This window comes from Zalophus californianus, chromosome 3, assembly GCF_009762305.2.
Source record: "Zalophus californianus isolate mZalCal1 chromosome 3, mZalCal1.pri.v2, whole genome shotgun sequence".
NCBI lineage: Eukaryota > Metazoa > Chordata > Mammalia > Carnivora > Otariidae > Zalophus > Zalophus californianus.
The window spans coordinates 181121497-181183959 of NC_045597.1; the positions used below are offsets into that span (position 1 = coordinate 181121497).

The following is a 62463-nucleotide window of genomic DNA, read 5'->3' on the forward strand; positions in this document are numbered from 1 at the left end:
TTAGTCACCTTTGAAAAATTCAAATATTCAAGCAAATATTACCCAGAATGTATCTCTGGGTTTTTTTGGTCGTTCTGTTTTATTTTGTTTGGCAAGGAAAACCTCACTGAGTCATTTTAATCCCTTACTCATTTTGACAGGAGCATGTATGCAGAGGCCAAAATTGCCAATCAAGAGTATTTATCCACATGGGAAAATCCTAAGGACATGAATTATAAATGGCTTAGCAACATGTCAGATAGTTGAAAGGCAACTTTGAGATCGGAAATTTTGTTCCTCAAAATAGAAGGACTTTGTCCTTCACTCCTTTGGAAATAGCTAAATCATGGATTCCTTCACTATCAAATCAGCAGCTGAGATTTGTCTTACCCTTTCCCCTGTCCGTAAGCTATACCACTAATCATATAACCGTGAGTATGGAGAACAGCTAAGTCAGGACTCTCTCCTGGAAAGTCTTGTGTGGGGGTTGGGCATAGACCCGACTCCTGTCGGGGTGACCCTGTGTCCACTTGTTATGGTAACTCACTTGCTGACGGAAACCTCTTTCTTTATTAAGCGCACCGTAAAAATCAGCTTTTGCTTGGGGCAGTGCACTGCCGCCCAAGACAGCAGTGAGGAGGGTCGTGTATTTTATCCTCAACCACACTCCAGGGGATCCTGGTAAGAACCGCCAGACGCCACCCACGCGTCATGGGTGAGCTTCCTGCCCTCTTGCTATTGCCATTCGAATGTTGACAATGCTGGCCAAGGTCTGCCTGTTGCTGAGGTAAAAGCTGCAGGTGCTCACATTTCTCCAAATAAAGCACACACACTCTTTAGGAAAACAAAACAGAGTGATAAGCTGCCTGACAAAGGCTCCATTCCAGAATAAAAATGTGGATTTTTAGGAGCATGTTGCTACCAGGCCCCACGTGAAAATTTAATTCAGATAACTGGGATGACAGTGAGACGTAAATGCAGGGACTGACAATAATCATTGTCATTTTTCAAAGTCTCACTTTGATTGTCTCTCCCCTTGTCCCCGGAGTGAAGGAGCTTCAAGTGCCCATATCATCCATATGGTGACATTTCCTCATACCCTGAACAGAACCGTGACCACCAAATTATCACCCTGACTCAGAAAATAGCCGATTTCTAAAAGGGCTAAAATTGTCAGGGATTTAACTCTTTCCAAGGAGTCAAGAAAACTCACAGTTAATTATACTTGATGCTATTTTTCCTGCCTTTGTGGTTTACCTGCTACATCAGACAGAGTCATATTGAAATCTGAGTTTCCTCAGTCCAAAACAAAACAAAACAAAAAAACTAAATAAAAATGTTCTATTTAGTTATTTTTCAATGTTGTTCCTTCCGTAAGAAGATTTCCTATTAACCTAGGATTTTCTTTTTTAAATCCTAGTTATTGAAAAGAAAAATCTCTCATCCCTGACCCACTCAATTCAAACTGTATAATGCTATTCTACAACTAGCTGAATATTAATTTAAAAGTAGACAGAGGATTTAAGACATTCACAAAAAGGAAATACAAATGACCAGCAAACATATGAAGAAGTTCAGCTCTTTTTATTATCAAAGTAATACAAGTGTAATTGAGATATTTTTTCCTCCTATCTAGCTGGCAAAGATTTTTATTTCAGATAATCGCACTCCGCGTTGGCATGGATGTAATGAGGAAGGCTTTCTCGTGCACCACTTGTGGAAGCATTTAGTGGTAGAACCTATCTGGAAACAATCTCTCCTCATGTAACAAGGGTTTCAAAAGACAAAAAATAGAGCTTGGCTCAGGAATTCCACTGCTGAGAAGCCATAACCGACTTGCTGATTCCCCCCCCCCCATATCCATTTTCTCTGTCATCCTGAGGTAATTAAATTCCTGACTTTTAGCTGGGCACACAGCTGCCCAGAATATACACTACATGCCCCAGCCACCCTTATAGCCAGATGGGGACTTGCTGGTTACGTTCAGGCCAATAGGAGATACTGGAAACATTCTGGGCAAGCTTCCAAAAAAATGTCCTTAAAACACAACTGATGTAAGTGTATTTTCCCTCTTGTGCTGCTTGGAACGTGAATCCTGAACCAGGAGATGAGCTCCTTGTTGTATTAGTGTCAGATCAGAAAACTGGAAGTAGCCTGGGTCCCAGACAACTGTGGAGTCACCATGCCACTCTAGAAACTTAAAGTACCTTTCCTTTGTCTTGTCAACTTCTCTGAAATTTTCGTTTTTATTAAGATGATGTATAAGTCCAAGTTATTTTTTTTTAGATTTTATTTATTTATTTGAGAGAGAGAGTGAGAGAGAGCATAAGAGGGGAGAGGGTCAGAGGGAGAAGCAGACTCCCTGCTGAGCTGGGAGCCTGATGCGGGACTCCATCCTGGCACTCCAGGATCATGACCCAAGCCAGAGGCAGTCTAAGCCCAAGTTCTGACCATCCCTTTGAGTTACTCATCTCTGGGTGCTGCTGCGTGTGTGTGCAACATACATGCTGAGAAACTTCTCTTTGTTTTCTTTTTGCTGATCTGTCTACTGCCAGTCTGATTTTACAGGGCCCCAGCTGGAGAATCCAGGAGAACAGAAAGAAAAAGGATATTTTTCCTCTCATACACTGGAATAGTTACCTTACCACCCAAAGCTGAGCAACTTAGAATCCAAAATCACTTTTGTTGAGTCACAACTAGAAAGAGACTGGTATAACCTTAAGTAATTATTGGCCTGTCATAAGAAGTAGTCCCAAGAATTATGCCTCATATAATAAATGTATCACTTCACTGACACTAATCACATTCTCAAGGTTGTAAGGAGCAATCCTTACTTCTTATTTAAATGAGAATAAAAGACTTTGATATTACAAGGGGTTTTTTTCATAACCTTCGGAGACACTTTTTAAACTCTATTCTATTGGCTTGACTTCATGCAATGAACAGTTTATAATTATAAGTAAGTAAGCTAAAGATATATCTTTCAACCGACAAAAACAAAATGTAGGAAGGAAGAATAAGCTATTGAGGCAAAAATAGACCCCGTATTCTTGCTTCTCATTCTACCACTGCAGGCTGAAACTTAGTAAGACATGGGTTAGCACTGATAAATTGTTTTAACAAAAGGGTCACCCCTGCTTCCATGGGGAGACTCATTTTCATGTAAATTCCATTAGAATAAAAAAAAATTACAGGCATATCATTTTCCTCAACTATGTCCAGGAAAATCTAAAATTTCAACATGAAATTATAGTACAAGAGGAGTACATTTTATTCAGAAAGAAACTTCATGTGAATCTTTGTATCAAGAAAGTCACTCCATTCCCATCATCTGCCTAGAGGTTTTTTTTTTTTTTTGTCATTTGAATTTTCATATATTTCGCTTCTAAAAAAGGAGTATATTTAGAGTTAAATTGCGTGAAAAGAGGAAGAATAACAGCAGCAACAAGAACAGCCACAAAAAAGGAACCCTGAAACTTACCCCACTGTTTGACTATGTCCATAAAATCTGTGTTCCAGAAGTAAGCAGGAGGCTCCCAGTGTCTTGGCATCGGTAACCAGGTAACGGTCGGTAACATGAGCCTCCACTGGCAGCTATCTCCCCTCCAATCACTAGAAACCCTGGGCCTCCAGGTTTATAGAAGTCATGATAAATAAAATCTCTGTATTCTTACAAAGCATTCTTATAGGTCACTAGCTCCCTAAGCCCTGCGGCTTGATAAGTGAGTGGCAGCACAATTTGGTTTATCAGAACAAAGAGCTGGATTATGGGTCCCAAGATCCCATCTAAATCAATGATCTTGCACAAGCCACCGGGCCTACACATTGGACAAATTTATTTTTTTGCTTTTTAATTAGAAAATTTTCCAAACTATGCTACAGAACAGAAAATAGGATAATGAATCTCCCACGTGCCCATCACCCAGTATGACAGGCTGAATGGTAGCCCCCAAAGATACCTGGGTCCTTAATCTATAGAATCTGGACATAAAGTCTTGAAAATAGGGGCACCTGGTTGGCTCAGTCAGAGGAGCATGTCACTCGATCTCAGGGTTGTGAGTTCAAGCCCTACGCTGGGTGTAGAGATTACTTAAAAATAAAGCCTTTAAAATATATATGTATGTGTGTGTGTGTGTGTGTGTGTGTGTGTGTGTAGATATATATACACACACACAGAGATATACACACACACACATATATGCACATACATATTTATATGTTTATAGAATCCAGGAATATTTCTTTATGTAGAAAAAGGATCTTTTCAGATGTGCTTAAGTTAAGGATCTTGAGATAAAGTGATTATTCTGGATAATCCAGGCAGGTCCTATCACATAATCCCAAGTATCCTTATAAGAAGGAGGCAGAGAGAAATTGGACTTCAGACAAAAGAAAAGAAGGCCATGTGAAAGAAGCAGAGAGAAACAGGTGCTGTGTCGTCAGCTTTGAAGATCGAGGGAGGGGATCTGAACCAAGGGATGTGCTTAGGATGCAGGCAAACACCAAGAACTGGATTCTTGCCTCTAGCCTCCAGAGGGAGTGTGGCCCTGAGGACACCTTGATTTCAGCCCACTGAAAGTGATTTTGGAACTAACTGTAGGAGACTAAACGTGTTATTGTTGTTGTTGTTGTTGTTTAAGATTTTTAAAATTTATTTATTTGAGCAGGGGAGGTGGGGCAGAGGGAGGGGGAGAAGCAGACTCCCCGCTGAGTGTAAAAAGCCTGATGCGGGGTTCAGTCTCAGGACCCTGACCTGAGATCATGACCTGAGCTGAAGGCAGATGTTTAAGCAACTGAGCTGCCCAGGTGCCCCTAAATGTATTGTTTTAATCCGAGTTTGCAGCAACTTATTCAACAATCACCAGCACAAGTCAAATCTTGGCCACACATACTCCCTCTTCTCATATTTGTTTGCTCTATGCCAATTAATATATAGTACATACACAAATCGGAATAACAACTAAGTGTATTATTAAGATATTATTAAGACTAATAATTTATCCCATAAGAGCTATAGAGTCAAAGTACTGTACTTTCAAGTCATTTGAAATAATCCTCTCTGGTCAAGTCACAGGTCTAATAGACAAGTAGCTGTGTTTGTTTCATTTTATTTTCAATTTTTAATTGTTTTACAGCTATGCAAAGGCATTACATGGTTTCAAAGTTAAACTTGCCAGAAAAGCACATTTAGAAAAGTCTGATACCATTTCTGTTTCCTCAACTTTACCTCTCTCCCATTATATGTAACCAATTGTACTGATATTTATCTTTTCATTATTTTTTGTTAAAAATAGAAATATTTCATTCTTCTGTCTTTCCTTAGATAAGGTGCCATTTTGCACTTTGCAAATTTTCACATAACAATGTATCCAGGAGATCACTACGCAGAAATACTTAAAGATGTAGCATTGTTCCTCATTCCTTTTTTCCAGATGCATGGTACTTTCTAGTGTTAATTAATTAAACCCATAGTCTATCGATGACAATTTGGTTCATTTTTTCACCTTGTCTATTCTAATGGGTGCTGCAATGGATCATTTGTGTGTAGAATCACTTCATGTTTTCGTTAGTGTGCCCTTAGGGTAGATTCCTGGAAGTGGTTATAATTTTGACAACTATCAATAAATTCCCCTCCACAGGGGTCGTGCCATTTTTCATTTCTACTTGCCATGTATGAATGGGCCTGTTCACCAGCAAGCTGTGTTGAACCAGAGCAATGGTACTAGCAAGCAAGTGATCAGTGTGACTGAATATTTCCCCGAAGAATTAAAAGAACTTAATGACAAATCACCTCTATAAAAAATAGATCAGAGCACAGATAAAAATGTGCCAGAAAATGAAAAAAAATGACATAAAGAGGTGAAGACTACAATGATCACGTTCAGAAGATAAGCGGAACAAAAAACAAGCTTGTCATAGAAAAAACAGTTATTCACAAAAGTGAAGACTCAAGAACACAAACCAGAGGACAATCAGCAAAACAAATGAAAAGGTGCTTAAAAGAAGTATAGTAAATAAAAGCTGTGGGGAAGAGACAAAGGACATTCAACCCATGCATATTTGATGACTTTGAAGAGGAAAACTCCACATACAGAACAGAAAAAATATATAATTCAGCAAAGTTTTTGTAAAATGGAGGCTTAATCTACTGATTGAAAAGACAGACCATATCTCAGAAGAAACTGATTTTGGGGCAGCTGGGTGGATCAGATGGTTGAGCATCTGCCTTCTGCTCGGGTCATGATCTCCAGGTTCTGGGATCCAGCCCCACATCTGGCTCCCTTCTCAGTGGGGAGTTTGCTTCTCCCTCTCCCTCTGCCTCTCCCCACCCCCCAGCTCATGCTCTCTCACTCTCTCTCTCACTCTCTCTGTCAAATAAATAAATAAAATCTTTTAAAAAAGAAAAGAAGGTAAGTGAGACAAATCTATTTGTATATAAGACTAAGCCTAAAACCATCTTGAGATTCCGGTTATCAAACAGAATGTCAATGCCATGAAATCTGAAGATAAGAAATAGAACCATCACATAGGAAAGTAGGGAAGTAAAGATGGGGGGAAGTGGAAAACGAACGTGCAGATAAACAAAGGGTTTCATCCTTTATAAAGTCTTAAAAATAGGCACGAAGAATAATAACAGAACCCGTCAAAATTGGGTTTATTAAATTATCTTGCTTTACGACCATGAAAATACTCCAGATAATTATAAAACAAAATTAAATTTTATGAAACTAATACTTTGATAACTGAAGCCCAGATCTGAGAGCTGATAGATTAAAGGAGACTTAAAACATAGTAATCCATTGAAATACATGGATCTTATTTGAATCTTTATTTAAACAGGGTCTTTATTATATCATTTATGATATAATTGGAAAACGGAGTAGAGGGAAGGAAGGAAGGAAAAAATGGAAGGGAGGGAGGAGGAGGAAGAGGAAGGAAGAAAGAGAGAGAAGACAGAAGAATGTGGAAAAAACCTAATTTCATCATAATGGGAAATTAGTCAAAATTAAAGCTTTAAAGGATTAAGTATACACAAAATTATAAAGTAATCCCTAGAAAAACTAAAAACTGCATATGAAGATTCTGAATTACTAGAAGCTGTGTGCACATGAGCACACACACAGCTGCACACACAGGAAAAAATATTTCACTTAGTGAAATACACTAAAATAAAGGAAAATAAAGGACATATTAAAAAACCAAATAACATAACATGACTAAGATAAATGTCATCATATCAAAATTGTAACAGGATAAACTCATCTATGAAAAGAAAAGCTCTCAGATGGGATTCTAAGTGGAACCCAACAGAATGATGCATATGTCAGAATGGTTGAAAATCAAAGGCACACACACGCGAATGCAGACCAGGGAAAGCAAGGGTCATGGTCCTAGTATCAGACGAGGTGGGATTCAGGTACCAACGTGTTAAATCCACCAAGAAAAGTGCTTTAAGAGGCAGATCTTAAAGTGATGCTTATCGGTGTGCTACATGACATCGGATCAAAATGCACAGAGAAAAATCTACACAAAACACACAAGAAATAAAGGCACATCAGCAAAAGGAGACCTACATACGTCTTTCAGATCATGACAGGTTGGGTGAGGAAAAAAAAATCTAAGTCACATAAAAGTGTAGATCTGATTAATTTGTATCAAACTCTGGACACTAAAAACTAAGCCTTCACCTTCTTTTCAAAGCCTGTGAATACGAGGCATTCTATTTATGGGAATTTACCCTGAATATCACAGGGAGAAAAAAAGAAACCACAATCACAAGAGTATTCATTGTGATATTATTTGTAATAGCAAAATGATGTAGAGAATCTAAATCCCATACATCGGGAATTGAATAAATGATAATGGTCATCCACTCAATGAAGAAAGATGCTGATGTAAAAAAAAAAAAAAGAAAGAAAAGAAAAAATCTGTATAAACTGATATGGACTAATTTTAATGACGTATTGTTAAGGCTGCAAAAGAAAAATCCACGATACAGAAGATATACCATTTGTAAAGGAAAAGGGGGGCAATAAGAATCTACTATATATGTGTTTATTTTTGCATACAGATAAATCAGAAGCTAATACAATGTGTCACCTTCTGAGTTTGAGTGGGAAGACATAGAAGAAACAGGGGTGGGCAGAAGGTTCCTCAGAATATACCTTTTAAAATAGTTTTGACTTTTGACCTATATTAATGTTTTGCATCTTCAGAAAACAAAAGTAAATTGATACAAGTGGGAATCGATCCTAAAGCTTTAAAAAAAAATGAACCTGACTGTGGGATCACTAGATAATTTCTCAGCTAAATTCCATCGAAATATTAAGCAAGATTAATGCCAATGCTATTTCAACTACTCCAGGGCATGGCAGGAATAAGAAGTAAGAATCTTCCACATTCTTTTCATAGAGCATAACACTAACATCTGACAGAGACGGCGCACAAAAAAGAAAATTAGAGAGACTTTCAATTATGATTCTCAAAATAAAATTAGTAAATCATTCATATTTGAAAATAGGTTTTAGCGTCACATTAAAATAACATTACCTGATGAGCAGGTGGGATTCAGAGCAGGAATACCGGGAAGTTTCATTATAGGAAGTAAAATAATGTATTTCAGCATTTTAATAAATCAAAGTAGAAATAGAAATAAAATTATCATCCCCATAGGTGCTAAAAGGCATTGGATAAAATTCAATACATATTTATTTAATAGAAAAGGAGAGATGGGTAATGTCTTAATATTGGAATAGACTATATACATATTTTTTTTTTAGAGATGGGGAGAGAGAGGTTGGGGGAGGAGGGGCAGAGGGAGAGGGAGAGAAAATCCTAAGCAGACTCCACACTCAGCATGGAGCCCCACACAGGGCTCAATCTCATGACCCTGAGATCATGACCTGAGCCACCAAGGTGCCCCTAAAATATATACATCTTAATGACATAAATGTGCTTATTTATTTATGTGTCTCTGCAGAGTTGTATCCCCTATAAAAAGGCATTATCTGATGACATGCCAAGGGAAAGCCTCTTTCAAGACCTGGTCAACCAGAATGTCCCATATTCCTGAGCAAGGTGGTCAGAAAAGGTTTAGGACACAGCATAAGTCAATGAGATCCTGGCCCAGATTTTTGCTAGGGCTCCTGAGAAAAAAGATTTCCTCCCCTAAAGTGTCAGACCTTCAGATTGTGTATATAGGCACAGATCAAGCTCTGAAAGTTTTGTAGAATCCAACCGGACTTGTCAAGAGAATTGGTGTTCAGGGATTTATATCTAACCCAGATGTCGACATATCTCAGCATAGACTAACCATGGTCTAATTAGCCCATTTCTAATAGGACTAGAAAGGAATTAAGCCAGATTCAGCACTTCTAGAATATGTAAAAAAAAATTCCTGTAAGTCAGCAAGAAAGATAGGAAATACAATATAAAAAAGATAAAGGATATTAATAGTTTAATTCACATAAAGACTAGCCCAAATGATGTTCCACCTCTCTAATTATCAGGGAAAAACAAATTAAAACACTATTGCACTGTCTTGAGTTGTCAATAATTCAATAATTAGAAACTAACCACACACTAAGGTCTGGTGAGGATGTTGGAAATTCAGAGTCCTCAGCCACAGCTGGTGGGATACCAACCCTGCTCAGCCATTGGAGAGCAACCTGACAGTGTTCTTGTAACTGAGTACTTGGGATGCCCTAGGGCATGGCAGTTCCAAGCCTGTGTGCAAGTACCCCCCACAAAAACTACCTCACAAAAGCAAAGGGAGATGTAAACTGGTGAGCAGGCAAAGTATTGCTTCCAGGAGCAAGGGGCTAGACATCTAGGTGTCTGTCCAAACGTAAACTGTCAATAAAATAGGACACTATGCAATGGTCGGGGAATTAATTAGCTTCATGGATGGGTATCCAAAATACTCTGTTGAATGAAAAAGGAACAAAGTGAGATTTAAAGCACAATGCTATTGAAGTAGGTTTTTCAAAACACAAAGCACTATGCATTTGAGGCATATGCATACATATAAATAAAATGATGGTAGGCCAGTTGGAAGTGTCTATGGCAAGAAGAGGGGGAGGAAGACGATGAAGAGGAAGGAGGAGGGGGGAGGGAAGGAGGAGAAGAAATGAGCCTGGGTATCATAAGTGAAGGGAGAAGTAAAATTTTAAAAATTTAAAAGCCACCTACAGACTGATGTTATGTCATAAACTGAAGAACATAGCCAACTAGATTTATATGAGGTCAAAAAGAATAATTTTTAGGTTATGAAACACATTCAGTTTTTTTAAAATTTAATTAAAACGCATATAAAGTGATGATAGTCATGATTTGGAATTACAAAAAAAAAAAAACAATACCAAAAATAATCCTCCAAAAATAAACGAACAGACTAAGGATGGCATACTGGCTGAATGAAAGGTTCTCAAGCCATTAAAACTCACTGTTAAGAATAAAAGTTGCAAATTAACATATGGAGAACCAGTTTTGGAAAGAGAGTGCAAAGTATCATATTTCACCTGAGTAAAATGTTAAACAAAAGATAAAAATGCACACAATAAAAAACCCACAGAAAACTTCAAAACTTGTGGGCCTTATGGATGCCTGTGGGATTATGGATGAAATTACCTTTAGTGACAAAAAGTTTTTTAAAATAATAACACAAATATGAGAATGAATATTGACAAAAACACGAACTAAAAAGAAACGGAGAAACATATCATAATTGGTTTTTATAGCAAGCCTCTCTGGGTTTTAGCTTGCTTCCTCATCTGATTGGTTTTTTAATTGTGGCAAAATATACATACCATAAAATTCACCATCTTAACCATTTTTAAGTGTGCAGCTCAGTAGCATTAAGTACATTCACATTATTGTACAACCATCACCTCCCTGCATCTCTAGAACTCCATCTCTGTACCCATTGAACAATAATTCCATTTTCCCCCAGCTCACGGCAACCACCATCTACTTTCTGTTTCTATGAATCTTTTTTTTTTTAAAGATTTTATTTATTTATTTGTCAGAGAGAGAGAGAGAACACAAGCAGGGGGAGCAGGAGAGGGAGAAGCAGGCCCTCCGCTAAGCACAGAGCTCAATGTGGGACTCGATCCCAGGATGCTGAGATCATGACCTGAGCCAAAGGCAGACGCTTAACCAACTGAGCCACCCAGGCGCCCCTGTTTCTATGAATCTTTGTCCTTTCGTGTCTGGCTTATTGCACTCAGCGTAATAGCATCAAGCTTCATCCATGTTGTAGCATGTGCCAGAATTTCCTTCCTTTCTAAGGCTGAATGATATCCGATTGTATAAAAGTACTACATTTTGTTTATTTATCCAGTGGCTTGCTTCCACCTTGGTTATTGTGAATAATGCTGTTCAGAACATGGGTGTGCTCATCTTATTCTTAAATGATAGCGTTTGGGCTTTGATCAGATGCCCCCAAGCAACCCCCTCCAGAGAGATTGAAGGCACAGATCCTGGAAGGACCACAGAAGAGATGTGAATCAGGATGACAGAAAAGTCCCAGCTCTTAAATCCAAGAGGCACACACATGGTTGTTTCTATAGGTCTGTATATTTTAGATATTTTATAATCAAATAAGATGTAAAAATATGTAAAAAGTTCAGTATGATATAAACTGCCTTGCACAAAGCCTGGGCATTAAGAAACCGTCTTCCACCCCTTGCATACCTCCCAGATCTTCATCCGTATTTCATGGCGACCTCAGGCTCATGCCATCCCCCCACCTGTCACCACCTGTCCTGGTCATTCATTTTTTTACCTGTGACCAGACAGACATACACTGGCTACTAAAACGGCCAAGCATTGGCTGAAGCCAGCCATCGGTAGGGAGCTTTTTGAGGACAACAGTCTGGACCAAATCTCTCTGCAGAGGAAACTGAGAATCTGAACAGAACAGCCACAGCAGGAACGGCCACCACCAACCAGAAAGAGAACCATGGTTGACTGGCTGGAAGTGAGACCCCGCCAGGCACAGGTCCTTGGCCCAAAGGCCCTGGGACTACTTGATGGCATCTCTTAGCAAGAAACACTCGCCACCGTCACCTCCCCCTCACCTGCTAGAATGGGCACTTTCCAGCAGAAAGGTTAAACAATGGAGTGCTTCCACCTTGACCCTGAGCCTGTGGCTCTGCAGGGCTGCCAAGAGCCCTTTAGGGCTGCATTGAAAAGCAACGAAAGCGGGAGAGTCTGCGAATCTTCCCTCTCTCTTCTACTGAACAATTCCCTTCTCTTCATTTCCTTGTCTCTGTGGCCTTCTCATAGGGCTCCAGGACTGTGAGCCCAAGATAACAGTGTACAAGTGAATGCGTTATTAGTCCAGCGGCCGGTTGGGGCTGCACCTCGGGGCAGAAGTCTAAGCATTTGAACCCCTGGTCTCTGTTTCACCCCCTTGGTCCTGTCTGATTCTTTCATTGCAAAACCGGTGTTGCTACTGCTCTCTCATCCCTGATCCTTGTCATCCCCATCATTGTCACCTTCTGATCAGTGTCACTACCCACTGCAAACGTGTGCGGAATGCCCAACCCCTGATGGCCTCCTGCAGAGCTGAAGAGTCACCCCAGCAGCTCTGCCTCGGCAATGCCTTGTAATGGAGTTGATAATGCAACGTATACTCGTATACTCGGGAAGGAAGAGAGGGAGAGAGAGACGGGGAAGAGGAAGGAAGGAAGGGAAGAGGGATGGAGGGAGGAGGAAGGAAGGAAGGAAGGAAGGGAGGAAGCGAGGGAGGGAGGAAGTCATACTAGGTTCCTAGTTTTGGGGGCTCTGTTAATTCAACATACTCTTCAGGTTCAATGTCAGCGTGGAATTGGAGGGCTTTAAATGACATGAGGATTCCTATGCAAGTGGAGAGTGGGAGGTAAGGTCACAAGTGCTCAGTTTGAAGTATTTTTCCACGTGTCTAGACCCCAAAATGGGTTAATACCACGGGCTCAGCTGCCCGACTGCCTGGGTTTGAAGCCCCGCCATGTAACTTAATCATTGTGTGGCCTTGAGCAAGTCATGCATCTCTTTAGGTCTTGGTTTATTCATCAGTAAGATGAAAATAATAACATAAAAATTAATAATAATAATAATACATACTTGTGTGAGAAAAACTCAGTCTTTCCTCCCATGCATTGCCTTTACTCTTACACTATTCCCACATCCCTGACACTTCTGACATGGTGACCGAGTGTGTGGCGTTTTCCCCACACCAGGCAATTCTGGGACACGAGCTGGGTCCACTCAGTTCTGGCACTGTGTGCCTGGAAACAGCGCCACAGCCCCCAGGTCAAGGGCACAGTCCCACGAGACTGCCCACTCCACCCCCACCTTCAGATGCCAATTTCGAGTAGTATGTTCCTAGGCTACCCACAAATTTCGTTGGAGTTGGCTATGAATCAGAAGTTCCCATGACCTCCTCCCCCTTAGATTTTTTTGCTAGAGCAGCTCCCAGAACTCAGGAAAACATATCTACCAGTTCATGGAAGGATATGGTAAAGGATACAGATGAACAGCCAGATGAAAAGACACATAGGGTGGGTGGGGTCTGGGAGCACAGGAGCTTCTGTTCCCGTAGAGCTGGGGTCCATCGCCCTCCTGGGACATGAATATGTTTTCAACCTGGAAGTTCTCCAATTCTCCTACTATTGGGATTTTATAGAGGTTTCCTCATGTAGGCATGATTAATTATTAACTCCACTTTCAGCCCCTCTATCCTTCTCCAGGGAAGGTGGGTGGGGAACTAAAAATTTCAAGCTTCTAATCATGGCTTGGTTTTTCTGGTGACCGGCCAGCCCCCATCCAGGAGACCACCCAGAGTCACCTCATTAGAACAAAAGATGCTCCTAGTGTTGTTATCACTTAGGAACTTACAAGGGTTTGGGGATCCTGTGTCAGGCACATAGTTAGCCTCATATAAGCGTTAGCTACTATTCTAAGTATATGAAAGAATAGTGCTTATACTAAAAATTTCAGACATGGTCTCTTGGCATTGAATTTTGATTTCCTAAAATATATATCCAGATATCAAGGGCCCCCCCCCCGAGAAAGAAATAAATTAAGAACAGTAATAAATGCTTTCTTCTCAAGAAACTGCATCTTTCATTATTTAATTTATATCATGGATCATGAAATGATTTGTATCTTCCTCAGCCCATTTTCACACAGGCTTGGATACTCACAGATCTGGAAGTAAGGATTTGGGAACTGATCTCATGAAAGTTTCCTGTCTTGGTCTTTTAATTTTTCTCCCCATGAAGCTCAAGGTTACATAGCTGTTTGAAGACAGAATTCTGCCTAAAATTTCTGACTGTGTCAATCATCCAATCAAGCAATTCTTTCTGCTATAAACCAGATAGCTCTTTTATTTTTCAATAATAAGAGTAGAAAATTGTGATAAATACCCTCTTCATTCCATACAGTACTTACTGCTGAGAATAACTGAATAAGCTTTTTATCTGATTCTTAACTATTAAAAATTGAATGACCCCACATTCCCCCCACCCACGCCTTCCATGCTTGGCAAGAATATTTCCTGCCCAATATTAGAAAATACCACTAAATTTTTGGGTGTTATGAGGGAAATTTTAGGGGTGAGAAGAATGTTCTAGATCTTGAATTAGGGTGATGATTATACAACTATAACCATTTGTCAAAGCATGTTGAATTGTATACTTAAAAATGGTTAATTTTATTGTATGCAAATTATTCCACAATAAGGCTAATTTTAAAAAAACTCATAGAACAGAGTTCCTAGAATGTGAAAATTTGATTAAGTATAGACATTATCTCAGTATGAATATAAATCATAAAGGTAATAAATCACCACCTACCAAAAAGACATGGTAAGTTCTAGAGTCTAGAGCATTAAAGGGAGGGCATAAAACAGGTCAAGCTTGGGGATAAAAATAGCAGGAAAAAATAGTATAAGGCTAACAACCCATAAAATTAGTGACTACCACCTGGTGAAGGTCTCCAAGAGGTGGGCACCATCACATAATACAGGTGCATGTCCGCAAAAGATGAGAATTTAACACACTTTGCCTATAGCCCCAATGATATAAGTAATATGTAACCTTTCCAGTATGTGATAAGTCTCTGGCCCTGATACTTTCCTCAATAAATAGTTTGTATTACTTTTATTTTTTAAAAGATTTATTTATTTATTTGAGAAAGGGAGAAAGAGTGCATAAGCGGGGTGGGGGGAGGGCGCCAAGGGAGAGGGAGACAGAGAATCCTCAAACTAACTCACCGCTGAGTGACACAGAGGGTGGAGGGTAGATCCCAAGACCCCCGAGATCACAACCTAGGCTAAAATCAAGAGTCGGACACTTAATCGACTGAGCCATCCAGGTGCCCCAAAAGTTTCTATTACTTTTAGATGAATGTGGTATTATTCCTGTGAATGGTATATTTGCATGTGTGTTTCACTTCCAGTAGATGAGGCATGTGGACTTCAGATAAGCATTGCCTAAGAATAGCTGAGTTTGGCATAAACCTGTCTCACAAAAGAACTGTTATGTTGAGTTCTTGATTTCCTTGCTCACAAGAAAGATGCAAGCTGCAAATGGAATTCTCATGATTTCCCATAAGGAAATCTGAAAGATTTGCTTGTAAATGAATTAAAAAATCAGATTTACTTTAATAACTTGAGGGCTTGGCTGTTTGTCCTAAAGCTATCAAATGAGAGGTGGTGTGTAGAGGTGTCGAGATGGAGAGATGAACAGGTGCATGGTGACCTGTGAGGAGTCAGGATGGACAGGTATACCATGAACTCACTTTTCTCTAAATATTTGGCCCACACCCAAGTTTTGTCATTTTATTGTTTGACCCTTTCAGGGAGTAAAGTCCTTGAGTTCTTAACCTAAAGGCTTGCAAATTCTTCTAAGACTAAAGCTGGAAAATAAAGAAAAGAAACCTAAGGAGACAGGATAATGTGCATTTTGGCAGGTATTACGTGATGACCTTTCCCTAGGTCATAACGATGAGGCTCTCTCTCTCGATGCAAATGAACTCAATTCAAAGGGAATTTGCAAAGGTTAAATACTACAAAAATGAACTGAGAGTGCTTATTATAATACACAGAGTTATTATAAATATATGACATCTTCTCGCTGAAGCTTGTTCTTCAATGTAATCGAATTAGTGGAATGAATTTTGACTGGAAGGTGAGGGAGACTCAGGAATGTGGTCCTTTCACACTTGCCCTCAACTCTCTGGACACAGGATCGTGGCTCCTAGAACGAGGTCAGATCTGCAGAAGGCACCTGGCATAGTTAACAGCTGAAGTGGCTTAGAACTCCGTAATAGGCACGACCTGGGGATTTTTCTGATGAACACCATCTAGAAGTGACCTTTTCTTTTTTCCTGACAAGCTACCTCTCTTGCAAACCACAATGTGGCAGGAAAGTCTCTGCTGCGGCATTCTCCGGAGAGAAGTCTGGCCTCCTACCCCAACAGGCTGGGTAACCCAGCCCCGAATTCCTCAGGCCAACACGGCGGCTCCTGAGCGCTTGAAATATGGCTGGGGCAAATTGAAGTGTGCGATAAATACACTGGGTTTGGAGGACTTTAGAGGGAAAGAAAGGATGTCAAAGATCCCATGATATCAATTATATGTTGAGATGATCCTCTTTGGGATAGAGTAGGTTAAATGAAATAGATTTCTAAATTTAATTTCACCTGTGCCTCCTTATCTTTTACTGTGGATATTAGAGAATTTTAAATTACACGTGTGTCTTGTGTTATATTTCGTTGGACAACGCTGTCCTAAGGGGCTAGCTGCGGCTTTGCCACTCTCACCGTGGCCAAGGTTCCTCGGCCTCGTTGCTTCCATGCTGCTCAGTTGTCATCTTCAGAGACTGTCCCCTCAGATCTAGGAGGCTGCACCCGTGGGGTATGAGCGGTGCCTGCTCAGGGATTTGGTTTGGGATTTGCCTGTCCCTTTCCACCTAATTCATGCTTCCAATCACAGCTCTGCATGTAAGTCGTAATGACCTCCAGTTTCTTCCTGAGCTTACTTACTACTCCTTTTTTCCAGCATGTTCCAGAGCTTGGACAACCAGCTTAGCAAACCTCAGCTGAGCCTTCACACCACTTCCCTTTAACAAATGGATCTAAAATAAAGTATTTAACAGGAGTCCAGTTGAAGAAACAAAATACAGTAGGGTGCCTGGGTGGCTCAGATGGTTGGGCGTCTGCCTTTGGCTCAGGTCATGATCCCAGAGTCCTGGGATCGAGTCCCGCATCGGGGTCCCTGCTCCCTGGGAGCCTGCTTCTCCCTCTGCCTCTCTCTCTCTCTCTGTGTCTCTCATGAATAAATAAATAAAATCTTTAAAAAAAATAGACTAGAATAAACGCATAGAAAAAAATTCTTTTTTTTTGGTCTAGATGAAAATTTTATGCTACATAGTTTTCCTTTGATTAAATATACTGTTTCATTTTCCTCTCCACAAAGAAGAATACCTGAGGGGTTTTTTGTACACTTACCTTCTTAACAAATCCATTTTCTCCTGGAACAAAATCCGGCCCCTTTCCATGACCCGCTAGTTCCTTCCTGCTCTGGGGCCATCAAACACCCATCAAATTCCGGGCCTTTCCCCTTCTCAAAGTACACCAAGGCAAGCCTCCAAACTGAGCTCCTTGATCCCCTGGAATACTCAGCTTTCCTGCCGTGACCCCGCCCTCCCTCCTCTCTTCCCCACCTGCTTATATTAGATGAAGACAATGCAACTAGTAATGCAAAAGAAATCAAAGGTTTTTCACAATAAAATAAACAGATAAAAATCTCATAGGTGTCACAAAGATTTAATGAGTGACACTCAAGGCTAGAGTCCTTATTTAAAAAAAATGCATACCCTGCACAAAAGATCCTCCTCTGGGAAGAACAGAAGGATGGCACCCTGTCCTGGGAAGTTAGTTATATCTGTAAACAAAGCAGAGAGCTGAGAAAAGCAGCTAAGTGTGGAAACATTTTTAAAAAGGGTAGTGGGGGAGACACATGAAAAATGTTTTATTGTGGTGTTCTCTTAACCAACTGGCTGTGGTTGATACTTCAAAAGTATCTTGTTTATTTACATATTTTACTTCTTAAAGATTTATGTCATCCTCTGTAAGTATCTTGTTTATTTATTTGCTAAAGATTTTGTGTGCACAAGCCGATCCCTTTGACATTATCTTTCCTCCTGACCAGCAGGACCCATGGTTGTTTGATAGCCAGACTCTAGCTCAAAAGGTCACCTCCTCCGGGAAATCTTCTCTGATGCCCAATAGCCACTCTCTACCACAGCATCCTCCTGAGGTTTTCTGTGCAGCAGCCCCATGAGGTAAAAAAGATTTGCAATACTGTCATGCCTCACATTAAAATATTCTTAAAATTACAAATACAATGCGTTATTTAATAATCAAAGAAAGCCTTTGTTTAAGTTTAATACACTTTTGTTAGCCTTGTTGATAATGGCCACTTGGTTGAGGTAGTATTCCTCATTAAAACGCTAATACAGTTTAACCTGCAGGGACAAAATCTGTGAAGCCTTAAGTGGAGCCCCACTTGTGGAAAATGCAGGACCCATTAGTGTTGGCGTTATGGTTGGCCATGTTCCTCATGTGAATACCACCTGTCTGTGGGTCCTGTGATCCTCTGTTCGAATCCTGGCTTTGCCCTCTTGCAGCTGCGTGACCTCATGCAAGCAATCCGACCTCTCAGGGCCTCAGTTCCACATCTGTGAAACGGAGTCCCAATACCCACCTCTTAGAGCTGTTGTGTGCGAAGACTGAATGAGTGAAAACCCATAAGGCCCAGAACACAGCCTGGCACATAGTAGGTGCCGGAGACAAGCTAGCTATCCGTGTCACACCACTGGAAGTTTGCACACCCTGAAGGGACCACGCGAGCTGTCTAGATGTCAGGCAACTTCCACAGAGCCCCAGGGAACATTGGTTGGCTGCTTTCTCCACGTATGGAAAACATGGCTCCTCAGCCACGGGCCACTTCCAGGCAGGGCCTGGCTAGGAGCTTCCTCCTCAGCCCACGGCTGCTCTTCTCAGAGAAAGGGTCACAGAATCACTCATTCCTCCCCCACGTAAGAAACTCACCAGGCCAGAGACTCAATGCTTCTCCCCACTACATCTTCCCCGTGGGAGAGAATTGACCCAAACAGCCCCACGGCCAGCCAGCTTCTCAGTCATTCACCCTGGGACCCTCTTGAGACCGTCATGAAGCAGTCACTTTATTTTATTACTTTTTTAAGGATTTTATTTATTTATTTATTTGACAGAGAGAACGCGCACAACCAAGGGGGAGGGCCGAGGGAGAGGGAGAAGCAGGCCCCCTTGCTGAACAATGAGCCTGCCGATGCGGGGCTCGATCCTAGGGCGGCTGAGATCATGACCTGAGCGGAAGGCAGACGCTTAACAGACTGAGCCACCCAGGCGCCCTGGAAGCAGTCACTCTAACAAGATAAAAACGGAGAGAGGCTGCAACCCATTTCTTACAGCCTGGCTCTCCCTGATTGCTGAACCCTTTCCATTAACATCAGTGGGCTTCCTATCACAGAGAAAAACACTCATTTATTAAATTCTTTATGCCCGTGTTCCCTAAGAAGGAATCATGCACACACACACAGAGGAGAAGACACACGGACACCACCACTGCCTAAAGCCTAAGATATTTATGATCTTAATTTTGGTGCACAGTGGGGTAGAGCAGTGCAGATTCAAGGCTAACGGAGTTGTGTCCCCTGTACTTAGACCAAGAGGTGGTAGACAGGGCATTGCGAAAACGAACAGAGGCAATTCAGGAGACATCCACACTTTTGTTTCTTTCTTAAATTATGGGATCATAATGAAGGGCAAGTTGGTCTTAAGAAGCAGACTTCATCACCCACGTTGGAAGACCTCCTTTCCATTTGCAAAGTGCAAATGTTCCTGTGGCTAAATGATGTGTTCAATTACTTTCACTCCACACTCCAAACTATGTATGAGACCCTCTCGGGTGTAAGTGAAAAGCAAATTTGGCCCATCACAGCTGACAAGAGTCAACTCAAGTAAATGGCTGGCTCACTAACTGTACACCCTTCCTCGGAGTTCTGATCCCATTGCTATTTTTTATTCTTTAAGAGTGCTACGTTAGGACTCATAAAGAGAGGTGTACAGTGTAACCCAAACAGACCTCTCCGGTGTTTACATATCACTTTCGACTTTGTGACGGATACTCTCTTCTAAGGAAGCTGTAGCAATTCATTTAACACGCCCTGATCTGGAACTAGGGGAATATTAAAAGTGTCTAGCACAGTGCTGCGTGCATGGCCAGAGCTCCAGAAGTACTTGCTGATGGGCTGATTTGGAAACAAAACACCGCCCAAGGACACACACACGCAAGTCTCCAAGCCGCTGGGGGCACTGCCGCTGTGCTGTAATTGTCTCTGCTGCTGTAAAAGTCTAAATGAAAACTACCCCATTAATATTAATTCCCAGCCAGCATTCTAAATGAATGAGGCAGCTGCACCGGGTGAGTTTCCTGGCTGTGTGTTAATTATTAATTTTTTTTTTATCTCTTAGATTTAAGGCAGTTGGAAAAAAATATTTAGCTTCCTGTTTTTCTGTTTAATTAAAATCAGTTTCCTGTTTATCTGGAATTTTGTTTTTATGTCTCACTTGCTCAGAGCCAAATTAAGAAAATAAAAATAAATTCAAGATGATGCTTGGCTTGAAGGTAGAGAGCTAAATTAGACGACAGTTTCTTGGCTGATGATCTCACATCCAACTTTACTGAAAAAATTTAAGGAGTCAAAAGAAAACTTCTACCACCTCCAAGAGACCATATCTACACACCTACCCACATCCCTCTTGTTAACAATGAATGTTCGACATCAGGTTATAAAAGATACCGTGGCTTATATTTAATGCGATGACTGATGTAGTTGAAAGCTACCATCTTGTTTGCTTTCCATTTGTCCCATCTGTTCTTTGCTCTCTTTTTCCTCTTTTCATGTTTGCCTTTGGATCTCTCGCTGGGGTATTAGCTATAACTCTCGTATATTGTTATTGAACCGCTCCTTTTGGCTCCATAGTATTCTCTTTCACTTATTTATCTGTCTATCTTCTAGTAGATTTCCTGGATGGGATAAGAACTCTAAAACAATGTACTTTCATTTCTATCCTCACTCCCAGGCTCTATCCTATTGTTGTCATAAATTTTACTCCTACTATTGTTTTAAACACCATACTGCGTTGTTAATAATTTTGCTCTCAACAAGAACTTTAAATAACGATAAAAGTGTTTTTAACTCACATAGTTACCATTTCCAGGGCTCTTGTTCCCTGTGTAGAATTTCAAGCAGTGTCTTATACACACAACTAAATCCAAAATGGATCATAGACCTAAATGCAGAACCCAACTCTGTAATACTTCTAGAAGAAACGTTAAGAGAAAAATCTTTATGACCTTGGTTAGGGAAAGATTTCTCAGAGATGACCAAAGCCACGAGCCATGAAAGAAAAAATTGGATTTCATCAAAATGAAGAACTTCTATTCTTTGAAAGACACTATTAATAAAATAAAAAAGAAAGCCACAGTCTGGGAGAAAGTACTTGCAAATCTCCTACCTGAATGTAGAACATATAATATATAATGTAGAAAAACATAATATAAATTATATTTATAATTATACATATATGTATTATAACTATTTAACAGATATATTATAAATAGAAATTATATATGTCTATAATTAGAATTGTAAATACGAAACACATATAAACATATTATAAATAGAAATTCTGTGTAAAATATATAAATATCAATATAAATATAATTAGATATAAAATGTATAAGTATAATAAAAATAAAAAACATATAAAATCTGAGTGTAGAACAGAGAAAAACTGTAATAAATTCTAATATGAAAACAAGCCTAATAAAACAAATGGGCTTAAGATTTGAATAGATACTAAAGAAGATACATGGTTGGCAAATGAGTACATTAACAGATGCTCAGCATCACTAGTCATTAGGGATATACAAATTAAAACCACAATGGGAGACTACTACGTACAAACTAGAAGTGTCAGTGATGTGGGAAACAAAGGCAGAAGAAAAATTATTAAATTTCCTTACTATTTACAGTCCATTGACAAGTCCTTGAAACAGGCAGAGTGACATTCCCCTAAGGACTCAACTGCCTGGATGTTGACACTTTGCTAAAGGCAAAAGACAATCTTAGCCTGACACCCAGGATCCTGTAAGTCTACTTTAACATATAAAAATTCCTTTGGAAACTTCTTTTATCTCTACCCCACCCCCCAAGATACATGTTGACAATCATGTATCTTGCCCCCAAGTATATGACTCACTGAAATACATCTGAAGGGTCTCATTGAGTAAGGGACGGGCAGAGCTAGGTAAGGAGAGATAGATAGGGGACCGTGTGATCAGGCTCACAGAAATCCCCGAAACGCTGAGGCATAACGAAACCAGACCACCCAGCCCGGGGGTCAGAGGTGGGGTCTTTTTATGGCAGTCACATTGTGACCAACAAAGAATAGCCAGACCCCAAAGAAGAAGTAAGCCATTAAGGATGTTATTACCAGTCCTTACTCAAACCAAGACATCACAAAAATGGTAAAGTCACAAGCTGCCTGGCCAGTTCTTTTGTTGTTGTTGTTAAAGATTTTATTTATTTATTTGAGAGACAGAGAGAGAGAGAAGCAGACTCTCCGCTGAGCAGGGAGCCCAACGTGGGGCTCGATCCGAGGACCCTGGGATCATGACCTGAGCCAGATGCAGACTCTTAACCCACTGAGCCACCCAGGCGCCCCTCCCTGGTCAGTTCTAAATAAAAGACTGTCAGTCTTTTAGGAGGCCCACGTTAGCAATCCCCTCGGGACCCCTCTCGCTCCTGAGAGCTTTATCTGCATCCTTACTTAATAAAACTCTATCTCTTTACTCAACGCCCCTTTGCCTGTGAGATTCATTCTTCGACTCCGTGAGACAAGAACCTCGCTCTCCCGCTTCATCACTACTTACAGAATAGACTGGCCCTATCAAGTGTTGGAGAAGATGTAGAGTGACCGGAACACTGACTCACTGCTGGTGAGAACGAAAAATGGTTCAACCACGATGGAAAATCGGTTTGGCAATTTCTATTAAAAAGTTAACACCTGCCTACCATATGCTCCAGCTGCCCAACTTCTAGGTATTTTCCCTAAGACAAACGAAAGCATATATCCATACAAAGACTTTTCCATGAATGTTCCTGGCAGCTTTATCTGCAATGGGCAAAAACTAGAAGCAATGCAAATCCCCAATAACAAAGGGGTGGGTAGACAAACTGCATATCCGTACAATGGACCGCTAGCCAACAGTGAGAAACAGTGAGTTGCTGGTATATAAAACAACATGAACGGTTCTCAGAATAATTCTGCTGAGTGAAAAAAGACAGACAAAAGTGTGTATACCAAACGAGTCCATTTATATAAAATTTTAGAAAATGCAAGCGTCTCTAGTGACAGAAAGCACATCAGTGGCTGCCTTGGGGCAGGAGAGGGTCATGGTTTGGAGAAAGGCAGGAAGAGGGACTAGAACAAGAGCACAAGAAACCCTTCAGGGCTAATAGCATGCTCATTACCTTGATGATGACAATGGTTTCACATGTCAAAGCTTGTCCAATTATACCTTTTAATTAGATGTAGTTTATGGTACCAGTTATACCTCAATAGGGTTAAGATAGGTAGATCTCTCTGCTTCTCTGTAGTTTACGTGCAAGTGGGTACAATAAAAGATAAGTATATTTTATTAAGTTAAACCATAGGAAATGGCCGATTTTATAGGCAAAAAACAAAAAACTGTCAATTTCATGTGACGCGACCTAATATATGTCAAGGCCACAGTGGGAACTGGTAAGTGCTATGTGGAAATGAAAAGAAAAGCAGGGAGAAGCAATCAGAATTTCCAGGCAGAGGCACAGTCTGCAAATTTTAAAGAGGGTGTAGTGTGGCCAGCATCGATTTCTTTGAGACAGTGACGGGGAGCAAATTCAAAGGAGTGAGGGAGTGGGCCATGTGGATCTGTGGGGGATGGGGAGAGAGAACCTTCCAGGCAGAGGCTAGAGCAAGGTTAAGGCCCTACGGAGCGAGTGTGCCTCACCTGCTAAAGGAATAGTAAGAAGTCCAGTGTGGGCAGAAACCGAAAATATTTTTTAAAAAGATGTTAAGGAGTTCACAGAACATAAGGCAGGAAACGAGCCTTTGAAAAGGCAGTGAAACACGCAGGAATAAACAGCAGGGACCACGGACAGAGTCAGGCTGGAGAGACCCCATCCTGGCTGCACACGGGTCTTGCCCAGGTCGGCTTCCCTCCCTGCCCTGCACTCCGGACAGGCACCCACACCACTATGACCAGCTTCGGGGGAGAACTCTGCTCTGGTTCAGAGTCTTCCATTATTAGCTCCAGATTCACTCTTCCGGTGGGTAGATGTGTTCCAGCAAGTTTTGGGATGTGTTCCCAGTCCTCCATGCCAGGGAAGCGGGAAATAAACATCTCAAATTTTTAGCTTTTGCAGCAGGAAGTAAGGCTCTGCCTTCCTTTCACTCCTGCTCTTTTGGAGCCATTCCTCGTGCATGAGAAAGGAGAGTAAAGGAGGTCCAGGAACAATAATAAATAACACCCAATTCCCCTCTCTAGCGGAGGGCTAGGGGAACGAAGTCATCTTGAATTTACCTACCAATGCGCCACCAACCATGCCCATCAGTGTTAGTCTTATGGTAACGGGCAAAACAAGACAGATATTCATAGACCACTGCAGGAAGCAAAAGAAAATAAGATGCAAGCTCTCGGATAGGAATATAAAACAGACAATAGTTTCCATTGGGTCTGCAAACTTGAATCAGCCATGGTGTGCATTCCGGGAATTCAAACAGCCTCTTTCTGTATCTCCTGGACAAGGAAAGCCTGGCTCCCTGCAGTCCCCTGGGCCAGGCAGCTCTTCTCTGTGAGCATCAGAGTGAGGATCACGGATCTGCCAGACTGCAAGCTTCTTCTTCTTCTTTTTTTTTTTTTTCCTTAAGAGTCAGGAGGTGTGACTTGGAGGAATGAGAAAGGCAAGCCATGAAAGTGATTTTCACTGTCAGCCTTGAACGCAGTGTACCATTAAGCACAAAGCGGGGCATGGGGGGAGGAGGGGAACAAAAGAAAGAATGGGGGACTTCTATAGCTGGGTTAAGTATAGAGTCTGGGCCAGCTTGGTGGACTTGGGGCTCTGTGCTCAGTAGTAGACCTCTGAGCCTGGGGTGTGATGCTCTGCAGTCACTCCCTTGAAATACTTAAATAACCTTATCTTTGCGTTCGTGGAAGTCCAACAGGCGTGGGCTCAAGGGCCAGGGCCTCCGTTTAGGTGCATCCCGCCTCCCAGGAACAGGTGTTGGGGCCATCTCTCTGCTGCCCTTGCCTTTTGGGGACCTGATCTCGGGCTGACAACCGGGCACCACAGGGTCAGTGTTGAGCATGCGCCCTGGGATCCTGGGAGGTCCACACTCACCCCTCAAGTATCCTGGTACTGAGAGATCACAAATGTAACTAGCAAATCAAAACCACCATGACCGGTGGAGAAAGGCCACGGGAGAAAAGAAAAATCTCTTTTCCTGACTTTTGAAGCAAAACCCCCACATTTCCACTTTGCCCAGTGCCAGGCAAGCTGTGTATCTGGCTCCATTTAGAGCTGATAAGCAAGCAAGGGACGGGCTAGCCAGGTCAATGGAGACTGAGCAGCAGAGAGCTGGCAGGCAGGGCAGGTGGAGCTCCAGCACCCAGACAGTTGTGCAAGTGGTTCACAGCTTGCCTTCGGCATCCACGGTGTGGAAGACTTTTCATTTTCCCACCCTGCGCTCTGCATTAATTAAACAAAATGTCAAAAAGCAATTACAGTGTGCCACATCCGGGGTTGGGGCCGGGAGCTTCTTTACATAGTGTGGTGAGGGCCAGTGTCCCTTAAAAAGTGATATTTGATCCGAACACTAAGTAGCATCCGAATTGAAGCAGCCTGAAAGATCCGGGGGGTGGGGGAGTAGTATTTATTGCAGACAGAAGGAACAAAGCTTGCAGGGGAGAAAAAGCTTAACCAACAGAGGTGTAACAGTGACGTGTGAGCAGGAATAGTTTCACCAAGTAATGACAATGACTCATGGTATTTAACTGAAGAAACGCTTCCTCTCTTTGACCTTAAAGTAGGAACTATTTAATCTACTAAGTTACAGGCTTGATCAACCCCTGATGGGTATTTTCATTTACTTTGTCCACTGGAGAGCACTGATGGACTGTTGGACACCAGCTGTGACCTCTATTAACTACCAGTTGAGAGCAAGTGCCTCTTTGTTACCTCCAGCTTTCCCTAAAATACCATTTGGAATAAATGTGTTCATTCAACAAATGTTGCTTAAGCACCTCTTATGTTCAAAGTCTATAGGAGAAACATTGAGGAATAAAACCTCCAGGTTCTTTGAAATCTAACAGTGGGCAAAAAGTACTGAACCTTGAGAATTTGATGACTGCTACAAGAGATACAAAATCTAGCCTTGCATGTCTAGCTGGGGTAGAATCCCTTTTATTGAAGATTTAGTGGTGGGAGGTTCAGGGAGCTGATCAAGAATCCCTCTATGTCAAAGAACCAATTAATGTCAGGCTTAAAAAAAATCTTAATAGAAAATTCAGTATCCTGTGTATCATAAGTTTTCCAAATTCTTCCTTAATTTAGAAGCTTATCTAAACATGTTTTAAATATTAGATTCCAGGGGCACCTGGGTGGCTCAGTCAGTTAAGCATCCGACTCTTGATTTTGCCTTAGGTCATGATCTCAGGGTCCTGGGATCGAGCCCTGCATCGGACTCCCTGCTCAGCAGAGGCGGCTTGAGATTCTCTCCCTCTCCCTCTGCTCCTCCCCCTGCTGGCCCACATGCTCTCTCTCTCTCTCTCTCTCTCTCTAAAATAAATAAATCTTTAAAAATTAGATTCCAAGTATGCTCATTTATTTTACCAATTTTCTCCATGAATCAATTTGCAAAATGGGTAAGACAAAAACAGAATTCTGTCAGAGAGACATTTAGCATTTTTTAAGTTCCCAGTTCTCAGGAACAATGCAATTTAAAACTCTCAAGGTGACTAACTCACAATCCTTATAAATCTTGTTCTTATGTTATGTTTGAAGAGTCCTAGGATTTAGACCTCAAAGTATTTTATAAAATACCTTATTCCATCCTTACATTCAGAAATAATAAAATCGAGGTCCAAAGAGTCAACTGGTTAAGGTAAAACTACACCTTTCTCTTTCATTGTCCATCTAAGACTTGCTTCTCAGAATACATGTTGGCATATAACAAATCAGATAGGCCTGTAAGTAGTTCTGTTATCCAACCTGGCAATAAAGTGAAAGATGCAGAAATAGACATGAAAATAGCACATCTCCAGGAGAGCCTCTGTGAGCAGGACCCCACTTACACTAAGAACCTGTGGTAGACAAGCAAAATTATGAACCCCGAAGATGTCCACATCCTAATTCCCAGAACCTGTGGATGTATTAGGTTACTTGCAGAAGGGAATTAAAGTTGTTAGTAGAATTAAGGATCCTGGAGTATCTGAGAGGGGATTGCATCTAGTGAGGTTAGTCAGGCAAGGCTTACCTGAGAAAGACACAGTTGAGCTGAGATCTCAAGGTAAATAGGAGTTAATGAGGCCACAGAAGCCAGGAGAAACCATCCAGGTGGAATAATAGTGTAGGCAGAAGTCCTGTGGCCCATGTAGCTTGGAGGGCATGAGGGACAGACCCACAGTGTGACTGGAAGGAAGAAATAAAGGGAAACTGGTGTACAGAGAGGATAGAGAGGCTGGTAGAGAGATGAGTGTTCAAGGTCCTGTAAACCAGATGAGCAAAATCCACCCTCATCCCGGAAACAGTGGCAAGCCTTGGAATGAGGGCCTCAGCTCACAGGGAGGTTAGAGACCATTTATTTTCAGGATACAAATTAACTTGGATAAAATGCATCTTCAAGGAAAGATGCAGAATAATCCAATAATGTGTTCAAACATATTGTTTTGGAAGGGTTGCTCTTAAATCTTGAATTTTGAATAAATGTAACTTAACAATAAATATTGCTCTTTGTAGAAGGCTATGTGTTATAACAATTCAACTTTTTTACCAGTTGAAAAATTCATAGCATTTCGGTTAACTGAGTGTATTTTCAGAAGAACTGAAAATAAGCTAGTCTGGACAGAATGTTAATGAAGTGCTCCCACTGGAATCATTGAGAGTGTGTGACAGACATGTGTGCTGTTCATTCTCCAAGCTCCGAGAGGACTGGGGTCCAGTGTTTCTTGGAGATTCTGGTATGCTTTATGCATTATTTTCTGAACAACTGATGCGGTCACAGGACATCTATGGCTAAAACCCCAGGTAGAAGGACTGTAAAGAGGAGCACCTGAGCCCAGAGTGTTTTCCTACACACACACACGCACACACACACACACACACACGTAGACAGCTAACAAATGAGTCAATCAAATCACACATGTACATATCATGAATGGATTTTATTAAAAACAATGAAATTGACACCATCCTAGGAAATTCAGGGTATATACGGTCTGTTTCTATGGCAACCAACAAACGGGCTATGGCCCTGATTCTCCAGTATAAGGAATTTCTTACATGTTGGGATGATTCAATGTTTCTAAGCATCCCAAAGAACCTGATGAAATCTCTTTAAAATATAAAACACATAAACTGAAAAAATATATATATAATACATGCACACACTCTATCTAAATCTAAAACAATGATCCTTCCATTTGTTCTCCTTCATCCTTGTAGCTCTGTGTTTTAGCAGAAAATGGGAGGGCAGATTGCACATGTAGTGGAGCTTTTCCTTCTCAAAGTTCTCTTATGCTCATTATTTACTTTGGCAGAAACTCAAAGATTTTTTCTAGTGCATGAGTTAGTTCAACTGAATCATTATTTTGGTCTGGATACATTTTTGCACAGTGGGCTTCACCTAAATGTGAAAAGGTTAAGATCAGAATACCTGTAAAGTAAGTATTCTTAACCTTGGCTGCATATTAACATATTTCAAAGTTATTTATGCCCAGACCAATTCCTAGAGATTCTCATTTAATTGTCTGATATTTATTAATAATACTTCTTATTCCTTTTTTCGTAGGATTTTTTTTTTTTTATTTCAGAGAGAGAGCGCGAGCAAGCACAAGCAGGGGGAGAGGCAGAAGGAGAAGCAGGCTCCCCACGGAGCAAGGAGTCCAACACAGGGCTCGATCCCAGGACCCTGGGATCAGGACCTGAGCCGAAGGCAGATGCTTAACCGACTGAGCCACCCAGGCGCCCCCCAAAATACTTATTATTTTTTATTAATTACTAAGCGGTACAAATGAATGAAAGCTATAGAAAAATATCTAAGCTTGTCAATTTAGAGATTAATGTTTTTAATTAATCTCATTCTTTAACTCAGGAGTGTAATATGACTTAAGACCCCCAGCTATGAGTTTATTCCCTGGAAGTTACAGGCAAAAAATTATCAGCTATGGGGAATAAGAACAAAAGAATGATTTATAGTTTTGTGGAATTTTAGGATATTTAATTTTAATTAAATAAGGCATATTTAGTTCCTTTGTTTTACAGATTTAAAAAGGAAACAAAGGAGACTCAGATAGTTTTCTTGGCTTGTAAAAGCAGTTGTTGATGAAGCCTGAACTACAGCCTAGTTCATCAGCCCTCAGTGTCTTATCTGTCTTGACTTGACAGTGATCTAGAGATATGGGGGCCCCTCCGCCACAAATATTGAATACCTGACTCTTCCTTGATTGATCTGCAAGCACTGCAGGGTGGGGAGGGATCTTTGAGCTGGTAAATCACCGTGACAGCTTTGCAAATACCACATTCACATAACAAGCAGCAACATTTTGCAAGAGGAAACTTGAACATCTCATCCAATTTAGATTATTTAGATTACTATAAATGGATTATTTAGATCATTATAAAGCTCACCAGTAATTTCCAACAAGCAAAAGTTAATTGGTGGTCAATGGATCCTTGCATCCCTCCTGAATTTATTGCACTAAGAACTAAGCAGACACATCACTGGCCATCAATCATTGGACACTTAATTTGCCTTTTGCCTAGCGTCCAAATTTATTTAAACAAAACAGCTCATTTGAACAAGTAATAAGATTCCTGAAAGAAAGTAACCTCATGTCGCTTGATTAGGGAAAGCGCTTGTAAGGAAACTTTTAAGCCCAATAGTTAACCAAATGGTTCATTTTGTATCTCTTTGGATATTCATGACTGTGTCACCTTCAATGTAAAGAGCAGGCAAATCTTCACTGACATCTTTTATGACTCCAAGATTAATGGAATCATGGGGAAAGACAGTCTTGCTTCATGTCTCATTTAGGCCCCCACCAAACTCATTTGTGTCCAGAAAAATCTGAGCTACTGAAACTCAGGGCCAAAGATACCTGAACATTGTTGAATTTAAAAACTACAAGGAGAAAACAAAGTATGGGGGCTGGGGAAAGATTGAATTTTAGATCCCAGGGACTAGAAATGAGGAAGTATAAAAAGAAAGATTGCAAGGACTGATTTTTCTTTTTTTTTCTTTTTTTGCTTTGTTTTATTCTTTGAATCTTGACTTATTGAAATGGCTAAAGGAACCTCTGCAATTTAAGAAAGAAATTATTGAAAATCCAATGAACTTGAGGCACCTGGGTGGTGCAGTCACTTAAGCGACTGACTTGGTTTCAGCTCAGGGTCTTGAGATCGAGTCCTGTCTTGAGATCAAGTCCTGTGTCCAGCTCCTTGCTAAGACTCTCTCTCCCCTTCCCTCTGCCCTCCCCCCCACCAGTTTGTGTGTGAGTGCGCACTCTCTCTTTCTCTCTCATAAATAAAAATCTCTTAAAAAATAAAAAGAAAAGAAAACCCAATGACCTCAGTACAGTTATTTCTCATGGAGAAATCTCTTCAATATGCTAAATTATAATTTCTTTGCCACACACCAAAAGATAGTATGATATATTAAAATAGCTTTTCACTTGACTGGTAGGTATATTTACAAAAGAATGTTTATATACATAATATTCTTTCTTCGTCAGCTAAAAGCATGCACTGAGAGACCCTGTTCTCTGGACCTTCAACTTCCTGTGTACATATCAGATGTTGGATACAGAATAAGCAGAGAAAATTAAACATTTCTTAACCCGAGAAGTCACAGTCAAGCTGAGATAGATTCCTAATATTGAATATTGGGAAATGCTGAACTTTCTAAATTAAGTTGCATTAGTGACACTGGATGATCAAGTGCAGACTCCTTGGTAGGGTATAAAAGCCTTTAATGATCTGGCCCCACCCATAGGTCCAATCTTTTCTCCTCCCCTTGTGATACCACCCCCATTTCACTCACCTCTCAAGTCTAGCTCCAGGGTGGCTCCACAGGTCTATGCCTTTCCCTTCTGTCCTCATCTACATAGAAAATGCCCCTCTCCTCCTCTGATTTGCAAACTTCTGCTCATCTTTCTGCCTGAACTCAGAGATTGCTTCTTCTGAATTTTTCCTTAATCTTTCCCTATTGTCTTCCCGCTTTATTTTCAGAGCTACCCTTACATCCTTGCACATGTTCCTATTAAAGCATTCATCCCCAGCATCCACAACAGTGCCTGGCTGAAACTACAATGAATAATCAGAGTTATAAGTAACAGTTTAGAAATGTGACTCATCTAAAGTCTAGCAGCTGTATCAGGAATCTAGGCATTATAAGAGTTTATAGCTCTTGGGAGGTAGAGGAAAAATATGGTAAAAGTGATCTAGAGGGCTGGATGGGGTGAAGGACAGATTACAATTTTTATGGGCAGGATGGAATGGGCATCACTGAGAAGGTCACATAAGCGGAGACTTGAAGGAGATGAGGAAGGAAGGAAGAGCATGTCGTGGATTAGCACAGTGCCAGTGTGCCTGCCTGAGAGCTCATGAGGTGAAGATAGTGAGAGTGGTGTCAGACTCGGGGGCGGGGGGACCCTGCTTGCCATTGTAAGGACAATGGCTTTCCTCTACGGGAAATGGCCATGATTGGATGGTTTTGAGCAGAGGAATGAGAGATCTGCTTTGTTCCTTAAGGATCACTGCAGCTGCTGGGTTAGAATAAGTGTAAGGGCCAGGGCAGAGGCTCAGAAACAGGGTAGGAGGCTGTTCTGATAACCCACCTGACAGCAGGTGCAGCCACAGAGGCTGATCAGGGAAGAGCTAGAGTCTGGGAAATCCTGGCTCCAAAAGGTGAAAAACAGTCTTGGAAAGAGATTTGGGATTTTCCAAGCAGGTACATCCTTGGAACATAGTCTTTTTTTTTTAATTTAATTTAATTTTATTATGTTATGTTAGTCACCATTTAGTACATCATTCGTTTTTGATGTAGTGATCCATGATTCATTGTTTGCATATAACACCCAGTGCTCTATGCAGTTCGTGCCCTCTTTAATACCTATCACCAGGCTAACTCATCACCCAACCCCCTTCCCTCTAAAACCCTCAGTTTGTTTCTGAGAGTCCATAGTCTCTCATGGTTCATCTCCCCCCACCACCTGATTCCCCCCCTTCATTTTTCCCTTCCTTCTCCTAATGTCTCCTCCGCACTATTCCTTATGTTCCACAAATAAGTGAAACCATATGATAATTGACTTTCTCTGCTTGACTTATTTCACTTAGCATAATCTCCTCCAGTCCCACCCATGTTGATGTGAAAGTTGGGTATTCATCCTTTCTGATGGCTGAGTAATATTCCATCGTATATATGGACCACATCTTCTTTATCCATTAGTATGTTAAAGGGCATCTCGGGTCTTTCCCCAGTCTGGCTATTGCGGACATTGCTGCTATGAACATTGGGGTGCATATGGCCCTTCTTTTCACTACATCTGTGTCTTTGGGGTAAATAGCCAGTAGTGCAATTGCTGGGTCATAGGGTAGCTCTATTTTTAATTTTTTGAGGCACCTCCACACTGTTTTCCAAAGTGGCTGTACCAGATTGCATTCCCACCAACAGTGTGAGAGGGTTCCCCTTTCTCCACACCCTCCCCAACATTTGTTGTTTCTTGCCTTGTCCATTTGTGCCATTCTAACTTGTGTGAGGTGGTATCTCAATGTGGTTTTGATTTGAATTTCCCTGATGTCTAATGTGATGATATGCATTTTTTCATGTGTCTGTTAGCCGTTTGTATGTCTTCTTTTGAAAAGTGTCTGTTCATGTCTTCTGCCCATGTTTGACTTGATTATTTGCTTTTTGGGTGTTGAGTTTAAGAAGTTCTTTACAGATCTTGGATATCAGCCCTTTGTCTGTAGTGTCATTTGCAAATATCTTCTCCCATTCTGTGGGTTGCCTCTTTGTTTTGTTGACTGTTTCCTTTGCTGTGCAGATGCTTTTTATCTTGATGAAGGCCCCAAAGTTCATTTTTGCTTTTGTTTCACTGGCCTTTGGAGATGTATCTTGAAAGAAGTTGGTGTGGCCGATGTTGAAGGGGTTACTGCCTATGTTCTCCTCTAGGATTTTGATGGATTCCATTGAGGTGTTTTATCCATTTTGAGTTTATCTTTGTGTATGGTGTCAGAGAATGGTGGAGTTTCATTCTTCTGTATATAGCTGTCCAATTTTCCCAGCACCATTTACTGAAGGGATGGTCTCTTTTCCATTGCATATTTTTTCCTGCTTTTTCAAAGATTATTTGACTCATTCTATGAGGTAAGCATTACCTCAATCCCCAAGCCAGGCAAAGACCCCATCAAAAAGGAGAATTTCAGACCAATATCCCTGATGGATATGGATTCCAAAATTCTCAACAAAATCCTAGCTAATAGGATCCAACAATACATTAAAAGGGTCATCCACCATGACCAAGTGGGATTTATCCCAGGGATGCAAGGGTGGTTCAACATTTGCAAATCAATCAATGTGATAGAACATATTAATAAGAGGCGAGAGAAGAACCATATGGTCCTCTCAATTGATGCAGAAAAAGCATTTGACAAAATACAGCATCCTTTCCTGATTAAAACTCTTCAGAGTATATGGATAGAGGGAACATTCCTCAAGTTCATAAAATCCATCTATGATAAACCCACAGCCCATATCATCCTCAATGGGAAAAAACTGAGAGCCTTTCCCTTAAGATCAGGAACATGACAAGGATGCCCACTCTCGCTACTGTGGTTCAACATAGTACTAGAAGTCCTAGCAACAGCAATCAGACAACAAAAAGAAATAAAAGGTATTCAAATTGGCAAAGAAGAAGTCAAACTCTCTCTCTTCGCAGATGACATGATACTTTAGTGGAAAATCCAAAAGACTCCACCCCCAAATTACTAGAACTCATACAGCAATTCAGTAATGTGGCAGGATACAAAATCAATGCACAGAAATCAGTTGCTTTCTTATACACTAACAATACAACTGTAGAAAGAGAAATTAGAGAATTGATTCCATTTACAATAGCACCAAAAACCATAAGATACCTCGGAATAAACCCAACCAAAGAGGTAAAGGATCTATACTCTAGGAACTACAGAACACTCATGAAAGAAATTGAAGAAGATATAAAAAGATGGAAAAGCATTCCATGCTCACGGATTGGAAGAATAAACATTGTTAAAATGTCTATGCCTTCAATGCCATCCCGATCAAAATTCCAATGATATTCTTCAAAGTGCTGGAACAAACAATCCTAAAATTTGTATGGAATCAGAAAAGACCCTGAATCGCCAAGGAAATGCTGAAAAGGAAAAACAAAGCTGGGGGCATCACTTTGCCTGATTTCAAGCTATATTACAAATCAGTGATCACCAAGACAGCATGGTACTGGCACAAAAACAGCCATATAGACCAATGGAATAGAATAGAGAGCCCGGATATGGACCCTCAACACTACGGTCAAATAATCTTGGAACATAGTCTTGAGAAAGTCGCCAGCTCTAACTTAGACAACATATTTGGAAACTGATGTGTGGCAAGTATATTAAGAACACTAAAGCATCTCTGTTTTCCTGTCAATGTCCTTCTCTGTAATTATCTTTTTATATTTACATTTGTACAATTTGACAGGGATATGCAATCAAACTACAGTAATGCAGTGTTTTGTTTTATTTTTTTTTTAAAGGCTATATACATGGGCACACAGGGATTAATTAATATGGAGCATGGTGACCTAGGCTCACACTTCTCAACTCCCAAATGTAGTCTTTTTGTCCCCAGGCATTTGTCCCCAGGCAAAACTTTACCTCTCCTCCTGCACTTCAGCCTTCCCAAGAAGGATCGGTTGGTATCTCCATGTGTTTCTTGTAACTTGGGTCCTGGCATGGATGGTTGTACTTGTTAAACATTAGACATGCAACCGTTGCCTATCTATCATACACAGGGTGAAACAAGGGAGGCATTGGCCATGGTTGTACATATGTCATTAATAGTGATCTCAGATCCCCACACTCATTATAAAACCAAGATTCTAAAAATCCATAAAAGAATATGCATGCTTAGCAATAGAAAGGAGTAACCTATCCATACACACAACGACATAGATGAGTCTCAAATGCATTATGTTAAGTGAAAGAAGGCAAATTTAAAAGTCTACACGCTGCCTGATTCCATTTAGAACATTCTGGAAAAGGCAACACTATGGGGACAGAAAACTGTATTAAATTCTACCTCAACTTTAAAACTTTTTTAAAGAATATGCGTGGGACTAGTCTCAGGTCTAAACCAAATTTAAATTTGAAACTTACTTGTAAATGTCTAAAGTGATTTCTGTTGTTCAAGGAAGATATAAATGTAAAAAATACAAAGTCTAGGGGCACCTGGGTGGCTCAGTGGGTTAAGCATCTGCCTTCAGCTCAGGTCATGATCCCAGGGTCCTGGGATTGAGCCCCACATTGGGGTCCCTGCTCAGCGGGGAGTCTGCTTCTCCCTCTGCCCCCCCCCATGCTCGCTCTCTCTTTCTCTCTCACTCTCTCTCTCAAATAAGTAAATAAAATTTTTTAAAAATACAAAATACAAAGTCTATAGGATGGGATTTCCAGTTCACTAGAAGATGACCAGATCACTGGCCTGGAAGACTCCGCAAGACTACTACTGATTTGGTTTTTCCCTTGTCAAAGATGCCCCCCCAAAGTCCCAACTCATCTAAGAGGGCTGCCAGGGGTATTAAAAAGCAAATTTAAAATCCCCTTGTGTGATTTTCGTACAACTGCTAATTTGCTTTGGCAATGGCACAGGATCCCTGGGCTTTTTGGCCTGTGAGTAAATAATGTATTTGCAAGAGATTCTAAAGTCATAAGACTTGGACTGTCATTTGCTACAACCCCAAGACAGTGGCACATAATAGAAGTGTAAGGTAGTGTGCGTGTCTCAGGGAAAGCCAGTCTAGATGAAATGACAGGACATCACATAACAAATAGTACATGAAAATTAGCTGCTGACGGGACTTTGCAGGTAGGAGAGCAATGAGGGGTTGAATATTGTAGGCTTCGGGAGGAGCTAGGAACTGAGCTAAATCTGGAAGTTTGTGCAGAGACCATACAAGAGGACATTTCTGGCAGCAGGAATAACCAGTGTTCTAAAGACAATCAAAAGGAAGGAAGGTAGGAAATGACCTGGCACCAAAATTGCCTTTCCTCTCAGAAGTAGGGTAGTGTCTTTTCAGCTACAGGGTAAATCTGGTTTTAAAGGGTCTGGCACACCCTGAAACCTACACTTGGCTTGCTTACATTCAAGAAGGTTCAGCTGCCAAACCTAACTCCAGCTAAGATCACACCCACCACAGAGCTCACATATCTGGGGATCTCCATAGAGTTGGTTGACAAGGTATGACTGACACCCATTATTACAAGGCACCAGATAAGATGTTTTGGATTGAACAGGGGGAAGAAGTCTCAAAAACGTATTTGCTGAGTACATAATGTATAAATGACGTTATATGAGGTGTCCTGGAGTAAGTGGCATTTCCTCAGTTCTCTGGGTCTCTCCAAACACAAATGGCAATTTTCAGAGTAGAGATACAGTTCAGGTCAAGATAAAGAAAACTGAAAGATGTTCAAACTACTTTCTACCCTTTAGTGCAAGAGGAACTTTCATATTTAACTTGAGTGTGCTCTCAGATGAAAGATTACTTTTTATTTTTTTTAATGGAAGGTTTGAAATTTGCGGTTACTGACTCACTCATGTTCAAGACTGTTCTGAGTTCTATGTCCTAAAGCAAAAGGTATATTTATGAAGAAGAAGGAGGAGGAAGAGAAGGAGAAGGAGGGAAGAAGAAGAAGAAGACGATGACTTGGCAAGTTAGAAAAAAAAATAAGGATCAAAGAGAAAAGTCTAATCCTTCAAAATGTCACTTTTAGTTATTGTCTGTAAGACTCCACCCAGAATCATGGAGTGTGGGTTTGTTAAAAACAAAACAAAACAAAAAAACAAGCTAACATGTGCTGGTTGGTTGGTCAAGGGCATGGCGTAAATGTGAACTAGAACATTGGTTCATCAGATGACACTATCAGCTCCAGGAAGACTTTATTGTGGCATCAGCAGGGATGGGCTGAATCCTGGCCCTGTCCCTAGTTCACCGTGTGACCACAGATGGATTACCTCTCTGCACATCAATGTCCTATACCTAGAGTTGAGGATAAGAATGCTTGCCTCCAGAGCTGTCATTACAAGGAAATGAAAGTATGTGGAGCTGTCCAGCTGAGTGCCTGGCACATAATCAGTACCAGTAAATCAAAGCTGTCTCCATGACAGTGTGAACATTTAATTTAGGAAAAGAAGGTAAGGATGAAATTATGCAATTAATACAGACCCTTTAATCTAATCTGATGACATGTGGAATTGATGAACAGACCACTCATCCAGGAAGAGACATCGCAGAGCAAGTAAGCCAGGGTTTGGAGGTCAGACAAGTTTAAATGCTGACCTGATCCATTGTCTGTGAGACACTGGGCAAGCCACCGAAACTCCTTACATCTGGGTTCCTCCTCTGTAAAATGGAGCTGATATGGGGATGTTGTGAGGATTACATAGGAGAAAGAACAGAAACTACTTAGGATAGGGCGGAAGCTAGCTAAGCCCTGGTTTATGGAAGGTGTTATTCATTAACTATGTGGAACTATTCAGGGAGCATAAATGTTCATTTCTGGGCAAATTTACCTTTTTACAAGTCTGATAAATTGGCAAAAGATCAAGGAGCGTATTCTTGGCCTTCTGGTGGAACAATTTTATCAGCTCTGCAATATAACCTCTGAAAGCTTTTCCAGATCACTGTAGGCTAGCCAGTAAGTCCTGGATTGATTGTCATCTTTGCAGAGAGTTGCTGCCGGGTGAACAGGAGATGTAATGTACCAGAAATAAAGTAAGCGACCCCCCCCTTCCTTTTCATCAGAAGGCAAGATTGATGGGCATAAAATTAGTGATATGTGGGTAAAAGAAGCTAAGAATCCTCCCTCGTGTAACTGACAGGGAAAGGTGCTGATTGTAGATATGGATCTTACATATCCATAAAGCCATAAAAAGGCATATTCAGTCAACTTAGTTCTCTAAACTGAGAGGAAAACTCAGGCCCAGCATGCAGACTAAGTGAAGAATATGCAAATTATATAGCATTTGTCAAATCTACCCTTAATTATCCTAGGGGAAAAATATCAAGGCTACTTCTAAAAGAAAAAAGAGAATAATTGTGATTTTCATCAGTTACACAAAATTATCCAGGTATATTTCCTTTGGAACGAAAGTAGACATAGATGGTTTCACACATTTTAGAGCTTTTAAAACTGTATTCTTAGAGTGAGGTTCTAGAGAGGGTTGGGTACATGGCACAATTCTTTTCCATTGGCTATATCTAATTATTCCTATGAATTTTCTTCTGGAAGGAACCCAAACATGGAAATTATGTATTTATTTTTTTATGTTTCTTTAAATTTAAATTCAATTAATTAACATATAATGTATTATTGGTTTCAGAGGTAGAGGTCAGTGATTCATCAGTTTTGTATAATGCCCAGTGCTCATTACATCATGTGCCCTTCTTAATGTCCATCATACAATTACCCCATCCCCCCACCTCCCTCCCCTCCAGCAGCCCTCAGTTTGTTTCCTCTTATGGTTTGTCTCCCTCTCTTGTTTCATCTTGTTTTATTTTTTCAGAAATTATTTAAAAGACAGAATAAGAGACAACCCTGGAAGGAAAAAAAAAAATTAGAGTAAGTTTGCGGTTTCACATTTAGTCAGGACCACTTTCTAAAGTTTTTTAAACCAAGAAGTGGCTGCATTTTAGAACACAGTAATCATTGTTGTAGGTTTTGAAATAGCTTTTACCATTTTTAAATTTTTTAAAAAAGATTTTATTTTTTAAGTAATCACTACATCCAACATGGGGTTCGAACTCACAACCTCAAGATCAAGAGCCATGCTCTATCAACTGAGCCATCCAGGCTCCCCTAGCTTTTACAGATTTTATTTTATTTTTTAAAGATTTTATTTATTTATTTGAGAGAGAGAATGAGATAGAGAGAGAGAGAGCATGAGAGGGGGGAGGTTCAGGAGGAGAAGCAGACCCCCCCACTGAGCAGGGAGCCTGATGCGGGACTCGATCCCAGGACTCCAGGATCATGACCTGAGCTGAAGACAGTCCCTCAACCAACTGAGCCACCCAGGCACCCACTTTTACAGATTTTAATACAAAAGATGATTAAAACATGGACATGTAGGATTTTAAAATAACGTAGTAAAAGAGGTGCTCATCCTTGAATTTGCACCAATTCTACACTAAACCATTAGAGTTTCTCAAGACTGGAGATCTGTGTTCCTTAGTTTCCTTTCTAAGGAGAAGCCCACACCCTTGTACCTGAGAAAGGAGACTCTTCAGCCAAATTTTGCTAAACTACTCCTAATTTCTGAGCCCTTTCCTAAGAGGATACCCACTTTTTCATGTGGTCCTGGGTGGCTTAGTTGGTTAAGCATCTGACTCTTGGTTTCAGCTCAGGCCATGATCTCAGGGTTGTGAGATTCAGCCCCGCATCAGGCTCCCCGCTCAGCACAGAGTCTGCTTGAAGATTCTCTCCCTCTGCCCCTTCCTCCGCTCATGCGCACATGCTCTCCCTCTCTCTTTCTTTCTCTCTCTCTGGGATAAATAAATAAATCTTAAAAAAAAAAGAAAAAAAGAGGATATCCACTTTTTCTTTCCCGTTCTTTCTCTATCTCACAGTCCTTCTCTTCCTCCATTAGCTTTTACCTGAAAAGCTCTGTTGTCTCTATGGCACTGAACAACCGCCGTAAAATTACCCGCCAGACTTTTCAGGAAATAGGTTGAATCCATTTTGGAGTTAATTTGGAGAGTTCCACAGACTCTGAGGGAAAGAAAAGCATGAACACAATTTTAGTTTCCACTCTGCTGATTACAGATCCCAAATGTAAAAACAAAATGAACTCATGCTGGAAGAAATACTAGACTTTAAACAGTTTATACTGTTTCCAACAGGTTTAGATTGGCCAAGGTGTCAGTTCTAGCCAACATTGTACATTTTCAAAGAGAATGATTTGTAAATGTAATTCCAGCTGACTCTAGGTGCTTTTGGAGTTTTTAAGGTGATTTCATGCAAATTATAATTAATAATAATAAAGATTGTAAAAGTGATTTGTATCATTGTGAATTAAACACCACACCAAGAATGAGAAATTAAAAGAACAATTTGGTATTTTTGTGATCAATATGAGTTAAATGACAGATATATAAGCTATCACCACTTATCTAATTATATACATATATAGATTGTACTCATGCAGATGATTTATGGTCTCTGGCCTTAAAAGATAATGGCAGCATTTTCTCTAAATGCTGTGCACACTGCCAGTCCCCACCAGTTCTTGCTTGGACTTTGTGGCATTGTTAACTTCCTACTCCTCCATAGAACATCATAGAACATAGACTGATCCCTCTACAAAACTCTAAAATTGCTATAAATGCCTATTTGCTGCTTGCTTTTTATATTTCTTCATCACTGATTAAATGAACTAATACCTGTAAATTGCTCAAAATGGGGTCGGACACAGAACAAAAATTCAATAAATGTTTCAACTTACTATTATCATCATTGTTACTAATGAGACACATTTGCCCCCCTCACTTAAGATTGTATGGAAGTATGATGTTTTTTAATTTGGATTATGCTATAGTTAGGGCTTGAGTTTTCATGTCTTTGCCTTCTTTAATATTTTACTTAATTTCCATTAAAAGAAACTTGAAAAGAAAACATATCAAAGAAAATAAACTTCCATTATTATTTTATGCATTCAGTCTTGCTGGTTGGAAATTATGGAAAAATATTATGACTTAATGGTTTAATTCTGTATAAAATATAAGTGCCTTCATGTGTATAAACATTCATCTTATATTAGCAGTGCATAGTAAAAAGTCTAGAAAAGGAATAGATACTAGCTTCTTAACAGTAGTTATCTCCAGGGTTGGGATTAGAGTAGACCTATCTTTATTTTTTAAACAATATAGTTCCATAAAAATTTTAATGTTTCAGTAGTGTATACTTTCTTATAATCATAAAAACAATATAAAATTTTTTAAATACTTGATTCTCTTTCCAATTATATTGGTAAATACAATCCACATTCCCTTTAGATACCAACACTACTGTGTGTGTGTTTGTGTGTGTGTGTATATATGTACAAATAGTACAGAACCCAAATCCCATGTAATAATGGTGCAGAGATTACTGGGAAGAATTACAAGTGTTTTCCATCTTGTTTAGAGCCCTTTATACCACTCTAACCCTGTTGTCCATTAAGGCTTGCTCCCCTTCCTCTTTCCTGAGACTCCCACCTACCCTGGCCTATAACACTTGGTCTCATCATTTTGGCCCAGATCCTGCCTCTATCTCAATGGACTTTGTGTTTGGAAGTGGACTCTGATGTTGGACCCTAGATGTTTCTCCATGAACTTGACTCACTCCTTCAGCTGTCAGACTTCTATGGGAACCCTATCCCTTGCTCCACCCTCATCATTGGAACTAGATTCCTGAACTAATTCATTCTTCAGGGGGCAGATTTTCTGGAAGTGTGGTTAAATTCTTGGGGAAAGAGAGGAATCGAAAAACAATAACCTGTGGCTCTTGTACTTTATGTAAATCCCCAAAGCCTAGAGAATGCCTGGCTTTAACTGGAAACATTACCTCTTGACCAAAGCATAGCCAACTCATGGTGATGTGATTTAGGGGATAGAATTTAAATCATATGAAGATGGAAGAATAGGCAGTCATTGCCCAGTGTTGCTTTTGGACATCCAGATTGTCTACAAATGGCATCAACAAGAATGAAAGATTTTTAAAAAGTCAAATAATAAAGGCAACATGGGGATTTCATCCTTAACCTCCTCCAGAAAAGAGACAATTAGGAGGAGTGAGATCCACCTCAGTAGGTTAAACCCAGTGAAGGGGTGGGTCATGGATGGTACCCCAAAGTAGCAAGGGGCCCTCCAAAAATGGTCACGTCTGCTTCACTATGGGAAATTTGCCTCCAAGACCACCACCCAGACAGAAGGAAAGTTTGTTGGCAAACTGGGCTCCCTTCTGAAATCCACCTCACAGTAGATACAGTGTTGAGCAAGGGGCAAACACATAATCAAGAAAAGTCTTATCACTCAGCACCTTGGCAAAATTCAAAGGTCAGGTCATAAATTATCAGCAAGTAGTTGTGATGAGGAAATCTTTTGCATCACTTTTCTAAACCTTTTCTAGGTCACAAACCTAGAATCTGATACCTGTTGTCATTCTTCCCGGGGAAATGTGTACATGAACACACAAGTTTGCATTCAGTTTCAGAGACTTCAAAGACACCCCTCCACCCTCTGCTGCTTGTAAACTCAGGGAATTCTTTTGAAATAGAAGCTAAATCCCATTCTGCAAAGTTAAAGCCTAGTGGGAAAATATCCTTTCACATTGACCATATAAAGGCAAGGAATTGTTAATACAGAATTTAAAAATAATCAGGAGGGAAATGATGACCTTTAATACTGCCTTATCAGATGGCAGGGTGAAGGTCCTTAGAAATAACTCATATCAATTGCAAATGATGTGTGAGCCACCCTCCCGCCCCCCCAAAAAGAAGAAATAGCTTACATCTCTTAGTTCTAGCTTTTGAAGCTCCTAGCCAATAGAAATAATAATGATGGTCAAAGTAAAAATCGTAACTGTATACCTACCACATTCCAGGCATCAGGCACAAACTTTGTTTACTTAACAAGTAGTTACTGAGAATTTTAGGTGCCATCTTTTTAAGAGGTGGTGGAGGTTGAGACAGAGGGAGAGAGACACTTAAGACACTTAAGCAGGCTGCACACCCCAGCGTGGACACTGACATAGGGCTTGACCTCAGAGATCACGACCTAAGCAAACCAAAGGTCTGAGGCTCAACTGACTGAGCCACCCAGGTGCCCATTAGTGGCCATTTTAAATAAGTTACTACATAAAGTTTGGAAGAAAGCTTGACATTTAGCAAGTACTCTAGATAAGTCAGCTATTACTGTTACAGTCAGGAAGTACAACAGTGCCAGTGGGTTTATATAAAAAGCCCCCCCCAAGACTCCTGATACCACCCCTCCCTGAAAAGCCTGTGATCCGCCCCAGAGATCCACATGAGAGCCTAATATTCCCTTTACAGCTTATATTTTGGTTAAGGCTGCCAAAAAGTACATTTAGCATAAGCATCAAAAACACTGCTGAAACCTGGGATTGAACCAGGGACCTTTAGATCTTCAGTCTAACGCTCTCCCAACTGAGCTATTTCAGCTTGTTCTGGCAGCTTTTCCTGTATAACTATAAGGGAATAATATCTGTTTTACAACAGTAAAAAAAAAAATGTCAATATCCAGGTTCAGCTGGAGTTAGACATTTAACAAATAGCACAGAGGTGATGAAGCAAGGTCCCTGTTTCTAAGCTTGAAGTAATAAATAATTTCACTTTTCTCCGTTATGTTCCTAACTGCCCTGCAATCTGTGTTTCCCATTTAAAAATATATCATGAGCTCTTCTCGTGTCAAAAAGCAAAAAACAAGAACAAAAACAAAAACAAAACGTCTTTAGTTGGCATTTCCATCTAATATATGATTAATTTCTAGAAAAATGGCAGCATGGTCCACTTAAGTATTTAATGAAGTATCAACCTCCATAAAAGCCATGTTCCCATAGACACGTAGATATAGCCAGGATTAGAAACCAGCTGAAGACGACAGCTCTGAGGAGACCGTGAAGGGGAGATGGCAGACACAAACCAAGGGAACAGGATGGATGAAGTAAACTGATGGATGAAGTGGTAGCAGAGTAATGGGCTTCCAAGGAGGCCCATGTCCTAACCAAGCCCAAGAAAACACAGTACGTTGGGGTAGCTGGCACTGATGGTAGAGAAGTTCTTTGGGGTGTCAGAAACCAGAGCTCGTCTGCGGTCAGCAAGTGGGGGCTGCTGAGCAGGAGGCTGGCCACTAGGGTGCCCACAAAATTCCCTGGAGTGTAAGCCCTGGTGGGTCTTCTGCAAGCCCCTGGCAGCTGTGCTTTTCTCCTTCCCCCCCCCCCCCAGGTTTTTATTTAAATTCCAGTTAGTTAACGTTCAGTGTAATATAAATTTCAGGTATAGAATTTAGTGATTCATCACTTACATACAAGTGCCCTCCTTAATCCCCAACACCTATTCAACCCACCCCCCCCATCTCCTCTTCAGTAACCATCAGTTTGTTCTCTATAGTTAAGAGTCTGTTTCTTGGCTTGCCTCTCTTTTTTCCCCACTATGTTCATTTGTTCTGTTTCTTAAATTCTACATATGAGTGAAATCATATGGTATTTGTCTTTCTCTGACTGACTTATTTCACTTAGCATAATACCCTCTAATTCCATCTACGTCATTGCAAATGGCAAGATTTCACTCTCTTTTGTCACTGAGTAATATTCCATTGTATATTGATATACCCTCTCTTCTTTATCCATTTATCTGTCCATGGACATTTGGGCTCATTCTATAATTTAGCTATTGTTGATAAGGCTGCTATAACTATCGGGGCACATGTGTCCCTTCAAATTAGTATTTTTGTATGGTTTTGGTAAATACTTAGTAGTGTGCTTGCTAAATCATAGGGTAGTTCTATTTAGTTTTTGAGGAACGCCATACTGTTCTTCAGAGTGGCTGCACCAGTTTGCATTCCCACCAACAGGGCAAGAGGATTCTCCTTTCTCCGCATCTTCACCGACACCTGCTGTTTTCTGTGTTGTTAATTTCAGCCATTCTGACAGGTGTGAGGTGATATCTCATTGTAGTTTTGATTTATATTTCCCTGATGATGAGGGTTGTTGAGCATCTTTTCATGTGTCTGTCAGCCATCTGTATGTCTTCTTTGGAAAAATGTCTGTTCATGTCTTCTGCCATTTTTTAAACTGGATTATTTTGGTTTTGCTGTGCTTTTCAATGAAAGAGAAACCCCTTCCCCTACCATGCTTGTGCTGTCTCTCCAGTGCTCTCTATTAGCAAAGCCTAAAATTATGCCACCTGGCAAAGGAGATAGTGTTCTAGGGGAGCTACAGTATGTCCAAGCAGGACAAAGAAGAGTGGGAAACAATATATTGATTGATACCGGTAGAGTGTATTGATTCTGCTTTTGTAAACAAGATGGTATATGTGCATATATGTGTACATAGATAATATAATGATATTTGTTCACACTTATTATGTATTTACTCTGCATGCCAGGAGCAACTCTAGGTATTTTACATGTATTAACTCATTTGCTTTTTATAACAACCCTCAACTGCAGAAATTATTAATATCACTATTCTATGAATGAAGAAGCTAACACACCACGCTATTAAATAACTTGCCCCAAGTCACATGGCTAGTAAGAGGCAGAACAAGAATCATTATGGCTTCATAAGCATAGGAAAAAGAAACAAGAAAAAAATATATATCTATTAAAAAGCTAACTGGATGTACAATATTAGAATGTATAATATTGGAATGTATAATATTAGAAATTCTGATACCTTAAATGCTTTATTTTATGCTTCCAGTGAATTCTACAGTTTGAAGCTAAGTTATCTTTGATGAGTTCAAGTCTCAGATTCTTTTACCCTAAATAATTTAAAAACCTATAAACTCAATAAATAGGGAAGGTAGGGTTGTAGCTAAATTCCACTATTGGTTTAAAATAGTTTCTATGTGATTTGAAATAGGAGACTGAATCTAACATCATTTTTCTTAGATACTTAGGTAGAATCAGTGTAGTAAGAATCTGGGGACTCGTCTCCCTGGCCCTCAGTTTCCTCATCTATAAAATGGAGATGACACCTGTCATGGGCTGAATTGTCCATGCCCCCAAAATTCAGATGTTGAAATCTTAACTCCCAGTACCTCGACATGTTACTCTATTTAGAGAGGACAACTAAAGACATGACTAAGTTAAAATGAAGCTGACAAAGTGGGACCCCAATCCCCTCTGACTGGTGTCCTTATAAGAAGGGACTCCAGGGTGCTCCTGCAAGAAGGACCAGTGACAAAGTGACTAGAGCACAGCCATTGGCAAGCCAAGGAGAGAGGCCCTCAGAGGGAGCCAACCCCACCTGCACCTTGATCTAGGACTTCCAGCTTCCAGAACTGTGAGAAAATCCATTTCTGTCACGTAAGAGATCCATCCTATGCTATTTCATTATGGTAGCCCCAGTAAACTAATACAGTACCCAATGCAGAGTAAAGAAGGAGATTAAGCCAGGTCATATATATTAAGAGTACAAGATAAGTATCCAGTGATAGTGGTATTGGGAGTAATAGAAGATGTGAAGCCAAAGACAAAATTCTAATTTTTTTTCAGATTTTATTTTTAATTTCAAGGATTGACTCTCTATTAATCCCTTTGTTTTGTCCAGTATATTTTTATAGAAGAAAAGAAGCACACTTCTGTCCCAAATGGCAAACCTCCTGATTAATATTCAGGTACTTTGGGGATATGAAACATTTTCCAAAGTGCCCAAGTCTTTTGTCCAAAACTAGGGGTCTGATAATCAGAGATAATCACTGTAGTTACCATTTCTTTCTACAACAGTTTGGTAGAAAAATATATTTTTTAATAATAGAACCTTGCTTCAGCTCCTGGTGAGGCCTAGGATCATTTCTAAATGTTTCTTTGGAATATAAAACTAAAGCATTCTACGTCAGGATACCTTCAAGCTATGGATACCAGACATTAGAGTTTGAGAGGCCTGAATTTTTGAATGAAAAATAAAATGACAAACATTTTTTAACAAACCTTTGAATGTTGTGGGAAAACAGTTTTTACCAAAATGAAACTCCAAAAAAAAAAAAAAAAAGTCAGAATGAAGGACTAAGGGTCTTTAAAACAAACCTTCTCCTCAAGTCTATGACATTTCTCTTGAACAGTTTTGCTCCTATCGGACTGTTTCCCAGAAGCGGTTTTCCTCGGGATAAGTCACAGTGGTGTTACACTTTTAACAACCATAATGTTTGGGATTTCTTTTCCAAATTGGCTTTCTTTACAAATGTATCCAGAGAGGCTTTCTCTCCCTATGTGGTTGGCCATTCCACTTATTCCAAAGCAAGTGAAACATTGGCTCTAGGAGGCAAAGACCCGAGACTCTAATTTATTAATTATGACACACCCTCAGCCGAGGGAATTAATTCATGGCATATCAAGTATTAGAAATTCTGACGTTCACGTATTAATAGGTACTCTTCACAAAGCTTCCTTCCATCTGCTTCATATTCCTGTTTGTGTTCTTCCAGTGCATCAGTCCATAGTAGGGATCCCCTGGGAGACCTGGCCAGGTTGCTCCAGGCTAGTCCAGGCAGCGGTGCGGGTATAAGCTGAGACCTACAGGGCAGGCCCTGCCTGCTGTGGTCTTGAGCCTTGCTCGATGGGACTGCTCACACTGGGGACACAGGCGCCATGGCCCCATTTGCTTCCCTGCCTGGGCGCTGCCTCATAAACCTGCAGGCTCCCAGATCCTCCTGCCCCCAGCTCCAAGAGCAGAACAGTGGGATGGACCAGAATTGTCTGGGCGTCAAAGTTTGAACCACGGGACCATTCCACCACCTGAGCAGGAATCTGATTCAAGGCCCATATATCCTTCACACTAGGAGATTCCAGATTTCCCCCAGAATATAATTTACTCCTAGAAAGCAGATGAAGTACCTTTTAGAAGCATGTTTACTATTATGGGTGTCTCTACTCATTGTGGATTGTCCATACTAAATGCAGGTTTGGTTGTGGTGAACATGACCTAGTTAATGGCCTTGATGTCATGTCTTTCACACAGTGGAACAAAGTGTCCCTTGGCCTCCGATTATATTCTTACCTCCAATTGGCCATATTGAGATCTTACAGTCAAACAAATCTTACAGTCAAACTAAGTTTTCTAGTTCTGAACTCCGCCATTCAGATCCCGGTCAGCCAGGTCTGCCTTCTAGGACTCCATGGGTCATTAGCCATGGGTGGGACAGAAGTGACCATGGGGCTGAGGGGGTGGTTCTTTCAGGGAGCGACCCTCAGGACTCAGGATGGTTCCCCGGCACCTGAGAGACTTGGAGCTTCTACCAAAAGCCTCCATCCCCCTGCAGTGTTTCTCCCGGTTCGTTTCTCTGTGGCTGCTGACTCACCATTGACAGGCTGTGTATTTTAAGCGAACTTCTCATTAGAGGTGCTAGATTTACACCCATTGCATTTACAGTTGATGGAGCTAGAAGTTCTTTCGTGGCACAAAACAGAGCATCTCTCATGCTCTAAATCTCATTAGAATGAGTCTCTAACAGGCTCCATAGGACCCTGGTTTCTAATATACCAAGTCAAGTATTAAAGAATTCCAAAAAAAGGAACTAGAAACTATGGTTTAAATACCAGCCTAAGTTAAAAATTGCTTCCACCTAGGGAGTTTTAATTGGCCATGATACTATTTTGAAGTTTATAAAAGTTTTAAAACAAAATAACAAGGAACTTCATCTGATTACAAGAAAAGGCTGTCCATCACGATTTTGCCATGTTAGGTGCCAGAGTGATTGGTTAGAACAACTGTGAAGTGCCTTGAGAATGATCTTCTAAAGTACGGCTTCCCCTCCCCCCACCCCCACTGTAGACTTTCTTACCTAAACTTTGTGAGACTTTTAGTTACCCCTAACTTGTACGATACAGCTGACCACAGGAGCCAGGTTATTTCATAAGCCTCAAAAAAACATAGCAATCCCTTTCTCACTTTTTTTTAAGATTTTATTTATTTAATTTCTCTTTCTATAGTTGCATTGGTAGTGTATAAGAAAGCAACTGATTGCTGTGCATTGATTTTGTGTCCTGCCACATTACTGAATTGCTGTATGAGTTCTAGTAATTTGGGGGTGGAGTCTTTTGGGTTTTCCACATAAAGTATCATGTCATCTGTGAAGAGAGAGAGTTTGACTTCTTCTTTGCCAATTTGAGTACATTTTATTTCTTTTTGTTGTCTTATTGCTATTGCTAAGATGTCTAGTACTATGTTGAACAATAGTGGCAAGAGTGGGCATCCTTGACGTGTTCCTGATCTTACAGGAAAGGCTCTCAGCTTTTCCCCATTGAGGATGATATTCGCTCTGGGTTTTGCATAGATGGCTTTTATGAACTTGAGGAATGTTCCCTCTATCTCTGTACTCCGAAGAGTTTTAATCAGGAAAGGATGCTGTATTTTGTCAAATATATTTGAGAGAAAGAGAGAGAGCATGAGCAAGGGGGGAGAAGGGGAAGCAGGCTCCCCACTGAGCAGGGAGCCCCATGAGATGACATGGGGCTCCATCCCAGGACCCTGGGATCGTGACCTGAACCCGAGGCAGACATTAAACTCATTGAGCCATACAGGTGCCCCCACTTCCCACTTTTCTGCCAAGATCTAGAACCTTCAATTTGATCCTTGGTTAACTGTCAGGTGACCTTTGCCCCCTAGAAAGCAATATTTAAGGAAATGACATCCCCAAACTCACACTAGTGAATTTGATTATGAAAATTAATCCTTGGGAAGCCAAGGGAGGAACAAAACTGTAAGTAACGGTTGACTAAGTCTGAACACAAGGTTTCTATGTCTCAGGGCCCTCCCTTGCTAGCAAAATTCTCATTTTCCAAAGTAGGTCTTCAGACAGTTTCAGATGTGCCCCTTGACATTTCTTTAGCATTTGAAATAACAAACTGCTTCCTAGGCCCTCCCCTTTTCTCTTAACCCCACAACCCACTAAAATATACAACGACATGTAGCTTTTCAGGGGCTAGCTCACAAGACAGACATGTGATCACTCTTCAAAGACACATTGAGAATCATCATTTTCTATCCTATGATTATATCTTATTTTCTTCTTCTACATTCTTCTCTTCAACAGAATTCTCTTATATTCTGAGGAAAACCTCTTCTACTCTCATTTAAAGCCACACTCAAAAGCAATCTACCATCCACAAGACTTTCATGTGCAAGAGGAAAAACCATCTCCAGTGGAAAAGATCCTTGTGCTCAGCCCCTGAGAGACTCCTAGAACCACATCATGGCTTCCACAGTCCCAAATCCTCATGGCTAATATAAGGAAAACTCTGTGTGGGCCGGTGACCAGGGTTGTTCCCTTCCCTCTTGGTGCCTGCTCCTTCTCTAGGAGACTTTCAGGTGCCCCTATGCATCTACTCTCACCTGCCCTACTTGAGCTTTCGACTGTGGAATCCAACATTTCTTTCTCTGATCTTCACCCCCCTACCCAGCTCAAAAGTAGCTACTAAGGCTGGGACCTTACATGATGGTGATAAACTATCAAAATTATTTGGTGGTACTACACCTAGGTAAGTTCCCTCAAAGCAGTAAATCTTAGCCAAGGGAAATGCTGGTAATGGTGAAAAATTCAAGTTCATGTCAAGTTTTCATGACCAAGACTCTATTTGCATACACAAACCTTGACTTACTTGAAAACTTTAACTTGATTAAACTTTAATCAGTTTAATCAGATTCTGGGCTTTCCAGCATCTCTACCATGACCTTGAAGCCTGTCTCACCATTTCTTGATGCTCCCTATTATGTGCAGGCAGAGAATTTTGAATGGTTTCAAGGTATTCTAGGATGTAGAAAAAAAATTACACAAAGTCATTTAATATTTCATTTTGGTAATTCGAGCACCAGAACACCAGAACAATGCAATCCTTCTAAGTGCTCTGTGACCTCCTTTTTACAGAGAGATCTAGAAATTGAAAAATTAAATGACTCTTGTTGGGATGGAACAAAAAGTCAATAACTGAGCAGAGAAGTACAGCCATATTCTGCAAGTCTTGATCTATTAATCAACTGGGACACAGCTCTGCTGTCTAAAAGAGACAGGAGACTAAAGATTCAGTTTGGGGGCTTTATAGGCTTAGAAGAGAATAAACATGTAATAAGACTACAGAAACTGAAAATACCCTGCTATTCAATACTTGTTCATGAGTGAAACATTTCAAAATTATAGTAAATCCCACCTAAAGTGCAATCGGAGATTATTTGCTTCAGAAATATTTATCTGATTAGAAGAAGTGTAATTAATGCCTTTCTAAGTTTAATGTGAATGATGGGTGTTCAGTCACATACAGCCCCAAATCCCAAGACAGTAATTCTATGTAATTTATCATCAAATAGTTAATTCTTGTAAGTTATGGAAGAGAGAAGAATCAGAAGGCAACTCTGAAATTAGAAAGTTATACCCATCAAAAATAGGAGCTTTTCTTTCACTTATTTAGAAATTCTAGATGATGATTTACTTCACTATTCAATTCACAATTGAGATCACCCAGTTTAAAGCCAGCCCAGTCAGTTGCCTTTAGAAATGGATAAACAACTATCAACTGTGTGTAGCCTGGGTATCTCTCATGAAGTTGTATCACACAGTGAGGTTGGGGTAGACACAGCTTAAGGTGGATGACCCTGTGAGTGATCAACGAACTTATCAAGTGATTCACCCACTTACAGAAATATTTTTCTATATTAAATATATACTCACCAGAAATGTCAACTTTTGCTTGGATTGGTACACTGTTGCCCACAGCTGCAGCAAACAGATTGGTGTATTTTATTCTCAACCATACAATGAGGGATCCTGCCTAAGAACCACCAAACAAGACCCACGTATTGTTGGTGAGCCCCATCTTCCCCACCATGATGGTTGGAAGGTTGGCGAGGACGTAGTAGTGGCTGCTGGTACTTAGGTCTCCGCAATTACAACACAACCACACTTTCTTATGACAACCATTAGAACACAATGACATGCCACTTAATACATGCTTGACTTTGAGGCCAAAGAGCAAATGTTGAAAGCACACTGAGAATTTTACCCCCTTTCCACTTGGAACATTTGAATGAAAATGGGCAGAAGGTCGGTCCAGTTAACAGTGACACATAAATGCAAGCAGCAGAAGGAGGAGGGACTTCCATTTCTCAAGTCTCATTTGTGTATGTCCTTCCCATCCTGGGTATTTGATGGGAGCTCCAGACACCCTCCCATTGCAAGACAGCCTTCCCTTGGGCACTGGGCCCACAAACCTCACTGGGCAATTAGCTATTGGCCTGACGCCAAGGGTAGCTCTTATTAGAAAGAGATAAGATGGCACTGCTTCACTACTTTCTGAGAATTTAGAGGAATGTAGAGGGTATTTTACAGTCCTTTTGGTTTGCCTGCTGCATCCAGATAAAGCCAATATGAGCTTGAATTTCCTAAGTTATAAGGGAGCCAAATAACACTTTACCATTTTGTTGTTTTTCCAGTAAGGTTTTTCCACAAGCCTAAGGAAGTCTGTTGTTTGTGTTAAGGTTGTTTTTAAGCCTTAATGCCATGCACAAAAAATACCCTGTTTCTCTTTGCTGGAGATACTAATTTAAAGCAGCATCATGCCCCAAATGGCTGAACGCAGACATCAAAAATGGGTTAAAGACATAAAAGGGCACCTCACAAAGAAGAAATGCACATGGCCAATGAACACATGAAAAAAAATTAGTCCCACTAATAATCATAAAAATGCAAATATAGTGATGATTTGGGTTTTTTTCCTATCAAACGGTTGAACAATTCATTTCAATGATACTACTAAATGTTGGCACAAGCTAGATGAGGAAGACAGTCTTCTGTACTACTGGAGAGAATAGAGTAGAACATTTCTGAGGGGCACATTGGCTACCTATATCAGGGTCTTCTAGAAGGCAACGGAGATTTTGACCCAGTATTTCACTGCTAGGAGCCTGTGACAGAGAATTAGTTGGCCTCAAATATCTATTTTACCTTTTTTCTCTTAGAAAAAAATTCTGCTAGATTCATAGGATTAAAACTACATTTCTCAGCCACAACGTTATTAGAAAAATAAAACCTTAAATACAGTTTGTTTTGAAAAAATTTCTACATATTTAGCCACATGAAAAGAGTAAACAAATGTAAGCCAAGAGTTTAGCAACAAGGATCTCTAATTTAAAGTTATGAGTAACACTTCTTTCTTTCTTTCTTTCTTTCTTTCTTTCTTTCTTTCTTTCTTTCTTTCTCTCTCTCTCTCTCTCTCTTTCTTTCTTTCTTTCCTTCTTCTTTCTTTCTTTCTTTCTTTCTTTCTTTCTTTCTTTCTTTCTTCTTTCTTCTCTTTCTTTCTTTCTTTCTTTCTTTCTTTCTTTCTTTCTTTCTTTCTTTCTTTCTTTCTTTCTTTCTTTCATCTTCTGTACTTTCCCCCAAAATACCAATTTTAAAACCAGAAAAAATTTTATCAAAAAAATACTACTAAAAAATAGAGGCAAATGTTATGCAACTGTTAATACAGTAAGAATCCCTATCATATTACATGATAGTCATAGATCCCAACAGCATGACAAATAGTCCAGGACAAAGTAATGCATGCTAAACATTTTGCTCTTTAAATATTTATTTAAAAATTACTGTTTCAAAAGTAAATTGTGATTTCTTAATCATTATCAGCTTAAAATTTCCATTCTAGATAGAGACACACCCTGAATAAATTATGGGGGGGGTGGTTCACGTTGCTTAGGGTCCACTCTAGGAGGTCATGTTTAAAGAAGCACAGGGGTGCCCAGGTGGCTCAGTCAGTTAAGTGTCTGCCTTCAGCTCAGGGCATGATCTCAGCGTCCTGGATTGAGCTCCACGTTGGGCTCCATGCCCAGCGGGGAATCTGTTTCTCCCTCTCCCTCTGCCCCTCCCCGACCCCCCCAACCCAGCTCATGTACTCTCTCTCTCAAATAAATAAATAAATCTTTAAAAACTAAAAAAGAAGCACAATCCAACAACCAACAGCAATGAAAATTGAAGTCTATTCTTAGCAGGTGCACCTCAAAGCACATCAAAAGGGTTAAAGGTCTCAGGTGAGTCCCTTCTTCTGCTTCCTAATTCTGTTGAGAAAACTCTCATACACCAAACCGTTACTCTCTTCTTAGCACCAACTCAAGCACCATTTTTTCCCCACTTGCCAGAATTTTTTCTTTATGTGTTTTTAATCTCCTTCCTGGACAACATGGCCTTCTCCCCCTTCATGATTAGAAGGTAGAGCAGACAATGGGGAGAAAAGGATCTGGCTAATAAAGGATTTTCTGTAGCATATGGGGAAGGGAGGAGTACTGTAAACACTGAGGGCTAGTGAGTTTTGTCCCAGCAAGTAACGAACAACTGCACCCCAAAAACAAGTGATTGAATCCCTTTGATGGCTTACAAATTAATTATATGGAGAGTGTTAGTCAATCACTTTTTCTGACATCATCAATACAAGCTGTGAATTTGGTCAATACAAGTCCTTCCATTTTTGAAAAATGTCTCAGGACAATATAGGAAACTTAGTCTTGAAACTTTTTAATGAATAACAAAATTCTGACACCACCCACACACAAATCACAATTTCTAATGAAGAAAGGTAGAACAAGTGAAATTACTGGACTGTCACCACATCATAAAATAGTTGGTGACTTAGAATTCCAAAATCACTTTTCTTGAAGCTAAGAAGAGACCTGTGCTATTAACCTAAAGTTATTAATAGTTTTCCACTGCTCAACAGTACCAAGAATTATGACTCATATCATAAAGATATCATTTCACTGACATTAATGGCATTCTCAGGGTTGTATAAAGCATTGTATGTTCCTTTTAAAATGAGGGTAAAACTCTTTGCACCAATTTTTGATCTTCTTAAAGCTTTTAGAGGCACCTTATAATTCATTTTGTCTGATTGTATGTATATTAATTATAAGTAGATTTAAAAAATTACATTTTTTCCACCACACAAAACACAACAATACGAAGTGGGAAGAATAAGATCTTGAAGAACAGCTAGTCTCCTTCCCCTGTCCCTGAGCTGCCACTGCAAGCCAAAATTTGACATTTCACTTAACAATGACAAACTGTTCTTAATAAAATGGTCGCTACTGCCTCCGAGTGGTAGGTCATTTTCAGAGTTTATATTTCATTAATTTCAAGTCCTCTCAGCCTAACAGGAGAAAATTTTGAGACTGAAGGGGTATATATCGTTTCAAGTTTAAATTCTGGGAACATGATTTTGTAGTTTAAGGACATGAAGAGTATATTTTATTTAGAAAAGTGTATGGACAACTTGTAAGCCTGTGAGGTAGGCCGGCTTTGTCCATAAAATCTGTGTTCCACAGGGAAGCAGAGAGCTCTCATTTCTCATGTTTTCCAGGTAACACTCCTTGACATCCACGTTTTGCTGGTGGCACTTACACCTCCAATCATCAGAAACACTGAGCCACCCAGTGTCTAGAGCTCTTCACTCATGAAATGTGTCTGTGGAGAGAAAAGGATTATTTTAAATCATTAATGCAACAGACTGGAATTGTCTGTTTGCTATTTCTTTTTTCTTTTTGAAGATTTTATTTATTTGTCAGAGAGAGAGAGAGAGAGAGCACACAAGCAAGGGGTGCGGCAGGCAGAGGGAGAAGCAGACTCCCCACTGAGCAAAGAGACTGATGCGGGGCTCGACCCCAGCACCCTGGGATCATGACCTGAGCCGAAGGCAGACGCCTAACTGACTGAGCCACCCAGGCATCCTCTGTTTGCTATTTCTAGTGGTAGAGTGCAGTTTAGTTTGTCAAAAATGAGGATTTGGATGATGGTTCTGAGGACTGGTTTAAGCAAGTGACATGGCAAGTGGCCTTCCCACAAGTTGCACAAACTTGTTGAAAATTAGCAGCCAACAATATAGTTTGCCCAACTCAAACCCTACATAATTAGTACATTGGATTTTGGATGACATGGTACATCAAAGGTGCCTCTAGCCTTTCTTCCACTCTGAAATGAACCAAACACACAAAGGAAACTAAACAATAAGGGCAACTCAGTCTTCGAGGAAAATAGAAAACTCTAAATATCCAAGTCATGGAGAGAGCTGGGAACTTTGGGAAGAGCTGGCAAAGCACAGACGTCTCCAAAATGACGAAACATCCATGGGACAAGCCAATGACCTCTTGTGTGGAACAAAAAGATCTATGTGCATCGCTGGGGGATACAGAAGCCTCCTTGAGTCCCACTCAACTCCACAGAGTGGCAGGCAACAAGTAAGAACAGTTAGATATAGATGAAGCAGCCAACCCAGACATTTAGACAAACAAACAAGATGGATCCAAAGAATGCACACACAAAAAATGAAGACTGAAAAATGATAGAACTAAAAGAATGAATCTAATGGTTCTTTCTTCCTTTCTTTTTCTTTTGTTTCCCTTTCTCTCTTTCTCTCTTTCCCTTTCTCTCTTTCTCTCTTTCCCTTTCTTTCTTTCTCTCTTTCTCTTTCTTCCTTCCTTCCTTCCTTTCTTTCTTTCTTTCTTTCTTTCTTTCTTTCTTTCTTTCTTTCTTTCTTTTTTTCTTTCTTTCTTTCTTTCTTTCTTTCTTTCTTTCTTTTTTTCTTTCTTTCTCATCCTCGTTTATTGCCTTCATATGAGTCTACTCCTTCAATGTCAAAGGGGGAGGGGCAGATCATGACTCCCAGGCATCCCACAAAGTAGACAGCTCACCTTAGAGGCAATCTTTACCCACTCAAAAATTCATCTCACATTAGCAGTGAGGATTTGGGCATCACCCCGAATCGTCATTTTCCTTACTCATAAGTTTAAGGCATCCAGTGGTTGTTTCTTTAAATACAAAATAAAAATTTAAAAATCTAGAAAAACCATCTAATCTGGTAGTTCTCAACATGGGTGATTTTGCCCACCCCTTCTCCCAGGGGACATTTGGCAATGTCTGGAGATATTTTTGGTTGTCACATTTGGGTAAAAATGGATGCTACTGGCATCTAGTGGGTAGAGGGAGGGAGGTTGCTAGCCATGTCAGGACAGGCCCCACAACCAAGAACTGCTTCACCTAAAACATCAGTAGTGCCCGGGCTGTTAAACCCTGGTCTGATCTGATCACGGAAAAGGATGGGAATTACATATAAATAAGAATGAGAATGGAGAAGTAATCTGATGCAAAGGCATTTGAAAAATTATAGAACATGTTACTCAAATCTAAGCCAATCACTTTGAGAATCTGTATGTAATCAATGATTTTCTCAGAAAAAAATGATGGCGGAAGGGTAGGGGACCCGATTCCAACCAGTTCCCAGAATTGAGCTGGATATCTACCACACCACTCTGAACACCCACGAAATCAGCCTAAGATGTAAGAAGATAGATCTGGATCTCTATAAACAGAATATCACAGGCAGTTGCTTTCGAGGTATGAAGCAGGGAGCTGTGCTTCCTCGGGCACTATTCAAAGATAAATGGCAGGGGAGGGAGCAGTCGGGATCCTGCACCGTTGGTGAGCGATAGCCTCCCACGCTGGGGATGGGGCACAGACTCGCAGACCGGTAGCAGCGGGGAAAGGACTTTAGGGCAGCCCCCTGGACTGAAACCGGGAGCGGTGGGGCTGTGCACCTACGAACTGGGGGTGGCTGGCGGTTTTAGAAGCATAAAGGGCAAAGATGTGCCCCGACCTGGAGGCGAGGACTGGGAGCGCTGCTGAGGGGCACACAACCCAGGACGCTGCAGTTTATAGCAACACAGACAGAAATGGAGAGAGTGTGGCCTGGAGAGCTCACTGAAGAACAGACTGCAATCCCTTTGCTCTGAGGCAGAGGGTTGGAAACGGTCTCTTCAGCTCTCACTCTTGGAAGAGACATGGAAACCTGCCAGAAAACAAAAGCCCCCCAAAACCAGTTTTCACTGAGCCCATCCCACCCCCCACAAGGGGCAGGGCAACTCTGCCCAAACAGAGTTGCCTGAGTGACAGAGTGGCAGACCCCTCCCCCAGAAGACAGGCTGGGAAAACAAGAGGACGACAACCCTAAGGTCCCTACAAAACAGATGCATCTTGCTTGGCTTGTGGTCAATAATTTGGACTCTGTACATTCCCTCAACCACCCCTCAACAGAATGACTAAGAGGAGGAACACACAAAAAAGGAAAGACTCAGAGATTGTGACTTTTGCCACAGATTTACAAATGGATACAGATATAACAAAGATGTCGGAAATGGACTTCAGGGTAACAGTCACGAAGACAATAGCTAGGATGGAGAAATCGATTAATGGCAACATAGAGTCTCTAAGGGCAGAAGTGAAAGCTGAACTGGCAGAACATAAAAATGCTATCAATGAGATCCAATCTAATCTAGATATTCTAACAGCTAGGGTAAATGAGGCAGAAGAATGAATTAGTGAATTAGAGAACAAATTGATAGAAAAGAACGAAAAAGAGGAGGCCTGAGAAAAACAGTTTATAATCCATGAAAACAGAATTAGAGAAATAAGTGACTCCATGAGACGTTCCAATGTCAGAATTATTGGGATCCTTGAGGGGGTGGAAAGAGAGAGAGAGGACTAGAAGATATATTTGAACAAATCATAGCTGAGAACTTCCCTAATCTGGGAAATGAAACAAACATTCAAGTCCTAGAGGCAGAGAAAACCCCTCCCAAGATCAAGGAAAACAGACCAGGCATGTAATAGTAAAATTCGCAAATCTTAAAACCAAGGAAACCATCTTAAGGGTAGTTGGGGGGAAGAGGTTCCTTATGTACAGAGGGAGGAATATCAGAATAATGTCAGACCTATCCACAGAGACCTGGCAAGCCAGAAAGGGCTGGCAAGACATATTCAGGGTACTAAATGAGAAGAACATGCAGCTAAGAATACTTTATCTGGCAAGGCTGTCATTTAGGATGGATGGAGAGATGCAGAGCTTCCAAGACTGGCAGAAACTGAAAGAATATGGGACCACTAAGCTGGCCCTGCAAGAATATTAAGGGGGGTTCTATAAAAGAAGACCCCCAAGAGTGATATAGAACAGAAATTTACTGAGACAATCTATAGAGACGAGGACTTCACAGGCAACATGATGACAATAAATTCACATCTTTCAATAATCACTCTCAACGTGAATGGCCTAAATGCTCCCATGAAAGAGCACAGGGCTGCAGATTGGATAAAAAGACAGGACCCATCCATATGCTGTCTACAAGAGACTCATTTTGAACCTAAAGATACATTCAGACTGAAAGTGAAGGGATGGAGATCCATCTTCCATGCCAACGGACCTCAAAAGAAAGCTGGGGTAGCAATTCTTATATCAGACAAATTAGATTTTAAGTGAAAGACTGTAGTTAGAGACACAGAAGGACACTATATCATTCTTAAAGGGTCTATCCAACAAGAGGATCTAACAATTGTAAATATCTATGCCCCCAACATAGGAGCAGACAACTACATAAGCCAACTGTTAACCAAAATAAAGTCATATCAATAATAATATGTTAATTGTAGGAGACCTCAATACTCCACTCTCAGCAATAGACAGATTATCGAAGCAGAAAATCAACAAAGAAACAAGAGCCTTGAATGACGCACTGAACCAGATGGACCTCATAGATATACACAGAACATTCCACCCTAAAACAACAGAATACTCATTCTTCTCAAGTGCACATGGAACTTTGTCCAGAATAGACCACATACTGGGTCACAAATCAGGTCTCAACTGATACCAAAAGATTGAGATTATTCCCTGCATATTCTCGGATGATAATGCTTTAAAACTGGAACTGAATCACAAGAAAAAAATTTGGAAGAAACTCAAACACTTGGAAGCTAAAGACCACTTTGTTCAAGAATGTTTGGATCAAACAAGAAATCAAAGAAGAAGTTAAACAATTCATGGAAACCAACGAGAATGAAAACACATTGGTCCAAAACCTATGGGATACTGCAAAGGTGGTTCTAAGGGGGAAATACATAGCCATCTAAGCCTCACTCAAAAAAAATAGAAGAATCCCAAATTCACCAACTAACTTTACACCTTAAAGTACTAGAGAAAAAGCAACAAACGATGCCTAAAAGCCACGCATTAGAAGAGAAATAGTTAAGATTAGAGCAGAGACCAATGAATTAGAAACCAGAAACATAGTAGATCATATCAACGAAACTAGAAGCTGGTTCTTTGAAATAATTAATAAGATCGATAAACTACTGGCCAGACTTATCCAAAAGAAAAGAGAAAGGACCCAAATTAATAAAATTATGAATGAAAGGGGAGAGATCATGACTAACACCAAGGAAATAGGAACAATTATTAGAAATTATTATCAACAACTATATGCCAATAAATTAAGCAACCTGGAAGAAATGAATGCCTTACAGAAACCCATAAACTACCAAGACTGAAACAGGAAGAAATTGACAACCTGAATAGGGCCATAACCAGTAACGAGATTGAAGCAGTGATCAAAAACCTCCCAAAAAACAAGAGTCCAGGGCCTGATGGATTCCCTGGGGAATTCTACCAAACATTCAAGGAAGAAATAATACCTATTCTCCTGGTCCAAAAAAATAGAAACAGAAGGAAAGCCTCCAGACTCATTCTATGAGGCCAGCATTACCTTAATCCACAAACCAGGCAAAGACCCCATCAAAAAGGAGAATTTCAGACCAATATCCCTGATAAATATGGATTCCAAAATTCTCAACAAAATCCTAGCTAACAGGATCCAACAATACATTAAAAGGGTCATCCACCACGACCAAGTGGGATTTATCCCAGGGATGCAAGGGTGGTTCAACATTTGCAAATCAATCAATGTGATAGAACACATTAATAAGAGGTGAGAGAAGAACCACATGATCCTCTCAGTTGATGCAGAAAAAGCATTTGACAAAATACAGCATCCTTTCCTGATTAAAACTCTTCAGAGTATAGGGATAGAGGGAATATTCCTCAAGTTCATAAAATCCATCTATGATAAATCCGCAGTGAATATCCTCAATAGGGAAAGCTGAGAGCCCTTCCCTTAAGATCAGGAACATGACAAGGATGCCCACTCTTGCAACTATTGTTCAGCATAGTACTAGAAGTCTTAGCAACAGCAATCAGACAACAAAAAGAAATAAAAGGTATTCAAATTGGAAAAGAAGAAGTCAAACCCTCTCTCTTCGCAGATGACATGATACTTTAGTGGAAAATCCAAAAGACTCCACCCCCAAATTACTAGAACTCATACAGCAATTCAGTAATGTGGCAGGATACAAAATCAATGCACAGAAATCAGTTGCTTTCTTATACACTACCAATGCAACTGTAGAAAGAGAAATTAAAGAATCAATTCCATTTACAATAGCACCAAAAACCATAAGATACCTCGGAATAAACCTAACCAAAGAGGTAAAGTACCTATACTCTAGGAACTACAGAACACTCATGAAAAAAATTGAAGAAGATATAAAAAGATGGAAAAGCATTCCATGCTCATGGATCAGAAGAATAAACATTGTTAAACTGTCTATGCTGACCGGAGCAATCTATATCTTCAACGTCATCCTGATCAAAATTCCAGTGACATTGTTCTTTTTTTTTTAAGATTTTATTTATTTATTTGACAGAGAGAGACACAGCGAGAGAGGGAACACAAGCAGGGGGAATGGGAGAGGGAGAAGCAGGCTTCCTGTGGAGCAGGGAGCCTGATGCAGGGTTCGATCCCAGGACCCTTGGATCATGACCTGAGCCAAGGGCAGACGCTTAATGACTGAGCCACCCAGGCGCCTCCCAGTGACATTTTTCAAAGTGCTGGAACAAACAATCCTAAAATTTGTATGGAATCAGAAAAGACCCTGAATCGCCAAGGAAATGTTGAAAAAGAAAAACAAAGCTGGGGGCATCACATTGCCTGATTTCAAGCTATATTACAGAGCTGTGATCACCAAGACAGCATGGTACTGGCACAAAAACAGACATATAGACCAATGGGACAGAATAGAGAGGCCAGATATGGACCCTCAACTCTATGGTCAAATAATCTTTGACATAGCTGGAAAAAAATATGCAATGGAATAAAGACAGTCTCTTCAATAAATGGTGCTGGGAAAATTGGACAGCTATAT

At 40.4% G+C, this 62463-nt stretch overlaps 2 non-coding genes across 2 annotated transcripts; both read right to left on the reverse strand.

Annotated features, from left to right (window-relative positions):
• Positions 1-43775: 43775 nt before the first annotated feature.
• Positions 43776-43848, reverse strand: TRNAF-GAA. Its single transcript has one exon. It is a non-coding gene; the product is annotated as a tRNA-Phe (tRNA).
• A 13174-nt stretch (positions 43849-57022) lies between these two features.
• LOC113921242 lies at positions 57023-57172 on the reverse strand. Its single transcript, XR_003519613.1, has one exon. It is a non-coding gene; the product is annotated as a U12 minor spliceosomal RNA (small nuclear RNA).
• Between the last annotated feature and the right edge of the window lie 5291 nt (positions 57173-62463).